Here is a 72,089-nt window from a genome sequence, read left to right as displayed (position 1 = left end):
GACCCTCAGGCCAGATCAGAAACTGTGGACTATGTTTGTTAGGAGTCCTTAGTTTGTCTTTGAGGTTCTGACTGAGAAGAGCTTTATTTGCAAGGCCTTCTGCTTTGATATATTTGCTGCAGGGTTTTGGGCTAGGGCAATGGATGTGACAGTATGGATTAGTTCATCCATCGTCAACCTTGATTTGGCTATGACTTTCTACTTCCTCAGGAGTTTGTGGAGGTTTGGTATGATATTAGAAATCCTGGCAAATTTCTACAGATGTGTTGTGGAAAGTGTGCTGACCGGCTGCATCATGATCTGGTATAGGGACACCAATACCCTTGAGCATAAAGCCCTGAAAAAGGTACCCAGTGCACGCTCTGTTCATACTGCTACCAACAGGAAAGAAGTATAGATGCCACAAATCTAGTGCCACCAGGTTCAAGAACAGCTGCTACTCTCCACCATCAGACTCCTCAACAACAAACTCAATCAGAGACTTATTTAAGGATTATTACTTGTGCACTTTATTGATGTCTTTTTTTCTTTGTATTGCATAGCCAGTTTGTTTACATTTCTTCAATTCTTTAATTGTATGCAGTATATTTTTCCATGACCAATAAATGGTAATTCTGCCTTGCCTACAGGAGAAAAGAATCTCAGGGTTATATGTGATATATGTACTCTGACAATAAATTTGAATCTGACCCCCTTCCCTGTGAGTTTAGTTGGCTTCTTCTGTGTTTCTCTCCAACCGATGACATAAAATTTTTTAAAATTCATACGGTTGAGTTCTATCCTTTGATTTAATCATTACTTTTGAATCAATTTTGTAAGTTTTGAACTTGTTTAGTTTTGGGGTGCTTCAATAATCTTTAAATTTATATACAGCTCGGTAACAGGTCCTTTTGGCCCATGACCCCACATTCCTAAATACACTAATTAACCTAAAAGTCCCATATGGTTTGATAAATGAAAGGAAACCTGTTACGAGCCTACGACTATCTACAAATATTTCCATCACAAACCAAAGCATCCGGAGGAAGTCCGTGCAAACACGGAGGGAATGTACAAACATATTGCAGACAGTGTCAGATTTGAACCTGGGTCATTAGTGCTGCCATAACGTTCCACTAACTGCTACACTACCTAATCTATCCATGCAGAATCTGAACATTTTTGTAATTTGGTGAATTCTTTCCCTCTCACTTTTCCTAGTCCATCGTTCACCAGCTTTATTTTACCCAGAGCAGTTGATTTGAGATCACAGACTCCAGATATGGATTTTCAGCTGGTGTTGAATAATGTTGAATAGCATTCATTAGTTCTGATAAATCTTTGTTCCTTTTTTTTCATCTAAATGGAATATGATTTACATGTTGCTTACTCCTCTCATCCATTTACCTTTATCACTTCATAATTCATCATTATGGGAGAGAGCATTCCTTTTCAATTCAGCATACAAAAACTGAGTGGTTATTAAAGAATGTATGTTATGATGAACTTGGTTAGAACTCTTAACAGTCTTAATACTCTTAACTGGAATGTTGCATGTGGGTCAGACATACAATTCCTAAGGAGGGGGCAGGAAAGGCCATAAGACATCAAGGCAGAAATAAGCTATTCAATCCACGGAGTCTGCTCTACCATTTAATCATGAACTAATCCATTTTCCCACTCACGTCACTGTCTGGCCTTTTACCCATAGCCTTTATTGCCCTGGCCTAGGGATCTTCAAAATGTTTGATACCAACCCACAGGGGTCGATGGGACCATCCAGGGGATTGATAAGGGGGTCAGTAATATCGGGGGGAGAGGGGGTCAATAACGCGAGAGGGTTGATTTTAAAATAGTGCCTCCACCCGCCAGGTCTAGCCAGGTTTGGTGGGGGGACGGGGGAGGCTTACCTGCCATAAACCTTTGTGTGCCACAGTGACACTTCCCCCTCACTGCACATCCCCGGCTGTGTACGGCCTGTGGATCCTGGGATGCAGCATTTAGCAGGTGTGCCCTTTCTGCCCCTTAATTTGTCCTATGTTTGAGGGTATAGGGCCTACAATCCAGTGCCAGGATTCTATTCCTGTGGGTCGATGGTCTAAAAGTTTGGGGACCCCTACCCCAGCTGAACTGGCTTCCACAACTATTTATGGCAAAAAATTCCACAGATTTACCATACTCTAACTAAAGAAATTTCTCCACATCTCTGTTCTAAGCTGACATCCTTCAATACTGAAGTTGCATCCTTTTGTCCCACCATGGGAAACAGCCTTTCTACATCCACTCTGTCCACACCTTTCAACATGTGAAGTGCGTCAATGAGATCCATCCTCATTCTCCTAAATTCCAATGAATACAGGCCAAGAGCTGTCAAATGCTTCTTGTATGATAACCTTTTCATTTCCAGAATCATCCTTGTGATCCTCCTCTAAACAAGATTACCTGCTCACTGAGCTACTTAGAGTTTCCACATTAAGACCACTATTTTCCAATCCTGCAATTGATTTCCTCCTGAAAGATTTGTTTGTGGGAACACATCCAATTAAAAAAAAACTTTTTGCATTAAAACCCTTGGTATCCGGAGTGGTGATTGGGCATCAGAGACGAATGTTCCACCTTGGGTAAGATGCAAAACGGATGTCCCACAAAGTCATGAGATTTTAAAATATAATTAATACAAAAGAACCCAAGTTTCTTTATTATAATAAAAGAAACATCATATGGTATCAAGAGTCCGTATCAGCAGGAGACATGGAAAGTGTGAAGTCACCTGACGTTGTGAATTGGACTGGGAATGTCAACCATGAGTGGTGATTGCTCAAACAATGATTCATACTGTATCTGCAAACCATTCGACTCAATAGAAAACATGATTCACAGAAGATTGCACTGTTACTTAACGTGGCAGGACCTCAAGCACTAGAAGTTCTCAACACTTTTTTTCTGAGGCAGATGACCAGGACAAGTTCAACAAGGTTATCAAGATCTTTGATGGTCACTGCTTACCAAAGAAAAATGAAATGTTTGAGAGGTACGTGTTTCACAAGCAGCTATAGGGAGAGAGCATAGATACTCTTTTTATGGACTTGAAATTGAAAGCAAGGACATGCGATATTGGATTGCAGGCCTTGATAAGAAAGTTGCAGTAAACCACTGTATATATGTTGGTATTTGTTATAGTTTGTCTGGACATGCCCCTTGCTGACTGTGCCCATGGCTCCTCTCACAGAGCCTTGAATAAAAGCATCTGTGTCACAGCCCCCTCCTCAGACCAGGACAGTCAACCAGCATGGACATGCTGTTAATAGAAGCCTATCAGGTCTTGTATAACTTTTAGTCTTTTTGAAGTAATTAATGCTGCATCAAATGTGAGGGAGGGAGGTTGCTATGAGAGACAGAGCTTACTGTAGCTAGATCTGTGAAGATACGCCATGCCTGTGAATTAGCTCCGCAGCACGCGAAAAAGTTCGGTGAGAGTGCAAGGTCCAGTAAAAATTAAGGCATAGTCACAGTATCTGGACACGCACATAAACAGAGAACAGGACATAAAGGCAGGGAGACATTCAATTGTAAGCGATGTGGCAATCAATATGCACCAAAACAATGCTGAGCCTATAGAAAAGTCTGTAACAAGTGCAAAGGATAGAATCACTATACAAAGCAATGTTTTTCCATAGGGAAACCAAACAGGAGTGAAAAAGTGCATACTATAGAAGAAGCTGCCCTCAATGATGCATTTTTTGTGAGCATTGTAGTGCAGGAAGGTTTCAAACCAACAGACACTAAACAACCAAGCGTAAACAGAGTTGAGCAGGACAAGTGGACGATGCCATTGCAGGCAAAGGGAACAGATATTCCTTTCAAGTTGGACAAAGAGGCAAAGGCTAATTAGACCTGTGAGTACGACATCAGGGCAATGAAGATAAAGCCATACATCCATCCAAATTCTGTTTAGCTCAAAGCCTACAATGGACAGTGCATTGATACGAAAGCCACATGAAGACTCAAGGTGAAAATTAAAGGTAAAAAGCACTACCTCATGTTTGCAGTAGTTCCAGATGGTCATGACTCACTGGGCTATAGAGAATTAACCCCCTCCCCCCACTTCAAGTTTACAGATAAAGCCTCTGACTAGGGCACTTCTAACTAAGCAGGGATAAAGAGACACTTTGAGGTGCACCCCAATGGTGAGAGGCATCAACCAATACTTTAACCTGGGCGACGCCATTGCTGTTTCATACAACTTTATCAAATAGCTGCAATGAGCAAAGCACAACCAAGGCTGAATATTTGCTCCCATCTTCACCAAAGATTTGTGTGTTACTCCATAGAACATTTAGTTTTACAATTTTAAATGTATGTATTTTTTACCTATTATTTTATTTTCATTCATTTTAATTTTTAAAATGTATTTTCCTTTTTTTTTAACCGGTTGCTTGAATTACAGATACTAGGGGTTTTTACTCTATTATTTTTGGTCTCTTTATGTTGCCAGTGAGGATAGCATTTATAGCCTCTTCCTCATTGTCATGCAGGGGGTTGTAGGTTAATTGGGGTATTTGGATGTCATGTTACCATGCTGGACATTAAAAAAAAATCAGTAAGGCTGAATCCAGGGTTCAATATATCTTTTTTCATCTTCTCTAAATATTTTCTTATTATGGGACCCCACTGATACGCAATTCATTAAGATGTTTGTAGTTGTCCCAAAGGCATTGCAAATATTCCTGTTGCTAATTGAGGACATGAACTGTTGAGAGCATTTGTTTATCATTTAGTGATGGTTTTATTTAAGCTATATAATAATTTATAATCAGGGCCGGTGCTAGGAATTGCGGAGCCCAATTAGAAAATTGATAGCGGGGCCAATACTCTAAAGTTGAAATTGATGTTTTAAATTTCATGTAGTATGACAGTCTTAGCCAAAAAGCATTAAATGCTTGATATACTAAATATTGAAAAGCAATATGAAAGTTTTAACTTTTTAATACAAGTTAAGACAATTACAGACCTACTGTTTGTGCAGGTCTTTTAGAAACAGACTTTTCTGGCTTTTTTATTTGCAAAATCTTTGAAAATAATTTCAAAGTCAATGGTTTTAGTAATGTCATTTTCTATAGATAGCATCGCCAAATTGTTTAGTCTCTCTTGTGAAATTGTTGACTTTAAGTATGTTTTAATCAGTTTTAGTTTTGAAAAGCTTCTTTTGCCCAATGCGACTGTTACGGGCATCATTAAGTAAACTCTCAAAGCAATAAAAACATAAGAAAATGCTGCGAATCGATTGTTTACGTCCAGGTATTCAAACAGAGCTTGAGGCTTAAAGAGACTGAAGGGAAGAAAAGTTTTCAGAGCTTCAAGTTCTTCGGCCAACAGATAACCATCCACGTCTTTAGTTGTTTCAGTAACTACCCCTCCATCAGTGCTCTGTTTTAGTATGTTGTCAGTTAAAGCTGCTTCAAGGTCTGATGTGTGTTTCCTTATTTCCGCCTTTTGTAAGCTCTGAAAGTTATTTAAAAATCCAAACAATTTTTCATGGGTTTTAAGCTGTTAAATCTAGACTCTAAAGATTGAATAGTTTTGTCTAGCACTAAGCTGAAGCACTGAACTCTGTGCTTCTTTTGGATCATCTGAAGCTTGATCTTTTGCCTCACATGAAAACATTCTCTTCCTTCTATGTAGTTTTTTTTCTTGAAATTGTCAACTCCAATGGTAATTCAACAGGTTCAGCCAATTTATTTGTGCCTATTAGGACATCATTAAAACTGTCCTCTCTATAAATTCTTAGCCATGATAATAGTTTTTCAAATGACTCCATGCCTTCATCAATGTCCTTTGTTTCACCTTGTATTTTCTTGCTTACATAGTTAACTTTAAAAAGTACTTCATGCCAAAATATCAAAGAAACTAAAAATTTGTAGTCTTTTAGCTGAATCTAAAGATTCAGCTTCTGCTTTTACCTTGGGCTCATCTGTTATCTCTGATATTTCCACAAGTGCGTCATATACTTCTCCAACCTGATAATGAATAGTTTTAACACTATCAATCCGACAGTCCCACCTTGTGTTGGTCAAGGGTTAGGGATACATGTTTGTGAAAAACTGCCCACCTCTTAGTTGATGCTGGGAACAATATTTAGATCCTTTGCAAGATCCCAAAAAATGTTATAGCATCTGGACAACACTTGGCTACATCTCCAAGTTCTTTCTTTTCTTTGGCTTGGCTTCGCAGACAAAGATTTATGGAGGGGTACGTCCACGTCTGCTGCAGGCTCGTTGGTGACTGACAAGTCCGATGCGGGACAGGCAGGCACGGTTGCAGCAGGTGCAAGGGAAAATTGGTGGGTTGGAGTTGGGTGTTGGGTTTTTCCTCCTTTGTCTTTTGTCAGTGAGGTGGGCTCTGCGGTCTTCTTCAAAGGAGGTTGCTGCCCGCCGAACTGTGAGGCGCCAAGATGCACGGTTGGAGGCGATATCAGCCCACTGGCGGTGGTCAATGTGGCAGGCACCAAGAGATTTCTTTAAGCAGTCCTTGTACCTCTTCTTTGGTGCACCTCTGTCTCGGTGGCCAGTGGAGAGCTCGCCATAGAACACGATCTTGGCAAGGCGATGGTCCTCCATTCTGGAGACGTGACCCACCCAGCGCAGTTGGGTCTTCAGCAGCGTGGATTCGATGCTTGCGGACTCTGCCAGCTCGAGTACTTCGATGTTGGTGATGAAGTCATTCCAATGAATGTTGAGGATGGAGCGGAGACAGCACGTATCTCTAAGTAAAAGGTTATAATTGTTACATGCACAGGGTACAAAGAAAGCTCTTGAATTATCCTTCAACAGTCGTGCTTGTACTCCAGATGTGTGACATTTCATGTTGCTACCGTTGTCAGAGCCTTGGCCTCTAATGTCCTTCACCTCGAAATTTAATTCCTTCAGCGTGTTTAATAATGTTTTATATAAATCTTCTCATGTGCTACTTTCAACCTGCATAAACTTTATGAGATGTTCATAAACACCTGAAGAAGCCAAGTGACCATCAGACACATACCTGATTGTTAGAGACGCTTGCTCTTGGTGACTCATATCAGGTGTGCATTCTAAAATTATGGCGCAGTACTTAGCTGCTTTTACGCGTTTCAGTATCTCATTCAAAACAGCTGTAGCCATAATGTCTCGTAGTTCATTCTGAGTATCTTTTCTATGAATTTTGTGGGTTTTGACTTTTCGCAAATGTTCTTCAAGAACAGGGTCAAACTTTCCAAACAGCTCAACAAGACCTAAAAAGTTTCCATTGTGTACACTCTCGTTACCAACTTTTTCCTCTGTTCCTCTAAATGCTAGATTTCTCTCAGCAAGAAACTGCGCTATTGCTACCAGCCTTTTGAATACTTGCTGCCAGTGCTTTGCAAGTTCATTGACGATTATTTCAAGTTCTTTGTCAATTGTCTGTCCACTACAAAGTCTTTGGTGTAACTCCATGTGGCTTCCAAATGGTTTTTAGAATTTTCATGCTCACACAACCTTGTATGAAGATTAGACCAGTTGTTGAATCCACTTGTTGAAAATGCACTGGTTGTGTTCTTACTAAAAAGTTTACAATAAAAACAATAAATTCTATCAGCAGACTGAGAGTATACCATCCAAGGTCTTTGCATTTGAAAGTTTCCTCTTACAGTGAAACTTTGAAAAACACAATCCCTTTTCACTTCATGGAAAGTGGTTCACTGGAATAGGAGGATCTTTCATTGTTAAATAATCTCTTACATTTTGATTGATGTATGCTGGCCAGTTGGCTGGGTCATCATAAATGTTCATTACAACTGTACTCATGGATGATCCATCATTGCGTGATGTTTTGGCTTGGTCTTTTTTGGCTATAAGTGGACTTTCTGCTTTGGCACTGTCTTCTGGTGTATTGAGATCGTCTTCAATTTGATTCACAGCTGTGTCATCCTTTTCTAACGTTATCAATTTCATCATTGTATTCATCAACTGTAATTGGACTCAAGGCTGTATTGTCATTTTCGGAATTGTTTTTGTTTTCTTCATCCTCAATACATGGGCGCTTCAAAGATGGAGTGACAAGGATTTTGTGATTGCACCTCTATGTTTTTCATTTTCAGCTATCTTAGTCTTGGCCAATGCTCGTTTCTGGTTGCCGCTTAAATACTTATGTGCTTTGTCTCTATCTCTGCTTGTGGTTGCCATGTAAAATGACATATAAATTTTAAGCTGCTAATTCTCTGGGCTATATTTTTAAGTTAAAAGAAGTATATTTTAAAATGTTTAGACTTAAAATTACACAAAAAAACTTGATGTCAGCAATTTGTTATAAAATTGGACTCGACATCCCCGATAACATGTCTACGTTGTTCTAACAGTGGAACAATGTTGTCATCGTCATTGGTACAACGTAAGAAACCAACGTCAATCCCATGTCATTTTGCTCATTAGCTTTACGTTGTTCCAACGTTAGCTGCTGACCTTGGAACAACGCACCCAACTCTCAACTTGTGAACGCCACAGAACAGCAAAACAAGTGACCGATTCTGGATTTGTTGAATGATGACAACTTCGAATAAGGTAAGAATTGTCTTTTTTTAGTAACGGTTAGGTTAGTTAGGTTAGGTTAGTTAGTTAAGATTACATTCCAGAACGTACTTTAATTTTGCCGTTGTGTTTAGCTGATTTTCTAGTCAAATGTCTAGCGCTAGTTTGTCGCTAGATATTTGGCTAGAAAATCGGCGGAAAAACTGATGCGTATAATGGATGAAATTTGCCCCCGAAGAAAACAATTTCTGCATGGTCAAGCTAAACTGCACCTGTTCCAAATCACCAAAAACATGAAATAGGCTATATTAAGCCTTGGCAGTGCAATAGCATAGTTAGTAGCCTAGTACTATTTTGATATTAAATTATGAAATTTAGCAGCCTTGCTAAGAATATCTGGATCTTGTAAAGATGAATAACCCCAAGATGTATAGCTGAATAACCTTGTAAACCAGCTTGTAAAGATGTAGGCTATAACCCCCACAGTGACCCAGCCTAGGAAAGATCAATTTAAACTAACCTAACTTTGGGGTTATTCATCTTTACACGACCCGAATATCCTCACCAATTCCATCTACAATTGCTAACGTTGTCAGAAATTCTACACTTAGGGCCTAGGCTATTTACGTTCAGGCTAACTGCTTAAGCCTAGGCTATAGGCTAGGCCCTAGGCTAACATGACGCTGTCTCAATCTCATATTAAAGTACGTTCTCTTATTGATTAGCCTATAGCCTGTTTTGATCTTGATAATAAGAAGAGATGCTTCATCAGCTCCGGAATACATCTATCTTACTGGGTCAAGTGAATACGAAACATGAAATTTTTGGCTAGGGAGACAAAGGAGGCCTATAGCCAGTAGTTTAATCGAAGACATATTTCCTAAAAATATTTCACTGAGATAATATGATCAATTAAGGGCAATAACTTCACGAGTTCACTGACAAATCCCTCAGTTTATAAGGCCTATAGTATTATTATTTTCTTACCAGCTTAAATAAAGTCCGTCACAGTGTTCTCTCCTCAAGGCCTGAGCTCAAACACGTGTGCAGGGCCCCCTTGAGGCGCGGGGCCCAATTTGATCAAATTGGTCAAATAGGTTTAAAACCGGCCCTGTTTATAATAGAACCATAGAACATTACAGTACAGAAATAGGCCCTTTGGCCTTTCTAGTCTGTGCCATACTATTCTGGCTAGTTCTAATGACCTGCACCTGGACCATATCACCTGTTACCCCTCCCATCTATCTACCTGTCCAAATTTTTCTTAAATGTCAAAAATAAGCTTGCATTCACCAATTCATTTGGCAACTCATTCCACACTCCTACCACTCTCTGCGTGGTTTCCAATAATGTTGCCTTTAACTTAACCCCTTTCACCCTTAACCCTTTAGTTTTATCTCACCTAACCTCTGTGGAAAAAGCCTGCTTGGATTTAATTTATTCATACCCTCATAATTTTGTATACTCTATTCATACCCCTCATAATTTTGTATACCTCCATCAAATCTCCCGTCATTCTTCTCTGCTCCAGGGAATAAAGCCCTAACATGCTTAACCTTTGCTTGTAACTGAGTTCTTCAAGTCCCGGCAACATCCTTGTAAATCTCCTCTGCACTCTTTCAATCAAATCGACATCCTTAATTGGATTCAGATCGGAACTGTTTTATCCAATCTCCCTTATTCATATTCTTTGCTGGATCTGTCTGGCCAGTCATGAGATGCATGTAATACCCTAGAGTGTAAACAATGTACTTGAAGGTTAACTTTAATCTTTTTTAATTGTTTTCAAAGTCACATCCAAACATCTTGATGAGTACACTAACCTGTCCATCAATCAAATCAATTCTTGATCAAGCCCATTTATTAAATCACCTCCTGGGATCTTCAACCCGTCTCCTCCTATTGCAGCCATACGTACAAGAAGAGTGTAACTAACTGTCCCAATGTTAATAGAGCTGGGGAGTGGAATATTTTGACCTATAAACACAGAAAATGACCATAAGCTGTATCCATGAGTAAATCTAAAAGGCCCTGTAATTAATTTTTGAAGTATCAATCATAATTTAATATTTATCCTCCTGTTATTGGACCAAACTACTGCAGTAAAACTCTGGTATCTGACACCTGTGGGGATGGGTAGATTCCAGATAAGTAAATTTACTATTGTTTGAGATTGCATGTTACATGATTGGTGAACTAACCTCTGGGGGGAGGGGGCACCAATTTTAAACTTTCATTTTTTTTTAACCTATTTTATTTCTTCAAATTCTTGGCCAGTGGCTTGAGGCTGCTGGTTGCATCTTATATTTTTTATATAAACTTTCATGAGAAAGCAAGTTTATACAAACACAATCAGACAAAACAAATTTCTCTGGACCATGGTGCACACACATACACAACATCCAACACAAAATAATCACACAAATATTAAAATATCATTTAAAATAAATATATATATAAATACTTTGGGATGATATACTCAATAAGAGGAAACTATTCATCAATCTCACTGCCTTTGGGAAGAAACCATTTCCCAGCCTGGCTGTCCTGAGTTTGCTGCTCCTGTACCTCCATGAGAATAGTGGATCAATAAAGGGAAGGGGCCCACAAGTATTCTTTGAGCCATATTTGAGCAATGCTCCTGGTAAATGTCATTAACCCAAGAAAGGAACACCCCAGTGTTTTGATAATCCTCTGTATGAGGATATGACCTCTTCTGGTCCGATGGTTTGCAGCTACCATACCACCAGAATTGACCTCTAATGTAAGTACCTCATCTTTTATTATGGGACCTGATGATTAATTACCAAACCTTGTTTCATTGGGTTCTTATATCCTTCCTACTTAATCTCACTGGTCTAAAAGTAGCCTACATTTCATTCATTATTTGGACAGTCAATCACATTGGTTAATTCTGTACACTGCTACAGGATATGAATATTTCCTAGTTTGTATCAATGAATATGTTTTCAATAATTAGCTTTCTCTCTTTATAGGAAATGATATTCACAGCAAAATATTGATGCTCCACCGTTGAAAATTAAGCTAACTCAAGTCCTAGAGGGCCCCCATGCAAAACGAAGATGCCCTATCGACATTGTTCTTTATTTGCAGAAGATTCTCCAAATTATTGGTAGCACTCTAGAAATGTCTAGCACATGTAAGCACATGTGCTTAGAGTAGCACATGTAATATGGATTACATCCTTTCATTCAGTGGCAATACTCCCCTTTACCAGGAAGAATGTTACATTTGGTGTTTACATTGAAGTCGGTTGCAAAGTCCATCTTTGCCAACTTGCACAAGGAGAGCTGCGAACGTACAGCATGTCAATAGAGAACAGTGGGCGAACATGCAACATCAGCGTCAGAGCAGCATTACATCTTGAAACCAACCTATGCTGCACTCAACCTCAAATGAAGTTCATAGTCTTTATCTGACTAGGTTAACACGCAAACATATTTTAACACTATAAAATAAGATGGAACAATTTTTATGATCCATGATTGAGACCTTTTTCTTGGTCTATCACCTGGATTCCCATTTACTGGTCATTTTGTCTCCTGAGCCTCTTACACCTTTGCCTCCATTTCTTTTTCTTTCTCATGTTAGTAGAACTGGGCAGCCGAACTGTTTGATCCACAAACACAGAAAATGACCATTTAAGTTCTTTTCACCATTAATTCATTGGAAAATGATCCACTGCTCTTTTGGGGTGTACCCTGGTTCATTCAATATGGCCTCTGCTTTCCTTGTCTTATTCACATTAAGCAGTAAACCCACTTATATCCTGAACTTCATGCATTTTGATACCCTGACTTATTGACAAATGATGGAATGCTTGAGAAGACCTTTGGAACAGAACATTTGATTGGTGTGAATGTGATGTCATTCTAAGAGACCTCCAATTTTAGTGCAATTTTCCAACTCCTGTGTCAACGTGGTCAGAGATTTGTGCCACCACAATACCCAGGCCAGAATTAAACTATGTTGAAATCATATGTTGTCTAATTCTGTAATGCAGTAAGTCAAGGAAAATTGATTACTGTAGATTGGAGTCCAAGATCTCCATGGTTTTGTTCAAATCATTTATGCTGGAAAGATATCCTACATTTGGGAACTGTACTGGGGGGATTCAGCACGTCTTGCAGAGGATTGCAAAAGCAAGTAAGCACGTGACAACAACTTAATCACTTATCAGTTGTTCTTGCCAAGATTTTTCAATCATTATTCACTGTAAACAATGCACAGAGGGATCATTCAAGGCACGTTGGCAAATACTAATCTCTGCAAATGAATTGAGCTGCTCAATACCTTCTGTTTCCCTGGCACTTCTTGCCGTATCAAAATCTTGTCTGTGATGGGCTAAGCATCTACAAGCAAATGCAATGATCGTAGGGCTCACTCACAAAGGTGGCTCATGAGCGATGTTACAAAGGTGGCTTACGAGCAAGGTCATGCATACATCGCTCGTGTGCATTCTTCCATATGTTCCATTCTGAATGTCAGAATGCGTGTGGTTGTGAGGCAGAGGTGATGGGGGAAGCACAAGTGCTGTGAACTGAGAATTTATGTGCAAGGTAGATAAAAGGGGAGTCTATTTCAAGAGATCCCAAAAGCATGTAGCAAGTTTTGTTTCCTTGCTGCCAGACCTATTGGCATGGAGATTTGCAGGTCTTGCCACACCTCCACACAGAACTGCTTTCATTTTCCAGCATAAATATCAGATGGAGTCCAATGGCACAAGCAGGAATGTTAATTTGCTGATAACTTATGCCAAAGAATCTGCTCATATTATTTGTGTTTGCAGTTAAGGATTTAAAATGTTTTAAAATTATTCTGGGTGAATTTGAATTTCTAGTTTTTGTTAATCATTTTAACTATTTTAAAGAAAGGACATCTGGAAATATTGATAAACCCTGACAGGTTTTTTTGTTAACAGTCATTTTTTTCCAGAGGAGTTTCAAGTGTGCAGCTTGTACTTTCCCAACCATCTGTTCAGTTATGATGGCATGTCAGGACCTCACACTCGGTTGGTTCCCTCGGTGGATGTGGGAAAGTTTATTGCACAGTGGCAAAGTGTTTGGGTGGTGAATATAGGCAACAGGCTCCATTCCAGACTGACTGTTCTCTCATATCCTGAAGCCCAATACAATCTCTTGCCATGTGCAACACAGATTTGTCTCAGATTGCTGTAAAACACTTCGATTTCTCCCGGGGATCACAATCCTAGATATGGTAGTCGTGATGTCAAAAGTAATATTTCATGGTACTCTAATCCAGTAAAGGCTGTTGAAATTGGACGTCAAATTTTTTCAAATCTGGTATCGATAAAATGACTATGATGTTTATTTATTTAAATGTTGGCATTCCTTTCCAGAGGAATGGCATATAAGGGCAGGAATGTTGACACTCTATAGTGAGACCCTACTTGGAGTATTGTGTACAGTTTTAGACACCTTATTTGAGAAAAGACATATTGGCATTGGAGAGGCCCAGAGTAGATTTTCTAGAATGGTACCAGGAATGAATTAGCATATGGGGAACAATTGTTGGCTTTTGGACTGCACACGTTGGAATACAGAAGTATGAGGGGATACCTCATAGAGGCATTTTGAATGCTGAAAGGCCTGGACAGGGTAGATGTGTCAAGGATGTTTCTCATGGTGGCGGGGGGTGGGGGGGGTCTAGGACAAGAGGGCATAACTTCAGGATAAAAGGGTATCAGAAAAAAATTCTATAGTCAGAGGGTCGTGTGTCTGTGGAACTTGTTACCATGGCAGCTGTGGAAGTGAGGTCGCTGAGTGTATTTAAGAGAGATTGACAGGTATTTCATTAGTCAGGGCATCGAGGGTTACGGGAGAAAGCCGAGGAGTGGGGCTGAGTGGGAGGATGGATCAGTTCATGATTAGGATGGCAGAGCAGACCTGATGGGCCTACTTCACCTTATGATTTTGTGAAGTTAGCAAATTGTACTTATAAATAAATAAATAGATGCATAATTTCAAATGACCTTTGGGCAGGACAGATACTCAAGCAGAAAGTTTGGAGTTCCATGCATAACATCATCTCAGTGAACCCTGGAAGATGCTCTGTGATTTGCTTCACTGTAATATTGAAAGTTATTACCATCACCAGTGCTCTCCATGTAAAATTCAGGCCACAACACCATCCTTAAAATTACAATCACGAGCAGATTCGCCCAGTAATTCTGATTGGCAGCAAGCTTCCTCATTTGTGACATACAATCACATGGAAAGAGACAAGTAAACTAGGGAGCTAAGAAAACAGTTTTGCATTCAGCATGGTAGCTATTTCCTGAAGTCAGCAATCATAGGCATTGAGAGTAGGTGGATGGTAATGTAGGATTGAAAAAGAACCACATTTCTCAGAGGCTTAGTATTCATTGTGGAGGTCTATGGCTTCACATGATCACAAGATAAAGGAACAGATGTAGGCCATTCGGCCCTTGAGCTAAACTGTTCTCACATCTAGTTCCAAGTTCTGGCCTTTTCCCCATATCCTTTGATGTCTTTACTGATTAGATGCTATCAATCTGTCCCTTAAACTCTCCCCTAATGATCGCACCTCGACAGCTGAATGACGCAACTAATTCCATAAATCCATGACCCTCTGGCTAAATAAATTCCTTCTCATCTCTGTTTTAAATGGGTACCTTCTAATACAAAGTCTGTACCCTCACGACCTGGATTCAGCCACCAAGGGAAACATCTTATTCATATCTACCCTGTCCAATCCTTTTAGCATTCAAAATGTTTCTATGAGATCTCATCTCATTCTTCTATACAGTACTCCAATGAATATAGTCCAAGAGCCGCTAAGCATTCTTCATATGTTAGCACTTGTATTCCAGGAGTTATCCTGGTAATTCTTCTCTGTACTCTCTCCAACATCATTACATCCCTTCTAAGGGATGCATAACATGAGGTTTCATCGAGCCCCATCAACACCTCTTCAGACTTATGCACTTTTGGTGAATTGGTTTGGTTTTAGTTAAGTTTATTATGGGTGAAATCTTGATGTGGCATGAGCTTAAAGGAAATTTGAGGGCTCTAATGAACGGAAACAGAAATTAAAGGAGAGCTAAAAGCTACTTTCCACAGTGGCTGAGGTCAGCTCAGCTGTCACTGTATGCTGTTGTATTATTTAAAATGGGAATCATGTAGCTTTGATTTTAGGGCATCTGAACTACACTTCCCAGATGCTTCTATGGTGATGATGGTATTCGGTGTATTTAATTGTTTTGACTTTGCTTTCACTATTGTTTTACTTGCAAAAAAGTTACTTGCCTTGCTTCTTTTGCAGTATGTTGTCACTCAGTATGATCAATACAGAAGGAATACACTGCAAAACACTCAGGATCATTACAATGTACATTTACCGAATGGTGGACATGTCACATGACCAAACTCCAAGTTACGTGTCCAAGCATCCTGACATTTGCAAAATGCTGGGACGCAGGAAACTAACTCGAGGACAAATGGTACAATTTGTGTGATTATTGTAATTTTTGGCCATATTAAAGACACCATATTAAAAGCATACTTATCTTCTTGATTTTCAATATGAAAATTAAAACCAAATAAAATCATTTGTTTGTAAATTTGTAGGTTTACACTGGATTATTTAGTTTTTTATAGGCGTTATAACTTGTTTTAATTATCCATCACTTGGAAATTTGCATTCTGAAATGCGGAATAAAAAAAAAGCAAGGCAAAACGCTTTATACTGTTTAGTGTTCTAAGGAAATATCTATTCTTAACAATCTGTCTATTTGAGGACTATAATGTAGGTATCTCAGTGAAATCACTTCACTGGGCTGATATAAATGTATTTTTGCCTGAAGTTCAGAGATTCCTGTGACTAATTGATGTTTGGTGGAACTGGAGGAAAAGGTAATGAGCTACAACACACCTCTCACAAACAGAAAGCAAAAAATGCAAAATCTTTGAGCCGTAGGGTTTAAAGTGTTTTTAAATTTAGACATAGAGCATGGTAACGGGCCCTTCTGGCTCATCAGCCCAGCCTGCCTAACTACAAAGTCCATACGTTTTTGAAGGATGGAGCACTCAGAGGAAATCCACTGGGCTTACAGACAGCACCAGATTCAAACCAGGGTCACTGGCGCTGCAGTGGCGTTGTGCCCCAAAGTTGTAAGACACTTCTTGAAATGAGGCTTTATGTGGGAAGATGCTGAGGTGTATTAGGTTGCATAATGTACCTGAATATGCAAAGTAACAAATATAATTCAACAATCAGTCAAGGAATGAAAGCGAACTTAATCTCCCATTCTCTCTTTTGGTTTTGTATTGCATTCTGAAATTGAAAATTAGAGGGTCTCCTGATGGTTGAATTAGCTTATTGTAGCAATTGAAATCTAGCATCTTGTCCTTGTATTGTTAGAGAATTAATGAAAATACTATTTGTAGTCTTTAATATGTTAGTTATTTTAATGTCAGAACTGTATTGGAATTTACAGTCATGAAATTCGGTGTTTTTCAGCAATATTGCACTGCAAACATTCATATTATAACCATCTTACAACATTACTGTTAAAAAAAATAAAAATTATATTCAGTTGTTCAGATCGATACATTTACCTGTTCATTTCATACCCTCCTCGAGGAATTAAGCACAAATATGTCCTCTGCACGTACATATCTGCTAATTTAACCTTTATGATAAACTTAGAAAATATATCAACTTAAAATTAAGTTGAAATGAGATTTTTCTGCTTTGGAAATTTGATGAGAGATTTTGTGGAGCCACAAGATATATCCAGCAATTTAAATCAAAAAGAGATAATTTTGGCCACGCCAATTTGCAACTGGCTTCACATTTCTTCTATTTTTCATTTCCATATAAGTAAAAATGATCCTCTAGGTTTACTGTTTCAACATCACCTTGTTCAAACCCCACTTATTTACACTATCAACTGCTGCATTGGTTTAAGGGAAGAATGGTGAATCAGTTTCCCCTGGTCTTGATCAGAAAGGGACAAGTGTGTGTTACTGTCTGCTCAGAAGCAAGTGGTAACAAGTATAGGGTTTATGTACGTGGTCACTGGGAGGAAAACACAAGGTGCTAGGTGAACAGGCAAATGCTGAGTAGGAAATATGATTGAAGCAAGCATCATATAGGTTCTGCCTCATGAACCTGGGGGAAAATGCATGTTATTAGTGAAAGGATGATATACATAGTAAGAATGTTTTGATAAGGACAAAAGGACTTTGGTTGCTGTGATGCAGTCGAGGAGCCAGAGACGGTGAAAGTAGAAAATGTACTGACTTTATCAAATGGTTCTGCCGAAATTCTTGTGGGATTGTCATCAGGTCCTCATGTGTTGTTTCTGCTACTAATTTCTCTGCCAGAATCACCAGCCATAGAGTCCTACAGCATGGAAACAGGCCCAGTTTGTCCATGCTGTACAACGTGCCCTTTTGCTGTAGTCCCACTTGTCTGTATTAGGCCTTTACCCGACGAACCCCATCGCAACCAGGTATCTCTTAAAGGAAGCTAAAGTTACTGCCTCGACCACTCAGTCTGGCCGTTCATTCCATTTGCTCACCACCATCTGAGTGAACTATCCTGACCCATCTAAATTTCACCCCCTCACCTTTATAGTTACACCCTCTCATTTTAGACTCCAGGAAACAGATGGTTACTATTTACCTTATTCAATCTCTCATGATTTCATGGATCTCAGTAAGATCCCTTTTCAATCTCCTGCACTCAATGAAAACAGACTTAGTTTTTTGAGTCTCTCATAATGACTCGACTTCCCTAATCCTGGCCTCAATTTAGGAAATCTCTTCTGTACCCTTTCCAACTTTATAATATCCTTCCTCGAGTTAGGTGACCAAACTTCCACACGACATTCCAACATTTTGCATGACTTCAACAAGACCATCCTAGCACATGTATTCAATTGCCTCAACTGTATTCAATGTCCCAGTGTTAGGTACAATACGCAAATGTGCTGAAGAGATTCAGCAGGTCACACAGCATCCAGAGGAAGTAAAGAGCAACCAACATTTCAGACCTTGGCCTCTCATAAGTATATACCTGACAAAAGGACCAGGCATTAAACCTTGATTACCTTTTATTTCCTGTGAATACTGATGACCTGCTGAATTTCTCCAGCACATTTATGACACTCGACCCCTGCATCTACAGGCTTGTTTAACTCCATGATGTTAAGTTTCTTGTCACTTTTCAGAAATTATACTTGCCCTCCTGGTCTTTGATGCAACAACTTGGGAGAATCTAAGAATCAAAAGACAATCTTACTTTTTCTATGTGCTTTCCGGTGAATGCCATGAATTCCAAAGCCTTTCCATCATTTACAGGGTGAAAGATAATACTTTGACAAATACTCTCTACTGCATGAAAGCACATCCAACAGTTATGGTTAACTCCATGGTCAGCATAGCTGTAACAGTGCCAGTGGCCGGGGCTTGAATCCCACACTGTCTGTAAGGAGTTTGTATGTTCTCCCTGTGCCTGCATGGGCTTCCTGCAGGTGCTCCAGTTTCCTTCCACCCTTCAAAAATGTACTGGGGCTGTAGGTCAATTGGGTGGCAAAGGCTCATGGGCTGGAAGGGCCTGTTACTGTGTATTAGGTCTACATTAAAAATGTTAAAAAATTAATACTCAGCAATCATAATTCCATTCCAGGTCAAAGCAGCCAAGTATACTGTCCTGTGTCATCACCCTAAACATTCACACTCTCCACCACCTGTGCACCATCTACATCATTGTCTTTAACAAGGCTAAAAGGCTTCTGTAACCGCATTTCAAAAACCTACAGCCTCCAACAAGCTCATCCAAAAGGCAGCAGGCAAATGCCAACAGCATGAAATGTGGCTTCCCATCCATGTTACACATTTCATTGATCAAATGCTTGTAACTCTCCACCTAACAGAAATGTGATTATATATTGCAGATTATCTTGTGGCTTTATAAAAGATGTTTCTCAACACTTTCTCAAGAACAATCAGAGATGGTGATTAAATACTGGCCTTGCTAGTAATTTCCCACATCTCATAAATTACAAGTCCCCAGATTACAAGTCCTCCACTTCTCAGACCTAGTTGTTCTTTGTTTATGTACATTTCTGAAATGAATAATTCAATGTGCAGGAGAGAATCACAGAAGCAGGAGTAGAAACCTGAAATAAAGCCAGGAATTGGAGAATAAATACTTGTACTTCAACCTGGAGCATGGGTAAACCAATTATCTCTCCATTTCTCCAATGTTAGAATAGTTAAAAAGCAACTGCTCCTTTCCGATTAAGGTTGAAGGCAGCGCATAAGCTACTTACAAAGCTGAATTTCAGATTTCCCTGGATTTTGTACAATGTTTGCCAAAGTTTAAAGCAAATTTTTACTTGTTAAAATATACAATGGATTATCCTACCTTTTTGCAGAGAGGCATGTGCTAGACTTCTTGACGTAATTGCAATGGTTTAAATAAAATAGCAGGATTTCAAAAAGATGGCTAAGATGAGATGATATGAATCAGATCAAGTGAGGTTTAGGGCTGACTTAAAGCATGAGAGCAGGCCTAGTTCCATAAGCATGATGCCTAGCCAAACAATAGCTCATCTGGTGTGCTACTGAGAACTCATGGGAAGTAAATTGGCTCAACATTTGAATAACATTTGATTTTTTTTCATTTTAATAAATTTCAAGTGTAATATTTTCAAAAATGCATTTTCTGACTATTTCAGTTTTTTACCGATTGCATTTGGAGGTGCAACCAACACAACCAATTAGCTCCACTATTTATTAATCAACACCTGTAAATTCATGGACAGAACGTCCACATAGGAATAAATGTACAATTTTCTGGTTGGGACACTGAGGCATGTGGGATGCAGCAAGATTCAGAGCCGGGGTTCTAACTGATTGCAATCTTGTACGAATGATTTTGATGAGGGAATCAAGAGTGTAGCTTGCTGAAGATATGAAACAGGATGCAGTGAAGCTGGATATTGACATGCAGATGGAATATATTGAAAATTTATGTTTGTCTTCAGCAGGTCGAACAGAAAGGCATGGTTATTTTAAATGGAGAGAGGATTGATTTTGGAGGGATCTCGATGCTGTAGTACACAAATCATTGCTCTAGCTGTAGTTAACTTTCAATCAGTTAGAAACAAAGGAATTTGAGTCCAAAGATAAAGATATTTATCTTCGTGAAGCTATGTAGAACTGTGCAGAATATTGTCTTCCTAATTATGGAAGGATATTCTGGAGAGAATCAATAAACATTCAACAGTTGGATTCCTGGGATAGGCACTCCTCAGAGAGATCAAACAGTCTTAGTAATACTGTCTTGATTTTGGACAAAAGAAAAAAGGTGCAAGACAGAAAATTCCTAGCTTGATAAAGCAAATGCAGGGATGAACAATCCCATTCAGGACAGGGTTGAGAAAGAAGTTTCATGCTCAGCAGGTAGAGAATGTTTGGTATTCTGTACTGAAGAAGGCTATGGGGGGGGGGGGGGGGGGGGGGGAGTCCAAATGATCAAAAGGTTTTTGGATATTAAGAGAATCAAGGAATACAAGATTTGCTGCAGAAAATTCCTACCTAAGTACGGTTAGCATAGCAGTTAACATAACGCTGTGGCAGTACCAGTAACCCATGCTGGAACTGGGCGCTGTCTGCAAGGAGTTTGTATGTTCTCCCCTTGTCTGCATGGGTTTCCTTTTAAAAAAAAACATATGGGTGTTGTAAGTTAATTGGATGTAATTCCATAGCATGGAAGGGCCTGTAACCATAGTATATAACTAAATTTTTGACATTTATGAATGCAGTTCTTGAATTCATTTCAAATTTAATTTTATTTTTATGTAGTAATTTGTTGTTGGACCTTGTACTCTGTATAGATATAGCAGCATAGAAATTAATTGTGACTTGTTGCCTGGATAAAATGATAACTGGAATGAAGACATATTTTATGTGCAAAGCACAAAGGTTTCCATAAAGTTTATGGAAAATGAAACAGCAACTAAACTCTAGCCGTCATCTTTCGCTGACTATGATGCAATGGAATTAATTTTAATGTTTCAAGTGTAAGCTGTTAGTTTGACATTCAACGTGCCCTAAGCCAACCAAACTCTGAATTAATCTGAATACTAATTCTTACTTATTACCGCAGTGAAAGTATGCAAATTATATCATAATGTTGCACTTGGCATGAAAAAAAAATCTCTTGGTTACACATATTCAATCCTTACGTTCCCAATCACATTTTTAAAATGTGTACAAAAAGCAATCTCCCCTCTCTAATTCCTTTAACACACAACAGAATATTGTAACAAATCTCTTTAGTTTGCCACCCCCTCTAGCCATCTGCCTTGCAAATCAATTCAATGCAATGTTGATGGTTTGTGCACACTGCAACAAAAGGACAAAATATTTTTTCATACCCCACTCTGATAATATTGGAGATCTGGCTCTTGTTAATTCCTACAATGTAAATGCCATTATTATAATGCCAAATGTATAATAGAGAGACTGCCACTTTAAAATAACAAAACTGCGAAGATACATCCTAGCAATTCACTGGCTGTCAGTAAGGTCGTGGAGCCATTTAGACAGCTGCCATGGTTCTCAGCCAACACTGCTTCTTATTTTTATTGTATGTTATCTTGAAGAGCAAGACAAGGAGGAAGTTTTTTTTCTTGTATGTTAATTAAGTCTTAAAAGTCCTTCTGTTGTATTTTGTTATTTCCACCAACCCGCTCATTGGATAAGGGTTACTGCCTCTACCACTCAGTCTGGCCGTTCATTCCATTTGCTCATCACCATCTGAGTGAACTATCCTGACCCTTCGAAATTTCAACCCCTCACCTTTATAGTTACGCCCATCTGCCTACTGAGGATTAATTTCAAACTATCCCACTCCCGGATAGTTGATCTTTTGGACTGAAATCCTTCTTTTGCCCTCCATAGATGTTGCATGACCTACTGAGTTCCTCCTGCATTTTGTGTTTTTCTTAAATAAAATGTGATTTGACTATTAAATCCATTACGAACCTTACTGTACTGTTCCCTCACTTAACTATTTCTTTAAATCAAAATAAAACTGTAGCCAATAGGATTAAAGAATGCATTGGCTGTAGGAATATTAATCAGGGGTACCTTCTAAGCAAAACTTGTTTTGGGCTTGTTGAGTGATGAATTAATGTGGCCCTGGTCATTCCAGTATTATTTTAGGCAAGGTCTTGCATTTTAAATCTTAATCCTTGCCTGTTATGCAATGTTTCACCCCCTTTCCTTCCTAATGTTTTTTTCTAATTACATAGTATTGACTTGGTGAGGAGGTGGAAAGTGCACATAAAGAATTTATTATTCTTGCTTGAGTATGTCAACCCAATCCAAATGTTGTTCTCCAAAAAGAGAAATTCTATAAGAATTCTCCTTCTCTGGCTTTTCGCAAGGCTGAAGCAATGCCCTCAGCTACAGTTTCAGATTGGGTCAACAGTGCTGTATGTGTGTGTGTGTGTGATCACACCCGCATAAAGGCTCTGTTCACTTTAGCCCATTTATCAGACAACTTATTGGATAGCCCAACCACCCCACAAAGTTCTGTTTGAAGAAAGCTGGCCTCACAAAGGTAGCAATTACCAGGCACTGGCAGTCCAACCAGGGAACTGCCATAGCAGAGCTGAAGTTTTAAAGGAGTTTGTGCAGTGTCGGAAAACAGCACATTGGTGCCTGCCCTGAAAAACACGACCACGTGAACCCTGCAGGCCCTGCATTATCAGCATTTATTACAGTTTGTCCGGCAAGCTTTAACAGGCCACTCATTATCTTCAGGCTGCTTTCTTATAGCCCTTATGGGGCCTGACCTTGCTGGAACAGCAGTAGGAGTAGCACAGTGGGTACATAATGTGTGTCCTTTCTCAGGATGTAATCAAATCTTCTTACATTAGATACATTATGGTGAATTGCCAGATTTATTCAGAACAATGGACCTTAATGAATGTATATGCACCAAATGTAGATGATGGCAAATTTATGCAAGATGTCTTTATGAATTTATCAAATGCCAAGGGAAAAGTTATATTGGGAGGGGATTTTAATTTTGCTTTAGACCCTAAATTAGATAGATCAGGAGATAGAACGATGAAAAATAAGGTATTTGGTAACAAATTTGATGAAATCTTACATTGAAAGGTAGATTATCCCAACAGATGAAACCCTTAGCTTTAATCTGAAGCTCCAACGACCAGAGGTCACAGAGCATGTTATTGTCTCACAGCAGACTTTCAATAGCGTTGCTGAATCCACTATGGAACCATTGGATTAGAAAGCACAGTTAGTAAAAGTACCATGAGTTAAACAAATTGGATATGAAATTAATGAAAAGTAATTAGCTTTTTTTCAATTAAAGGTCTGTTTGCTGAATAATAATCTTTTTCAAAGTGGAGAAGTGAAAGGTTGATGCCTCTCCACCACCATCAGACTCCTCAACAACAAACTCAATCAGGGATTCTTACTTCTGCACTTTGATTTTTTTCCTCTCTCTGTATTGGTTTGTTTACATTTCTTTACTTTGGAACTGCAAACAAACTGTACGCAATCAGTGGTAATTCTGCCTCACCCGCAGGAGAAAAGAGTCTCAGGGTTGTATGTGATGTCATGTGTGTACTCTGACAATAAATCTGAAATCTGTTGCAAGCAGCTTTTTGTGTTAATTTTGGCGAATTTGCAGGCCTCGTGCGTCACTGGACAATACGCTCTCCTTTTCATCTCCAGATGCAAAGTGCTGTTACAATCTGACTTCTTTGCCTGTTCTAGTTTTTTGAATTTGACATGGTCCACTATGCTCCTGTACTATATATCTCAATGCCGGTTTCTCTGCACAGAATGCAGCACTTTGTGTGGAAGACCCTTTTTGCATCGATGGGGAGCCTGTTGTGATTCCTCTTTTACCAAAACAGTGATGTTTTCAATAATTTTCTTCATGGCAAACTATTTTAGGCTACATTTAGTACGCTGTGATTTGCCAAGGAGCTGCCACATGCGTGTAACTTTATATTTTTTTAACCTCTAGCAGCCAACTGCAACTTTTAATATTCTTTAAAAAAAATCACATGTAGACACATCAAGCCTGCTCCACCATTCTAATCATGAGCTGATCCATTCTCCCAATCAACCACTCCCTGACTTTCTCTCCATAACCCTTGATTCAAGATTAAAGATTCAATATATTGTCATGTAATAAAGTCAGTGTAATATTACACAACATTTATATTTTGGTAGCTGCAAGGCAGACAGATTTACCAGCAGCAGAAATTGCCTGAGGTGCCTATTACAGCCAGAGAAAGAGGAGGAGAAAAAAGTCCCCTCAGAGACACCATGTGTTCATGGATTCACCTTGAGCACTCCTGCAGCCACAGAGTCCAGTAAAACAAGTAGCAGCCCGAGCTGCAGATTCGAACCTCCAACACGATTAGGAATCCTTCAGCACCCTCTTACATCCCAGTTCTGATACCTTTAGCCAGTCTCCTGCAGACAGTGTGAATCCCTCAACTGCAGTTGGTAGCAGCACATGGCCTGCAAGGGTTCCTCACCTCGAGTCACTAACAGGCTGCCACCTGTGTGTTCTTCTGCCTCAGAGCCCCTCATTTATCCATCGCCGTGGTCACTGTCCCATTGGTAGTCTCCTCGGCTTCTTCTCAAATGTGGGGGGGTTGGTCTTGTTTTCTGCTGCTCTGTGCCCAGTCCTCTGCTTCCCTAGAGTCTGCAGCCCATGGTGGCTGCTACCGATCAGAGGCACCGCCATCTTGGGTGCAGACCCCGTGGTTGTAGGATTTTAAATAAAACCACCGGCAGCTCCATTTACAGGATATTTAAAGCCTGTGTGGAGCCGAGGGCAGTCGGACAGGGTCGTTTGACCCCGCTGGAGTGCTGTGACTCTGCTCCCTGTGGGTCCACATCAGCGGCAGTGCCATTTTCACAAGCCTCTCCCTTCAGGATGCCCTGACCTGTCACACTCTGCTTTAAATACACCCAACAATTTCGCTTGCACGTCCATCTGTGGCAACAAGTTCCATAGACTCACGACCCTCCGGCTAAAGGAATGTTTTCTTTAAAATCCACTGTTCTGGTTTAAACTAGCCTCCATGATAACCTAATGCCACTACTGTAAGCGAAATACTGTTACAACTATAACATTTTTGCTCTTCACAAGACAAACTATTATTTGACTTGGGTCATGAATAATGCATGTAGGAGTCTGGTATTGTGGCAGGTTTTCTTAGCCATCAATATGACATCTGACCCATTTTAATTGATGGTCCTCATTCCTATTTCCCTAATGGCTGTCACGTTGTTAGTGTTCATTAGCACAACCACCCAGCAATTATACTTTTAAGTTAGGATTTCTCAAGCCCATTTAAAGCAGAGTCATGGAGACTCTGGATGACAAAACATTTTCTAGAATGTCAGTGAAGTGCTCAATCATCACCACCTTAGTTGTTCCTCAACCGTGAATGTACCTGTTGTATTTAGAATAAATTTGACACATGAACAAACAATGGTCTTTATTTATACATAGGGGAATTCACAAAAAAGGCACACTGACAGACTAACATATACAGCACATAGACACGGTATATTGAGAAACAAAGGTCTAACTTCTTCAGCACCCACGATCCACAAATCAACAAAGGTTAAACTTCCATAATACCCATCCACCCACATGCACAGAATACCACATAACTAAACACATGAACCCGATCACCGTTGCTCAGGATCTGGGATGGGGTCATTGCAGTCAGTCCTCTGGTGTTGCTCCGAGCTTGCAGCCTAGAGTTCAGCAATGGTCACATTGAACACATTCAACTAATGAACACATACACAGGAATAATTCACAAATAACTACACATCAGGTACAGATAAATCACTGCTAAACATTTCCGATTGGGAATGCAGGGGTTAAACCTATAATGCCCACCCACCCACAGTCACGGCACACTAATGAACAGTAAATCAATTACAAGTATATCAAATAAACTTGGTCTCCAGCATTGCTCATGACTCAGGATCCGGGATGTGCCTATTGCATTCAGCCTCCAGAACTGCTTGTGGCCTGCAGCCTTGAGTTCAGCGATGGTCTCCATGTAGCAGCAAAGGGGGAGGGAGAGAGAAAAAAAATGCATATGCTGGGATCTGGACATCCACATGATCTGAGAGGACCAATTGTAGGTCAGCCTCACCTGTGGGCAGATCCAACTAATAAGTGTCAGGTGAGGTGACTTCTGACTAGGCTCCAGCTAAAGGTCATATGACCCTCCACAATCCACATTACAGTACCTGCTTAATATAATGGGCCTTGTCAAGGGGTTGTTACAAACCATGTGTAAAGGGTTATTTCTTTTGACCCCCACCCTCCCCCCCACCCCCCCCCCCCCCCCCCAGCAGCTCTCTGGCCACATTCCAAGTTGGATAAACCTTGAAAAGTGGGTGTTATATGTCAGACTAAGTTGCCTCTAAAAACCATTTTCATAATCCAATTACTATAGACTGTATCTAAACAGAGAGGATTGGTTAACTTTTAAGATTTCTTTTTCTCTTTATAAATTATTTGCATCTTTTTGCCAGAAAAATAATTCTACTCAGCATCATTATGCAGCATCTGATTAATTGTCAAAACAAACCCTTGGAAATTTAAACTGTTATGGCAGGGCACGTAATTACTGCTAATCAACATGCATTGTTTGCATGACATTTCTCTTGTAACTTGTGAAAGTTTCTGACCCAAATTCTTTGTTCTCTCTATCACATTCCATAATCTAACTTTAAGTGTATCCTAAATTGAACCAAATTGAAAGAAAACAATATACTAACACGCCATTTTTATCTTTGTCAGAAAAATACAGGGTTATGGGTATGAGGTAGGGAAGGATTAGATTGCTGTGGAGTAGGTTTACAGAAGTTGGCACAGGCTGTGTGCCTCTAATGTTTTATGTTCTAGACCAGGGGTGGCCAACTTTTTAATTTTATATTTTTAAATTTAAACATACAGCACAGTAACAGGCCATTTCAACTGATGTGTCCATGGCACCCAATTAACCTACACTCCTGGTACGTACACATGCCCTGTTACCGTGCTATATGTCTAAATTAAAGATTAAAAATTATAAGGTTAGCCACCCCTGTTCTAGACCAATACCTGCTCAGAATCCATTTCTTTCTCTGCAGCATTTGCCTACCCATACGTGTCTCATATGCCTGTGTTTGGCTCAAATTGTTCTAAAACGTTTCCATCCGCGTACCTGCTTGGTGCAAGATTTGAGCTCGAACTTTGAAACCTCTCTTCCGCGGTTGGCCAAAGACTCCTGGTTCTGAAGAGGCAGTGCTAATTTTGACATTGATAGGTCTTCTCTGAGAGGTTGCTCCCAGGATATAATCCTTGTTTTCAAGGGCCTTATTGTTTACCTTCATGATTAGAAAGTGAGGTAACAGACTATATCCCCATGGATTTTTGGACAAAAGATCCAGTCTCCCAAATTCATCAGTGACCATTGCTTGGAGCTTGGCGTTAAGGATGATGACAGAAACTCTTATCTGATATTGCAGCTTAGTGGTGAGAACTTTATTCTGGGATGGAGGTAAGGAAAATTGAAGAGATTCCCATTCATTCTGAGGAGCAACATTGAGCCAAGGAAGATTGAAAAGAGAGTTGGAATGATTATATGGCCTGGCTTGACCCCTATCTAAACTGGGACTGGATTTATGGTCTATCCATTGGTTCGCATGCTGTCACGTAGCAGTCCTGAAGGTAGTCAAATATGAGCCGGCACGGTTGGCACAATTGGTTAGTGCTACACGTTTACAGCGCCAGCAATCGGACTGGGGTTCGAATCCCATGCAGTCTGTGATGAGTTTGTATGTTTTCAGTGTCTGCGTGGGTTTTCCCTGAGGGCTCTGGTTTCCTTCCACCATTCAAAACATACTGGGTGTGTAGGTTAATTGGGTGTAAATTGGGCGGAATGGACTCGTGAGCCAAAATGGCCTGTTACCGTACTGAATGTCTAAATTAAAAAATTTAATTTAAATTTATAATAAAAATTTGATTGACAGAGTCAAAGTAATTTGTGAGATTTGTGTTCATTATTACCTCTTGGTAAATAGGATCCACACCATGACATTTCATTACTGCATTGATTCTATTGGTGGCTCTGCCTCTCAGATTGACTCCACAACCAAATATGCATCGAGGTTCAATATTTGGAACCTGGTTATTTGCACCAAATGCTTCCAAGACGTTCTAAAAGTCTTGAGTTAAAGTGGACAAGAACAAAAAGAGTTAATATTTTCCTACTAATTTAACATTCTGTTAGATAAGTTTTCCTTGGGCGGGGACCATTCAGGTTCATAGATTACCTGAATTGACTGCTTCTGGAACTTTTTTTTCACTCCCATTTTAAATATCCTGTGGAATTCTAAGGAGACCAGTGTTATTGATGATATCCAACTAATCAAGGTAATTTCTCATAACCTTTCTCTGGAAGCTCATTTTCATATTGGCTCTGGTTTGAGGTTGCCATTTCCTGATTTAATTTTACTTAATGTTTTTGAATGTCTTTCATTTTCACCAACTGTCAAAATCACTCAAGACCCATCAATCATTGGATACGTTATTATCGATTACATTATTACATTTCTTAAAGTTAAACATCTAAATTTCACATGGTTGCAACCGCTGCAACCGTGTCTGCCTGTCCCACATCGGACTTGTCAGCCACAAACGAGCCTGCAGCTGACGTGGACTTTTTACCCCCTCCATAAATCTTCGTCCGCGAAGCCAAGCCAAAGATTACATTTCTTAAAGTTAAACATCTAAATTTCACATGCTCACCTAGAAACATTAAATCTAACATAACTAAGTTGACGAAAGCTCTAATTATTCATTCCCCGACACTGATTTCTCCTATCCATTTTGTTCTTGCACTAGATGAGTAAGGATTCCCAGTTTGCGACTTCTCCATTTTGTCAAGGCAACACCAGTCTTACTCCATAGTTTTCAAAGGATGAAAATCAAATGTTAGCATCTTTGTTTCCCATTTAATTGTTGATTCATTCAAATGTTGATAAGCATTTTAGATTTTTTTTATAAATTAGTTTAATTAATCTTTGGTTTGGGACAGTTTTGAAATTCCAAATGATGAAAAATATTCAGGTATATTGACAATGCTGGAGAAACTCAGCAAGTCCATATACTTTATGTAGTAAATGCAAAGATACATAACCAAGGTTTTGAGCTTAAGCCCTTCATCAAGATGTGAGTAAAATGTAGAACAAAATGGTGGGGGGGGGGGGGGGGGGGGAGAGATGACCTCAATCACAGTGCCTGCAGATTTTTGTTTTATTTCGGGTATATTGACAGGTGGTTTGAGCCATACAGTGGCCTGCCAAGGTTTTATGGAAAGTGGTCATACTGTCCCCCACCCCACAGGACATGATCTGTGGATGGAAGGACTTCCCACACCACAAAGCCTCTGCTGAAGGCTTTATTCAAGAAATTCCCAGAGGAGGCAGCCAGAAAGTGAGACAAATCACTCATGACAGCAGAATTTAACCATTCTGCAAAATACTTAAGATAGCCTGAGCCTATGAAGAATATTATGAATGACTGAAATTTTACCTCAGCTTCTCTCTTCATCAATGCTGTCTGACTTGTTGAGTATTTCCTAGGTTTGCATTATTTTGCTTTCGGCACTTGGTAAGTGCATTTAATTTTACTGATTTGTTGAACATTGATATTCCCATTATTATTAACTGAATGGCACACTATAATATCTGGCCATGGATTTTGGCTGTTTGCAGATATCATTACGCAAAAATGCATTAATAACCTAAGAACGTCAGGATATTTGGCTGGAATTCATCTCAGAATATTTAAGTTTTCTCTTTCCATATTCCCATGAAGGATTTAGATGGCATGTTCTAAGGTTAAGTTGTAGAAAGAGAAATAATGAAAATGTCAAGTTATTTGGATTCATGAGAGAGGTCAGATAAGGATGGAGTGCCAAAGTACAGAACCAAATTTATCTGTAACTGCTGAAGGAAAAAAATGCAGATACTAAAAATCCATAACAAAGACAAATTACTGGAAGCATTCTGTGGATCGATCAGTATCTGCATCAATGATTCCGTACAAGGACCCTTTATCAGGGCTGGAAAAATGAACAAAACAAGCATTGCTGAAATGAGGGGTGCACCAGCCCCCACACATTTCTTAAAAATACTTCGACACTGAAAAAAAATTAAATAAAATGAGACACGCAAGTCGAACTGCATCTGTGGAGAAAGAGAGGAAGAAATGGAATGATTGTTAAACTGCAAGTCCCCAGAGCTTCAGTGTACTCAGCACAGACCATGAGATGCTGTCTTTCGTGTTTACATTTGACTTTGTAGGAACAACGTATGAATTGTTTTGTACTCAGTTTCAAAATGTTCTCATGATGGTTAAAAAGACCTTTGTTTATCTGACCACTGACTCTTTACATTGGCTTCAACAACAATGTCAAGTCCCCACCAACAGTCTGAAGCAAAAACTCAGCTGGTCTCGCAGTGTCCTTAGGATGCAAAGGTATTACCAATGTTTCAGGCCTGAACTCTTCCTCAAGAAAGCAAGGGGCATGTATTTGGGAACTGCTTTGCCTGGCAAAAACTACTGGTGATTTGTCTTTTGAGTGACATCACAGAAATTTCTTTGGAAATGCATGAAAACTTGACAATGTTACATTTCCACTATTTTTCTTCAGAGTTCTACCAATTCCACCCAAGTTTAGAAATGATTTTGCACAACTCCAAGTAAGGTGGTACCCAGTTGAACATTGATTTAACCAGAGAGAAAAAAAAATAAAAGTATACCCATTTCTACTTGTTTCAGTGCAGGAGATGAGAATCAGGACCTGACTTGTCACATGGTCTTTACTTTTCCCCATTGTTGAACTTGCATAGCAAAGTCAACTGCAGCACGGTGCCCAAACAATATCTAGTTTCACTTTCCCCCTGCAAATTCACCCTTGTATTTTTTCATTCTCTCATTCCTTAGACAGGTATAAATTGCAGAGGAAGCATTAACAGAATAGAACGTTGTTTGTATCATGCTTGCAGTTCAGTTAAAAACTACTGCAAGTAAAATTTATGTTTACCTCATGCTTCATGTCTTTAGCAAATGAGTAACAGAAAGATTCAGCTGAAGTTCTTGAAGAATCTAAAATACAGGATATTGGCCATTGAATATGGAATAGATCTCAGTCTAAGACTACAGAAAAGAGCTGGGTGAGTTTGCATATTGTAAAAACTGGCTGCAACAAAAGGCCTTCCTCCATCTCCCAAAGCACAGGAGGAGAGCTTAAGAAACAAGCAAGTACGTGGTATGTTGCATTGCTCAGTCCGAGAGACAAAGCTCAGGAGAGGTTTAGTTCCTGCATATTCAGAACAAAGCAGTTCTTCAGTCAATAACATCACTGAAGTAACCGGAGAGAATATGGAGAAACAGAGCACAGCATCGCAGGGTTATAAACAAAACACATTTATGACAGCAAATGCATTGTGCATCTATTATGTACTGTCAATGTTGTCTGCTGCAAAAGGTAAACACTGAAATACTGCAGCCATTTTGACAAAACACATACATATTATGTGTGTTTTTCCGAGAGGTAAACCAGTGGTCACATGGATTCAAAAGGAAGGAGAAAAGGATTCTATCACAGCAACGGCTGGTAGAATTCTGCCAGTATGAAAGGTTACCTCTGAGGCCGATAACTGGGAAATGCAGTCAGAGGAGATGGTAAAATCCAATGCAATTACTGTGCTTAAGAAACCTTTGGACAGATATTTAAATAGGCAAGGCAATAGAAAGATAAGAGTCCTAATTTCAGGCAAACGGGATTAGTATTGAAGGACAAAGAAGGTTGGCATGGATGGACCCGTTTCCATGAGTCTATGAATTAATGGTGAATAGTGTCAATGTGGAACTAAGTTGCAGGAGAATTACTTCAAGCATCTAACGCTGCCTTCGCCAAACTTGTGGTGAAGATGGTTGAGGAAACCTGCTTGGACGCAAGCAGAGGTGAGAAGACAAAAGAAACATTCCCAAAAATTAGTGAGGAGCTTAATGTTGCACAACATGTGAAGAATGAAAATGAATGCCTTCAAAAACAGAGGGGGAAAAAGTTCAAACAATCTCTGGATCAATAATAATTAGAATAATCTCAGGAAACAAAGACATTTAGCAGATTTGGGTAAGAAAGCAGCAAAATAGCCTTCTGGCAGTAAAACTAAATGTTCTGGAAAGCTAGATGTTAGCATATACAAAAGCCACTAAACAAGTTGAAAGGAACTCTTGACTGTGCATTCACCTGGAAGTACAAATGTCAAATGCAAATAATTGAAGAACAAGCTGGGTGGATACATGGTCAGTCTTGCTTTCAGTGAGCTGTCCTGAATAAATTTAAGGAATCTTCAGAGCTGCACCAAGGAAATGAAAGTCTGAAATAAAAAGCATGTCTGACAAAGCAATGGCTTTTTAAGAAGAAATGCTTTTGCTCGGTAATGTGCTAGAACAAATGAAATTACATTATCAGATGAAACTGGACATTCAGGTGCATCGTCAAAATATTTTTGAAGAGAATAGCCGGTCAATGTTTCTGAGCAGAACCTTTTTATAAAAGTGCCAGCAATTTGAGAAATATAGATCCATTCTTCTTATTTCATTTCTTCATTAATCCCATTTGCCATATTTGCTCTGGTTTCCTCTCTCCTCATAGGGATATCTTTCTTGCACATCTTCAGTTTTGTTTTTATCCTGTCTTTCATGTTCTCTTTCCTTATCCTACTGCCTTGCTGTGATTTAGAAGAAAGCTGTTATTGCTTAGTTGTTAGGGGGTTGGACTTGCATTAATAATGTAATAAGACAATTATGCATTAAATAATAATGTTCTATTATTATACATACATATTCAATAATAGAAGAGCATTACCTCTATTATTGTTCAGTCATTCCTCTCCTCCATACTGCAAGAGATATCCTCCATTAGTTTTCTCCATGTCTGCTTTTTCCTTGGTTCTGGAACTACTTACTAATAATGCTGAGTTGTGTTTCTAAGTCTGCTACAGATTTCCAGCAGTCAAAGAATTTTGTTTTGTTATGGTTTGTACATGCCAAATAAAACTTGATAATGATAAACAATAGTTTCAACAGTCAGAAGTCAGGAACCTTTGAAATTATATCCTTAAATGATTCAAGTCTTTTTTAAAAATACAAAATACACCTTTACCTAATGCTATTGCCTATAGTTTTCAGTTTTGATAAGAGTAATGCTCCTTATGTCAAGTCCAGTTAGCAAACTTCAACATATTATAGAAGATCCTGAAGATGTAAATCAGATAAGGTATATCTGAGTAAATAAGTTAATATTTCAATAGTAGCATTGTATCAGAGCTCAATTTTTGCTTGTAATTTGAAAATTTGTCACATTCATTATTTTTCAAACATTGCTTGCCATTGAAATGGTTATCATTTTGAATATACAACATTTTCCTTCAACTTGCTGAATCAGTGAATGTCACTGGCACAACAGGCCTTTTGGTCCATCTTGCCTCACTGAGCTACTCCCATTTGCCTGCATTTGGCCCACATGCATCTAAACATTTCTCATCCAAGTATAATTAATGTCTTTTAAACATTATAATTATTTGTGCCTCTACCACTTCCTCTAGTATTAGGTAAACCATCCCTTTTAAATCTTTACCCTTTCACCTTAAACCTGTGCCTTCTAGTACTAGATTCCTCTAACCTGACCATTCAGTTAGTCTAGCAGTTAGCACATAGCTGTTACAGCGCCAGTGATCCAGGTTCAAATCTGGCACAGTCTATAAGGGTTTGTACGCCTCCCCACATCTCTTCTGGGTGCTCTGGTTTCCTCCGACCATTCAAAATGTATGGAAGGTGAAGGTCAATTAGGTGTACAATTAAATTAAGCCAAATTAAAATTTTAAATTAAATTCATCTTAACTATGCAAGGTCACCCATCCATCTTCTATATTCCCTGAAAATCAGTCCCAGTCTATCCAGCCCTCCTTATAATTCAAGCCTTCCAGTCTCATTCTCAGTGGCAGACGAAATACAATACTGAAAAGTGTAAGCATTAATAAGACTAGAATATGCATGAAAAATGTTTGGAACCTATGAATTCTAAAGAGTCAAGGGAAACTGGTGTTCATGTCCAACAACCCTGAAGGTAACAGCAAAGGAAGATAAGGTGATTAAAATGCATATTGGATATTTGCCTTTGCTAGCCAGAGCACAGAATACAAGAGTGGGTTTATAGTGCAACTTTATAAAACCTTGCAGGTGACACTCCATTACAGCTATTCATAAAACAGAAAATTATCCATACAGAATAAAATATGCACACACAGTATTTATGTCAAATGGAAGTAAATAAAGAACAAAGAGTTAAACAAGAAAAAATAAAAAACTATTTTTGCAACCTGATTCTTGACACATGCAGATGATGCAACTTCACTACAGTACTTCTTCAGGAGTTTGCAGAGGTTCAGTCCAACACCGGAAACTTTAGCAAACTTCGACAGATGTGTAGTGGAAAGTGTGCTAACTGGCAGCATCCCAGCCTGGTATGAGACTGAGTGGAAAGCCCTGCATGAGGTAGTCGGCACAGCTCAGTACATCACAGGCAGAACTCACTCCACCATCGAGAAAATCTACATGGAATGCTGCTGTCAGAGAGCAGCTCCAATCATCAAGGATCCACACCACCCAGCACATGCTCAGTTCTCACTGCTGCCATCAGGAAAGAGGTGTCGGTGCCACAAGATTCGCACCACCAGGTTCAGAAACAGTTGCTACCCCTCCACAACAAACTCAATCAGGGACTCATTTAAGGACTTTACTTTTGCACTTTATTGGTTTATTTTTCTCTCTGCATTGCAGTTTGTTTAAATGTGTTGGTTGAGCACAGTTTTTTTTTGCAATATCAATAAGTGGTCATTTCTGCCTCACCTGGAGGAAAAAGAATGTTATGTCATGTACACATGTACTCTGACAATAAAATTGAAATCTTAAATCTTGCAAGGGCTGCAATTCATGGAGAGAGATCTGCAGTGAACCGGGGTGTGGGGTGGTGGGGGGCGGGGGGGTGGGGGTATTGGGGAAAAACAAGAAAGATCTCAAATTTTCAAAACAGGAAATGTAGACCTGGTGTAATTTTCTCTCATTTCAAATCCTAGTTGTTCCAAACTGATTTGTATAGTCTTCCCTGGCAAATATAATAATGTTGATTTCATTACCAAACTGGTAGCTGGAAGCCTGGAATACTGCTTTGCTTGAACTCCAACATGGCAGTTGGAGAGTTTAAAGTCAAGTAATTTAATAAATCTGGAATATAATGATGGTATCAGTAATCTGATGTGCAACTATCAGAATGTTTTAATCAAAATTTTTTCTCATGTCCTTCAGAGCAGAAAAGCTGCCACCATTGTCCAGTCTGGCCTCTGCTTCATTCCAGGACAACAGAGGGTAATTAGACATGAACAATAAATGCTAGCCTTGCTGGTAATTTCATATCTTATGAATGTCTACTGTGGACTGAATTGGAGAAACCACAAGGGTATGCTATCAGAACTACTGACCTCTATCATGCCTTCTGCGTGAAGGTTGCAGATTCTTCCTGCCACCACAGGGGTTTCTGATTCTGATGGAAGGAGGGAAAATCAAGGCAGGGGTTGGGGTGATGAGTAGGAATGTGTATAATTAATGCAAATGGATGAAATGCAGGCCCAATGAGCCAAACAATCTATAGCTGTCCTCTAGGACTCTATATCAAAGTATAGGCTGTTTACCCCTCGAGCCTGCTGAACCATGCAATATGATTACGGGTGATCATTCACCACAGCACTACCTTCCCACAATCTTTATTCCATGCAAGCTGTCATGTCTCCCGACTTCCTGACTGAACCTGTATACCTCTCCATGTTTTTTTCCTTTTGTAGATATCTAACATTCCATTATTCTGCATCTATGCTATCCCTATGGGGGTTAGTTGCACATTTTCACCATTGTCTAGGTAAAGAGTTTTCCCTTGGATTTAATTTTATCCATTTAAAAAAATATATATTTATGACCCCTAAATCATAAAAATTCTCAATTCCATTTTGAATAATCAAATACTCAATGATGACCATCTTCACACAGCTTCGATTTGGCACAAAACTATTTTAAATAATTGTCCAATAACAAAAAATTCCTGTTGATCCAAATAACATCAAGGCACTTACACCAAATCATCTCCTACTTCTTAAATCTAAACCTTTGATGACTCCAGGTCAATTTCAAAAAGAAGTATTTATGCAAGACTCACAATGACCCATATGCCTGCAGACACCCCGACCCACCTGCAACTCAAATGTCTGGCAGTCTCAGTTTTAAATTCATTCGATAACTCAGGGTCCACAGCTGTCTGGATTAAATAATTTCTTGAGTCATGACCCTCAAAGGGGGAAAAAACTCCTCCTCCTTTGTCTTAATAGGCAAGTCCTTACTCTGGAAGAAACACAAAAGTTTGCAGACACTGTGACTGTAGTAAAAACATGGAAATGCTGGAGGAGCTCAGCCAGTTTTGCAGATAGCCTCTTTATGTCCTGACAGATAGATCAGCAAAACAGGCTCTTCAGCTCAATTGTGTTCATGCTGACAACAATCATTTATTTTTTTTTACACCATTCTGTCATTAATCCTTTGTTATTCTCGCCACATTCTCATCAAATCACCCTCCCATTCCACCCTCTCTCACCAACAAAAAGAATGACTTAAAATGGCCAATTAACCTCCAACATGCAACCTGACGTGGGAGGAACAGAGGATCTGGTAGAAAGCCACATAGTCAGACAGAATGTGCAGGCTCTTGGTGTTCTCAAAATTTGAAAATACACCTACCTTTGTATCATCAATGAATATGGCTCCTGCACACTTCGTCCTTTCACCCAAGTCTTCAATGGAGATTGAAAATGTTTGAATTCTCCGCAGCACCCTTTAGGCAAAATTATAACAAAAATCAATGACCTAATAATAGCATTCATCCCCAAACAATAAGATTAATTTTACCTGAAATCAGATCCACATTTCAGATCACTGGAAGGCAGTCCAATTTGCAAACACCTCTGTTTCTATTTTATGCTATACATTTTATTATTCCTCTGCATTCCATGAATAAGAAAGTCAGCTCAAGAAAGCATTTAAACAGCTTCATTTCAGTCATACCGTTTATTCTTGAGTCACAAGTCTCTCACTCCCGATCGCAGGCTTCAGCAGATAAAGGCAACATTACTACTCCACAGGTCTCTGAAAAATATTAATTGTGAAAGTTTGTGTTCAATGGGGGTGAATCTAATTCTTTATCAGCCCCTGAATAGATTTGATTCAAATGTTTTCCTTCTGTTCATATTATGTGTGAAACCTTGCTCGTCACTGACTGCACCAAGATCAGCAGGGAAGAGGTCCAAGTATGAATGCAGAAAATGAATTTTCAATGACATGTTGCACTTCAAGATTTAAAATTACAGGAAATAATAAAAATAGGTTATATCTAAAAGATGGTAGGTGATAGGAACATTTTAAGGTGATTTTTTTGTGATCAGCAGCCCAAAATCCATAAAATACACCCAGAAGTGTTCAGGAAGCAACATCTTCCTTATCCAGTGTAATATTCCTAATTATGAAATCTCTATTATAATTGGCATCTCATTAAAATATATTCCCAGCTTCGTGGTAAGCATATCTATATATGAAAGAAAGTACTATTTTATCCTATCTGGATTTTTAAAAATTAGAAATGGAAAGAAATGTTAGGCAAAGAGAAATTCCAGCGTTAATGGAATGATTGGGATCAGTGAATAACTAATGAAGCTGTGACTGTCGGAGGACTGCCAAATTGAATGCATTTCTGCACAAGGTTGGTGTAAGGAAGAGGTGGGAAGCCACTCAGGACACCCTCCCAATAAAGGACCTGGAGGCTGAGGGAAGGTTGAGTGCTCTGTACAGTGCAAGGGTATCATTCAGCACACTATTACAGTATTGGAAAACATGACTAAAAAATATTCTAAAGCCTCATTTCTTTCTCTAGAACAAGTGGTGAGATGAAAGTCTATTGTCATATTGTACAGATATCGCCAAATGGGTATACAAGATACAGCAATTTAATTTACTCTATAATTGGTGTACCACACTATGCCAAATCAGAAAAAAGCAATAATAAGTATGAAAGGATAGATAATTATTCACTGTTGCAGTTAGTACAAAAAAAATAGTGATGTTTCAATAGATCTTTTGGTTAAGTTTAGGGCAGTATGGGGAGATTCAAAAGCCAATAGCTATTGGACAAAAGTACAGTTCTTGTACCAAGACCATCCATAAACTGGAGAAGCAACACCTAATTTTCCTTCTTGGCATTCCCATCCAAATGGCGTTAATGTCAACTCTCTGGTCTCTGCTAGCCTACTCCATGTTCTTCCTCCCTCTTCTCCATCCCTCTGTCTTCTATCCTTCAACTCTCCACCCCCTTCCCTCTCCATTCACAGAGCCATTCCCCCTCTCCTTGTTTGCTGGTATGCCCTCTCTCCCTTATCTACCTATTACATCCTCTCTATGGGATTGGGCTCCTTGGACAGGTTGATGTTGAGAGCAAGATTATTGTTCTGGCACCACCAAACCAGAATCTCAATTCCAATCCAGTGTTTGACTCATGATTACCTATTTGTAGTCGGCATCAGGAGGGATATAAACTCCAGTGAGAACTCTTGTGTTAGATAGAAGGGACTCCATTTAATCAAGACTTGCTCTAAGCTAGTAGAGCAGTAGGTTGATATAACCCAATGTCTGCGCACTACCCAGTGTTAATGAAAAAGCACAGACACCACCCCCCCCCCCCCACCCCCTGCCACTTTCCAGAATTTGAGTTCTGGTCCAGTCTGTGAATGGTGAAGCCCTCTGGTCGGATAGCAGTGTCTGGTGTGTTCTCTGTTTGTCAGGTCTCAGTGCAGCAAACAACTGAGATTTGTCTCACCTACCTTGCATCATTTTGCCAATTGGTTCTGCTTTCTTCCACTGCTGCCATAGTCCAGCAACTGCTTCCTTTTCGAATTACATTGAATGTCTCAAAAATTACAAAGTGTCGTTCCCTCACCCTTTCAAGCAGGGTGCAACTAATGCATAATCTTCTAAAATCTTCTCTAGCTCTTTTGCAAACGACTGTAAATTTGTGCTGAGTATACTGACCAAGTTAACTTGATGACTGAGGGATAGTCAAAAGCGTTATGTTTTCCATCTAAATTACTAAAATTGTACACAACATAAAAACCAAGCTTCAGCCAAGAATGTGTTAATTGGAGCTTGAAACCGAGCACGCCACAGACAACTTGCACACTTTTTTTTTGGCAGCTGCAAGGATAGAGGAGGATTTTGAAATAGTAACGGATTAAGGTGGAGAATGGAGCTCAATTCACTTGAAAGAACAAATAATTTTCATCACAAAACCTACATTGTTGAAGATAATTTTGGTAGGCACGTTCTTTTCCTGACCACCAATAGCTATGACAGCATTTAGAATAATTTTCTATGTTACAGAAGCTTTGCTCAAGGTTCAAAGGCCATCAAGCATGTGGCTGCTGGTAGTTTTAGGAAATTATTATGTAGGCATGTCAATCATACAATATCAAGAGGGCCTAGATATCCATTGTAAAGGGATAAAGCCATTTAGCAGTTCAGCCACATTTTATGCTGTGTAATTGTACAAATTGCATTCTGTGTCATTCACGATATGCTGCATTGCAGTCCGCAAGGTTCAGCTGCCTGCGCATGAAAACCTGTTTGATGCTTCCCAATGAAATCAGGGCAAGCAATTTCCATATCATTTATTATGCTTTTGTACTTTTAACATTTTGTTGCCTCAAGGTGCACTGTTGTAACTGGGATGAATGTTTTATGATATCTCAGCTGTTTTAGCTTTGCAGTTCAATCTGTTTATTAAAAGTCTTGGGTGATGTTCATTTGGCCTATCTATCCCAGTCACAGATCATCATTTATTTGACATAATTTTTACAAGCAGGGCAATGAAAAAAATATATGGAACTAAATTACTACAAGAGGCCTACTAAATGTGAAAGCATGTTAATTTCAGGAATGCATCTGGGTTTTACGAGTTGTCATTCATTCCAAAACTGTGGTGTTTGAAAGAGTCCATGCTAATAGGGCTATTTGATCCTGGGGCGTTCAGCCATGCTTGATTATCTTCTCCAGTGCCTCCTCACACAGAACACATATCTCCATCCTCAAGAGTAGGATTGAGGTGCAACGCTAACTACACTGATGTGTGAGTGGAAAGAAAAAGATTGAGAACCACTGATGTACCTTTTTTTTAAAGATTATAACCCATTTTTGTGTTTTCCTGTCACATTTTAAGCCTACTAGTATATTGCCACAAAACAAGCTCTTTTGGTCAGTCTAAGCATGCCTGGGCATGCACTCAGTGTGGGTACTATGCAAATGTTGTCTTAGGCTGGAAATGCTTAGTCAGGATCGATGCAGTTTTCTTGGCATCTGATTGACAGCGTGCTTAATAAAAACCATGAAGTGCAACATTGTCATTGAAAATTCATTTTATGCATTCGCACTCAGACTTCTTCCCTGCTGATCTTGGAACAGTCAGCGATGACGAACACAGTGAAAGGTTTCTCCAGGTCATTGCAACTATGCAAAAACAGTATCAACCTGAATCCATCAATGCTGGCCAACCATTGTTGGACAGTGACATGAAAGGCATCAGATGCTGAGTACAAAAGAAAATCAGCGGCAGACATGTTTAGGTCAGTTAAACAAAGACAATGTGTCAGTATCATTATGTGATTAAACATGCTAAATTCAATAAAAGTTAATTTACTGTTTCTTAAACTTCATACACAAGACAGAAAATCTGAAATAATCTTTGTGTTTAGCCTGAACTTATCTATCACAATCACCAACTTTTTTTTGGGAAGCGAACCTTTTGGAAAAACAAATGTTGTCCAGTGTTCTTTTGCATACAGCAGTGAAACATCTGTGCTTGAGTGGAAGCTCCCTCGGGAGCAATAATTAAAGAGCCAGGCTGTAAAGGAACTCAAGAGCACACAACAACCACCTTGATACAGTGCTATTTCCTGACGAATATCTATGATAAAGAAATAAAGGAGAACATCCACCTCACATTCCAGGTGAAATTGGAGACAGTATCATGCCTCAGCCTAACTATGATCGCAGGGGATGTGAATGCCAAGGTCAGGAAGGACAACACAAAAGAAAACTGAATGGTGGGACAGACAGCGTGATAGCTATTTTGTGAAGAAAAAACATAGAGATTTGTTGACCTCTACATTATGATAAATAGCCATGATATTAATTCAACATAAAATTTACAGGCTTTCAGTGTTGTTGAAATGGCAAAGAATAGACTGATCACATTGTGATGAATAACAAACGATAACACTTACTGAGAAGAACAAAGCTGGAAAAGGAAAATACAGCCGCCACCGGCACTATATTTCTCCAAGCTACAACTTGAGCTGAGCAAACAAGGAACACAGATGTAATGATGTTGACAAGTTGAAGTCACTTGAAATATAGAATGCCTTCATCCTTCACTTAAAGAGCAGGTTTCAGGCACTTGTCATCCACGATGAATGGAATGGAACACATGAGGAGATCAATAAAAAATGAGACAAAGTGACAACAATACACAGAGCAGGTGAATGGAAAGGAATAATTTAAGTTCAGAACATGGATCGTCACAGAAACACAAATGAGCCTGAAGTAAAAGTTAATAGACAAAATCCAAGAGGTTAAAGTATAAATACAAAGAGCAATGTAACAAATCACCAAGGACTTGACAAACGACACAATGTTGATAATCGGGTACTATCTGAATAAATGTTAAACAGAAAACCACCTGCATGAAGCACCTAAGAGGCAGAAGATCATCTTATTTCCTAACACAAAGGTGGCTATTTAATCGGTTGTTTCAATGCGAGCTCTCCTACCAAACCCATTCCCTCACTTATCACTTATGCTGGTCTCTCTCACATGCACAGCATGTCCCTTGATTCTCCTACCACCCACCTATTGTGGGGATAATTTACAACAACCAATTAACATCTTAGGGGGTGGAAGGAACCTGCGCCATTTGGGGAAAATCACAGTCTCAGTAAGAATGTGCAAGCTCCACGCTTACAAGTCAGGATTGCACCCAAGTTCCTAGAGTTATAGGTGCCAGAACCATCTTCAGTAGCACCATGCTGATCTTTCAGTATAGCCATACCAACAAAGGAAGTGTTCAAGCAAGTCATCAAATGCTTCGCAATTGGAAAAGCTGTTGGCAAAGTCATATCTCTGAGGATCTGTCCTGGAGCCTCCATGTCAATGAAATCATGAAGGTTCACCAGCGGTTATACTTTGTGAGGAGTTTGAGGAGATTAAATTTGTCACCAATGAGTTTCAAAAACATCATCACTCTCTGGTTTTGGGGTGGCAACACCCAGGACAAAAAAAAACTCAGAGGGTTATGAACTCAGCTTGTGACATCATAGGCACCAAACTTCATCGAGCACATCTACGGGGGCGGTGTCTTATGAAAGCAGCCTCAATCCTCAAGGAAACCCACCACCCAAGCCATGCCCTCTTCACTCTACCACCACCGAGAAAAAGGTACAGATGCCTAAAGAGGAGGACTTGGCAGCACAGGGACAGCTTTTTCCCCTCTGCCATCAAGTTCCTGAATGAACAATAAATTCTGATTCTTATTGCAAGAACTATTCAAGGAATATCTTCAGTTGGCAGCATTTGTTCTGCCTCCTATTGACATCAAAATTAGAAAGATAAAGTTTACAGGATGGGCGGACCAATAAGATCATCAGGAAGCTACCAAAAAGAGGAGTTTTAATAATAAATACGATTTCGCAAACTAGGGATTATGGAAAAACAGGGCAAGAAAAGAACGTTCGTTTTCAGAAATGCCTCGTCAAGAACTTTGCAAACACGACAAAGGAAAGGCAACAACAACCATCAGGCATCTCATTGACTTTGTAATTAATTTCATTCTCCTATCATGAACCCTACACTACATACAGGGAGACAAACAAAACCTGACCCAATGCAAAAAGCCAGCAATCAAACTGAAAATGAATTTCATATGAAGAGTTTCATGACATTTAACACATTTCAACATCAGCTGTGCAGACGGGGGACCACCTTCACACCAATGTAGAAACAATCACAAACCTATGCCACAGAATAAAACAGGACCTGAAATTTAGTCATGAAGTTTGCATAATTTCAACATTGTTCTATGGTGCAGAGTGCATAATAGGACACATCTAAATTTCATACAACCCTCCACATCTTTTGGTCCAGTATAATCACAAATCAAGACCTACTTGCACAATTCACACGATGATTACCATGGATCTGCATGACATTGGGAAGCTGCTTTCAGTATGAGAGCACCAAACACATCTGAAGTTGGGCAAAAGTTAAAAGCCGAGAAATTATTTAGCACCCAAAAATCTTTTAGTGCTGGTTGGGTTGGTTCTGCTTATTCTGGCCAAGATTATATTTGAAAACTGGGACCGTTTTGTTTGAAGCGACAAGTTTTGTTTTTTTCCCCACAATGTATGCCTAGAAATAAACTTGGGTCTTGGGCTTTACCATAATTCAATGTTCAACATCTTTATTTGAGATTATTTGAGTAGAATTGTATGATCATTCAACATTATTTTTTCCTCAAAACAAGTCAATACAACTTAGTGCTGGAGCAGGTCCAAAGCAAAGTCACCAAAATGCTGTCTGCATTTGAGCTAAAAGGAGAGACTAGGACATTGAATGGCCAAGAATGCGAAAGGTTCCAGAAGGTAACAAGCATAGCCAGGTCCATCACAAACTCCGACCTTCTATTCATTGAATTTATCTTTGTGAGGCACTGCCTAAAGAAGGCATCAAAAATCATCAAGGACCCCCTTCACCCTGCTCCCAACCTCTTCTCACTGCTACCTTTGGGCAGAAAGAACAGAAGCATCTCTAGCTTCAACAACAGCTTCTTTCCAACAGCTATCAGGCACTTTTTACACTAATCAGGGTCTCTGCAACACCACAAAAGGATTGTCTGCCTTATTGCAAAGTCACCTTTTTTGGCACTAGGATAGCTGTGACTATTTATATAATGTCTTTATAATTCAATTAAGCATTCTATTGTACTATAGTTGTTTACTTCTAAAAAAAACCTACAAAAGCAAACAAACAAAGCTCTTAACTGTGACAAGCAAGAACAAATTCATAGCGAAGTTGTTTATTAATGAACAGAAAAGGACTCAGAACATCCATGGTGACGCCTATGCTAGCCGCCTTTGTGACTGCATCAACGTGGAGGCTCCAGGACAAATCCTCAGAGATGTTGATACCCAAGAATTTGAATTCAGTGTTTAAGTGAATGACAACAGCCTCACAATGAACCATATTTTATGAAGACTATATCCTTATTATGAACGGTGCTAAATGGAAATCATAATCAGATTTTTGTGGAAGCAAAATATTATTTGCTAATGCGGTAACATTTTCATATATCCCATAGCATTGGCATAGAATGGAAAAGGCGAAGAGGAGGCCAAACTAATGCTCTGCACGTTTCAGATCACATGCTGTGATTGATACCAATGCCATGATCTTGTGAGGTTGATCAGGAATTAGAATGGATAATTTTGAAAATGATCAACTCATAGGTTGGCTTACAATTTGGAGCCAAAAAGTGAGACCTTGGACTAATATTTTAATCTGCCTACTAAACGTCTCTGTAAAATTTAACATCTTTGAGAGAGGTTTTATGGCAGCATAAGGCCTTCACATTTAGAGTAGATGGGTGGAGTCCCGTCTTTCACTTAAATCTGTTATGTTTTAAGGGATTTATTTTGAAGTTTTGCTGCTCACTTGATGTTGAATTGCTTTGTGTAATTCAAAGGTACTCTCGTATTGCAGGGAGATAGGGAGAGAGAATTTTTTAAATGTTTTAAACCCCCCCCCCCCCACCCTCATCCAATTTTAGTATTGAGTAAATAAGCTCCTAAACATTTCAAAGACAAAATAGCTTTGTTTCTTCTGTATAGTTATCAAACTGTGGTATTTCCAAGACAGTGACCTCCAGACAACATAAGCCTCCCCAAGGAAATGGAAATTACGACAGCATGAGGTTTCCATAGAAGCACATCCTTCCAAGCCAATACGGGATCCTCCTGCTCCATCAGAGCGCCAAAATAACAGTGTCGACTGAATTAAACCGATTCAATAGCTGCTGGATCCACAAGCAACAACCAGCTGTTAGCCAATCAAGTCTCAGTGCATCCATACTCAATATACAGGAACCCAGAATAAACTGGGAAGGTTGGATGCCAGAGCATGCGAAATTCTGCTCTGCTTCTGGACTTTCTATAGAGCCTAGTAGCCGTACACTCAGAAATTCTGCAGGGAGGGATCGGATACCCCTTAGATTTAGCCCCACAGCCATGCACTAGAGCTGGCTACTATTGCAAACAGTAATCCAAACACTTTGAATTGGATGAGAAATCCAAGTAATATAAATGATTTAGTTCTTTAATCTTATTTTATTTTTGTGTTTTTAATATTGTTAGTGTGAATTTTGTTAACTGACGTACCCGCCTGCTTCAAGAACACCAGTGCCAAAGAAGACTGTAGTGACAGGCTGGTGGTTCTGACATCCACCATCTTCAAGTGCCTCGAGAGGTCAGTCGTGCCTCATATTAATTCCAGCTTCCCAGCCACCCTCGACCCTCTCCAGTTCACATAGCACTGAAAAAAGTCCATGGCAAATGCCATCTCCTAAGCCATATACTCAGCCCTAAAAAATCTCGACCACAAGGAGCCCTGCAGCATACGACTACTTAGTGAATAGAGCTTCAACAGAATAGTGCCAAACAAGCTAATCCTCAAGATATTCGGCCTTGGTCTCAGCACCCCTTTCTATCCCAAAGCACCTCATCAACAATCATCCTTTACACCTGGATTGCATGCTCCATCTGAGTGGCCAAAGACAGCTCCATCTACAGATTCGTGAATGTCCCCACTGTCGTAGGTAGGACCTCTAATGACAAAGAGGTAAAAAGAAGAGAGATAGAAGATTGGTTGGCTTGGTTAGTGTAAGCTGTTACGACACCAGCGATCAAATCCTGCACTATCTGTAAGGAGTTTGTACATTCTTCCTGTGTCTTCCTGTGTTTCCACCAGGTGCACCGGTTTCATCCCATCCTTTAAAACACTCAATAGGAGTTTTAGGTCAATTGGGTGTAAATGGACAGCAAGTTCCAAGGAATAATCATCTCCATTTATTTGTCCTGACCCACCCATTTCAGTGCAATGGCCAAGAATGTTCACCAGTGCCTCTACTTCCTCAGAAGCCTGAGAAAATATGGCATGTCACCAGCATCCTTAAAAGGTACACCATTGACAACATCCTATCAAGGTGCATCACTGTGTGGAATGGGAACTGCTTTGCCCAAGATCTCTCAAAACTGCAGAGTGGTGCTCAACCTATCACACATCTCCCTCTCTCCTCTATCAACTCCTTCTGGAACTCATGCTTTGGACAGTAGCCGACATGTTAAATGACTCAACCCACCCCAGCCATACACTCCTCGCCATCCTCCTGTCAGGAAGAAGATTCACAAGTATGACGACACACCACCAGATTCATGAACAGTTCCTTTTCTGCAGTTATCAGACACGTGAATTAATCCAAAAATAGTAAGATGATGTTGACTTTGCTTCACATCAACTGATCTCAGACTGCCTCTCAGCAGCTGAGGGATCTACACAGGATGTGATAACTTGGGGTCACACAAAGATTGTGGGCTGCAAGAGATTGGTGCAAGGAAACCCAGTATTGGAGCAGGAATTAGAGAGGGTGCTTAGGGCAAGAAGGATACCCGATGGGTCTCGGGTGTTTAAAGCTTCATGATCATGTCAGTGGTTTGGATCAGAAGCTCATGTTGCAAATGGATTGAACAGGAGTCCGCGCTGCTGAAGAGGCTATGAGAGGATGAGGCAAATTCACAGACAGCTAAATCAATTTTTACAATCTTCTGATTGCACAAGAACAACCTGACGAAACAGCGTTTTCTGGTCCTTGGTGCAAAACATGCAGACACACAACCAGACATAATACACATGTGAGACAAGAAAACATATATACAAATAAAGAAATAAATATTATTTTGTGAATAGGAGGTGGTTAGTGTGAGCAGTTCCTCTGGTCGTTCAGCGTTCTCACTGCCCGTGGGAAGAAGCTGTCCCTCAGCCTGGTGGTGCTGGCTGATACTCCTGTATCTCTTTCCTGACAGAAGCAGCTGAAAGATTCTGTCTGCAGGATGGAAGAGGTCCTCAATGATTTTGCAAGCCTGCTTCAGGCAACCATCCCTTGTAGATCACACCGATGGCTGGGAGGGAGACTCCAGTGATCCTCTTTGCTGCTCTTACAATCCTGTGGATTGACCTCTGATCCATTTCATCTGAAGCAACCGTACATTACTGTGATGTAGCAGGCCAGGACACTCTCAATAGAGTTCAATAGAAGGTTGACATAATAGTGACAAGTAGCCTTGCCCGCTACAGTCTTCCTAGGAATTGCAGTCATTGTTGAACCTTCCTGACAAGTGAGGAGATGTGTGTCCACAATAGGTCATTAGTTAAGTGAACTCCAAGGAACTTGGAAAGACTCTGAAGGGACTCTCTTCCTCTCATACTATCAGGGATGCCAGGCCACACTAATAGCATCTCTTTTTCTGCCTTCCAGAAGGCAATTTCATGTAATACAGGTATTACATGCTCTGTACTATTACAGCGAGTCCACGCTGCTGAAGATCCAGCTGCGCTGGATGGGTCACGTCTCCAGAATGGAGGACCATCGCCTTCCCAAGATCGTGTTATATGGCGAGCTCTCCACTGGCCACCGTGACAGAGGTGCACCAAAGAAAAGGTACAAGGACTGCCTAAAGAAATCTCTTGGTGCCTGCCACATTGACCACCGCCAGTGGGCTGATATCGCCTCAAACCGTGCATCTTGGCGCCTCACAGTTTGGCGGGCAGCAACCTCCTTTGAAGAAGACCGCAGAGCCCACCTCACTGACAAAAGGCAAAGGAGGAAAAACCCAACACCCAACCCCAACCCACCAATTTTCCCCTGCAACCGTGTCTGCCTGTCCCGCATCGGACTTGTCAGCCACAAACGAGCCTGCAGCTGACGTGGACTTTTTACCCCCTCCATAAATCTTCGTCCGCGAAGCCAAGCCAAAGAGAAAGAAGACTATTACATGACTATAAAGGAATCTTGACTATTTACAAGATGTCTACTGGTCTGCTCCAGAGCAACCTCTCTCACTGCAGCTTGGTACATGTGACAATAACATTGTACTTAAACTTAAGGTTTTATTTTGTTAATTTTTTTTTAATAAGTAAAAATCTAAATATAGTTATACAACTATTTGAATAACTTAAAACATTTATACAAGAAACATTTGCAAACAACAAATGCTTTCAGTGGGAAATATTTTTTCACATGACTTCACATATGCCATCCAATTGGGCATCAGAGCTCTATTTCACCAGTTAAAAATCAGCCACAGGTGTAAGGTTCACTTGTTAGGTAATTTCTAAACAAATATCTTATTAATGAATATCAGTGGGCACTTATCCAAGATGAAGCAATGTTACCTTCATGTTGACACTTGAATGAGGAATAATGAGCATTGGGGAGCTGCCTTTTCAAAGTACAGAGCATCTTTGTTGGCAATCATTCGGGAGACTCCATTGTATGAAAGAAACATTATTGTTGAAGTGCTTTCACCGCCACATCGACCTTCATCTCAAGTACACAGTCAAACTCTAACACAATGAAAGAGCTTAGCTAAAAGACAATGGGCAGTGCTCTTGCAGCTATTTCTGAGAGTGGGCACAATGTGCGTCTTTTGTCATAATGGACAAAGCTTACAAGAGAAACACTTGAGAAAGTAAAGAGCATATTATATGCTTTTACTCCTTAAAGCTATTTTGTTACTTGTAACTTTCTCAATCAGGAGCTTCTCTGGTATTTGTGCTTGTATTCTTGGAGAATTGTCTTTAATCCTAGAGAGTAGCTCTAATTAAAGTGGCGAGAGCTCCCACCTTGCAACATCAAAAGGAATACTGCCACTCAAATGTCCTCATAGTCTAGTCTCAACAATTGATGTCCCGTTTTGCCCTTAATATGAATTTAAGGCATGTGGCATCCTTTTAGAGACAAGTTGCTTGGGCAAACATTTCTCTGTCAGTAGCCAATTCTGCATCACAGACAAAAACAAACTCCTTTATGCCCAAGTGTTTCAAATGCCCATGAAACACTTGACATGCTTGTCAGAGAAGATTGTTGCCCTACTGTTTGTCTTTCACTTTTTCTACTCAACTGAAATGTAACAGAAGAGACTTTGCTATCAGCGGGAGATTACAAAGATCTTAAAGGGAGGATAACATTGAGAGTAATAAAGGCCTATATTTTGACCAGTATTGAGAAATATTGGTATAAACCCATTACATTAGGATGATCTAATTTAGGGAGCTAGTGTTATGTTGACGCAGTATTCAATAAACTCGAGTCATCAGAAAACTTTAGAGAAGATGAAAAGCACACAAAATATCAATGCTGAAATTATAGCACTGTGGGGATTCAACTTTGCACAGATGTGGTTTAAAATTATATAATCCGACAAGTCATTGGCAGGCTGCTATGGGAATAATGCCTCCAAGACTAACCATCAGATGCACAAACAATTCCATAAAATACTTTGCAAGTTGCCATGGGAATACTGCCCACTGCAGTAGCCAACAGACACATCACCGCATTAAGTAGCAAAGTGAAAACCAATTGTGGTTTGCATTAGTTATAAGTCACTTACTCCAGTCATTAAATTTTATAGGTTTCCTGACCTTTACAATGAAGCGTCAGTCATGCAGTACCATTTACACATCATTCAAATGCATGCATTCACCATTGAGTCATTCATTATAGTGGAATGGATCCCTGAATTTGGAATTTAAATTGTTGTAGACCAAATGGACTCTAAAATAAAACCTGCATGAAGATTCGAGTGCATATAATTATAGAATTCTATCTGTGGTTTTGCTAATTGACATGACTAGATGAATGATGGGCATGCAGCAAACTGAAAAGTTGAGGAAAGTGGATATGACATTTGTCAATGCTTTCAATATTGACCTTGTCCATCCATACGAGGACAGTGTTTCTTTTTCTTGCACTGCTTCCAGGTTACGAGGCTTTATTACCACTATTGATCTCCAAGTCCACCACCTCTGACTGCTTTTGGTGGTTTGCTAGGAGGATATAGCCACAAACGAGCCTGCAGCTGACGTGGACTTTTACCCCCTCCATAAATCTTCGTCCGCGAAGCCAAGCCAAAGATAGCTTTGTATTTATGGGCCAGGAAGTGCAGAATACAAAAGGTGCATGCCCAAGTCATTGAGGACCATAGTACACACAAAGGAAGAAAAAGTATTTTCAATAAATTGCTTGCAAATGATAAAGTAATGCCAGGATTTCAGTAACAGCAAGATTGAGGTAGGTATCAAAGCAAACAAAACCACAGACATGGCAATTTAGTCTCCTGTGCACTCTGAGTCAATTGTAGGGCCTTTGTTTGCATTTTGCCTGTGGGTTTGTGCTATTCTCACGTTGGACTTCTGATTTATTGTCCGAGAACATACATCCCCCTATCACGTGACGTTCCCCATCCAAGTACATACATGACTTCACATACAACCCGGAGATTATTTTTTCTGGGCACAAGACAGACTTACCACTTATTGGTAGTGTTAAAAAAAATTACATAATGTACAGTGCACATGTAAACAAATTGACTGAACAAATATAAAGAGAAAAAAGTCAATAAAATGCAAAAGTACGAGTCCTTAAGTGAGTCTCTGATTGAGTTTGTTGTTGAAGAGTCTGATGGTGGAGGGGCAACAGCCATTTCTGAATCTGGTGGGGCGAGCCTTGTGGCACCTCGTTCCTGAATGATTCAGCATTCCTTCCCAAATACTGCTACACTTCATATCAATTTCTCACAGTATGCAAGCTCTGCCAGCAAATTAATAGCAAAACATTCAATCAATGAGATTGCATGATAGTCTACTCTCAGTCTTGGCAGACAAGGTGGCACACAGCACAAGGCTGGAAGTCCACACAGAGGGGGAAGTGAATGTGCATGTCCTCCCTCATCTCCATACAGAAGTCAATGGTGGCCAGTATTTTCAGAGCTGTTACAGAGGTTTTATGTTTTTTCAATATAGAGATGCAGCACAATGACAGGTCATTCTGGCCCACAAGCCAGTGCCACCCAAATGATCAACTAGTCCTGAATGTCTGAAACGTGGGAGGAAACAGAAGATACTGAGGAACCCCACACAGACATGAAGAGAACATACAAATTCTTTAAGGACAGCAGCAGATTTGAACCTGGGTCGGTGGTATTGTCATAGCTTTGCAGTAACTGTATTCCTCAGGTTTCATCTCATGACCCTCAATTTCTTGCCATATGGCCTTGTCCGTTCATAATAGTGTGTAATACCAGCACTGCCAAGTATTTCAGGATTCAGCAATGCAAGCATGTCTTTACCATATTGCTATTCTACACTGTTAAATTTTCTTTAGCACACTGGTTTTCATTGCATGTGTGCTTTCCACATGTGTCTCGTCATAAGGTTCTACTCATTCAGTTAGTGGTCATCCTTAAGTCCCTATAGAACAGCAAATTGTGCAGTTGAAGGCATGACCAAGACTGGATACTGGGAATGGATTGCAACACTCCAGCTAAAGTTGCCGCTACCATCAGGAAAGAGGTGTAGATGCCATAAGATTCACACCACCAGGTTCAGGAACAGCTGCTACCTTTCAACCATCAGACTCCTCAACAACAATGAGGGACTCATTTAAGGACTCTCACCTTTGCACTTCATTGATGCTTTTTCTCTCTTGGCATTGCAGTTTCTTTACATTTCCTTATTTGTTTATATGCGTACACTGAGTGCATTTTTGTTTCTCTACACGAGCAAGAAGTGGTAATTCTGCCTCGCCCACAGGATAAAGCATCTCAGAGTAGCATGCAATGTTATTTATGTACTCTGACAATAAACCTGAAGTGAAGAGAATTGAATCCCATTGGGATGCCAGAGTTAACCTGAGGTGTTGCAACATTGCGTGTAGTCAGTTGTCCTGCCTCACTAAAAATAGGGAATCTGTAGTCCTACAGAGGATCTCTGCTGCTCTTTAGTAACCAGTTAGTTGATTCTCTTTGAAGAGAGGGTCGCAGTGACCTCCTTATGCATCATGTTGTGATCATCTCCTGAACAGCTGATTCCTTTGATATTCTATTTATTTCTGAATGATTTCTTCCTTCTTCCCTTAATTGTTATAAACCATGTGGTGTATCTTTAATTAGCAGTGATTTTACTTTCACATTGCTGCAGAGATAAATGTAATTATAGCACACATGCTGACTTCTGGGTTACAACTTCACAGCAGCACTCTGAATTACTTTGCAGCACCTTACTCCTTACTCTCTGTTACTTGTTCTATCAATCACAAAGAATGAATTGAAGCTTACTTTCAATGTGAGAGTGTCAGATGCCAAGATAAATCTATTGAACTGAGAAATTACTTTGAGACAGAAGGACTAAACAACATTTCTTTGAGTCACATGACTGGTTTCAGTACAATTTTGAAATTTTTAGCAGCTTAGAAAGTTATTAAGGGCATTGTGTCTGCACGATGCTCCCATCAGCCCTGAACTATCTCTTTCCAAAATCATTACATGTTTTAAAACTTTTGCAAATTGTACTGCATCAAAGTGTGTGAGATATGTACGTGCACATGCACAGTGAAACTGGAGAGAGTGGAATAAACAAGAATAAGTCATTCTCCATATCTCTCAGTGAATTATTATATTCCTGATACTATTTGCTGTCAGAGCAAGAATCTGTCACACATACTCTGTATAAATGTAATCAACAATTTACATTATTAGAGATTGTACTTCAATCGCTGAGAGCATCTTTTCAGTCTAATCAGGCAAAAAGTAATTCTGAAGTGGGCATAATGCAAAAAACCTCAATTCTTCTTGACTTTATCTGCGCCAATTTCATGTCTGATGGTCCAACGTCAGGAATCATTGGATGGAGGTGTATGAAGAGGGAGTGTCTAATTCAGTGGTTGTCAAACATTTTCTTTCCACTCACATACCGCTTTAAATAATCCCTATGCCATTGGTTGCTCTGTGATTGGTAAGGGTTTGCTTAAGGTGGTAAGTGAGTGGTAAGCGAACCACTGCTCTAGACCCAATTGTTACTGAAATATTTTGCTTGAGAAAAATTGTCATTGGTCCATTTCCTTTGGGGTTATGAAACCGTGCACATAATGAGTCCATTAAGAACGATTGAAACAGTGGTTTTCAAACAGAGCACTGATGGCATACCTAAAGTGGTATGTTAGTGGAAAGAAAAAGTTTGAAAACCACTGATCTAATTCATTATAGCATTTATGCTGATAAAATAAATGGGAACATTTAGGATACACGTAGGAGGGTAGAAGAGCTTTCCCACCAGTATTCACCACTTATTACCTCATACCTGTTTGCCTGCGCTCCTCACCCTCTCCTCCCCCCCAACCATTTTATTCAGGTATCTATCTGGCTGTTTTTTCTCTTATCCCTCTCGAAGGGCTCAGGCCTGAAACATTGCTTACCCTTTACTTCCTATGAATGCTAGTTGATCTGTTTAGTTTCTCCAGCACATTTGTGTATTACATCTCCATTCAAAACTTAGCCCACATTATTACTCTTGGCATTCAATAGCTTATTTACCATCTTGTACAACAATGAGTAAACATTGATAAACTTGCCATAAAATCAGCTATCTTACCCATAAATTAATTACAATTACAGCCCTTTGGAACATATGTTTGCAGCTGGACTGGAGTAATTAAGGCAATTTTAAATTAACACGTGGAATACGCCATTGATACATGCCAATAAATGGATAGTTAACTGAAAATATTTGAATCCTGCAAATGTTTAAGGTATGTGCAAACTACCATGCCAATTTCAAAGATGTGGAGAAAATAGGCCAAGAATATTCAAAGTATTTTTCAGAGAAATGAATTGAAAATTTAATTAGACAACTGTAGTTTCCTTAATGCATAGACTCCTGGTAATCATGTGATTATAGAAATTAAAAGTGCAACATCAAATCAGAGAAGATAATAAACACAAAGTCACTAAGATCATTCAGAATTCCAGTGAGGAAACTACCAGTCTTTACTAATACTAAGACCAAAACTTAATACTTTTGACATTTTTTCACAACATGCAATTAACTTCCTTCGGAGTGATTATTACTTCCAAGCTCATGGAAGTCAGGAAAAGTCACTCTCTCCATTAGACAATGACAAACTAGACAACATCAGTCAGAAATCAATGTTTAGTGTCCAAGATTAGAAGGATTGTTAAGAGGGTTATCTACAACCTGGCCTGATAGTAAATGATAGGCTGCTTCATTCAGTGTTCAAACTTGTCAATCCCAGACTCACGAAAAGGCAATTCAATGGAATCAATATTACTCAACTTACTGGAGAACAAGCTAAGAAATATGGGCCAAGCGGCTTGTTCTGTCCAGTCCTAACAACGTATTTGATAATGCTTTTTACGACCTACTCACAAGTTCAACCATTGTGAAAGGTAGAACTAGAGTTTGCTTCATGCAGTGCCTTCACCTTGTCTGCTGCAGAAGCAAGCATGTCCCAATGGCTAACCACTTCAATTCCATGTGCCATTTCCACAATGACATGTCTGACCATGGCTTCACATACTACCATGGTAAACTGGAGGAGCAGCAACTTGTATTCCATCTCAGCAGTGTCAGCCAAACAGCTTCAAGATCACCCTCCCTGTCCTTCACCCCGCTGTCTCCTTTCCTTGAGCTCCCTACCCCTTTCCCTTCCTACTCTTTATCAGAGAGCCATCTTCCTCAGGCCTTTGCCTCTCTCCCTCCCCAACCCCTCTCAGTTCCTTTCACTTCTTCCACCCTTCTGCCTCATCCACCTATCACCTGCTCGCCGGTGCTCCTCTCCTGTCCCCATTTTCTTATTTGGATGTCAACCTGATTTTCAGCACCCACAAAGAAGGGATCAGGCCTGAAATGTCAAATTCCTTCCCATGGATGCTGCAGGACCCGGTGAGTTTCTCCAGCACTTCTTGTGTACTGAACTGGTTTCCTGATGCCAACTACTTTTGGGCAAACCTATATTGCAAAGGAGTTTCAAAGAATGCCCACTTCTGGACTTGTGCATGAAATAATAATAATAGTTTATCCGTTTTGCCTTGGAGAATCAGGGAATTATTTTAAGAGAAAAACATACTGAAAAGCTCAGAGAAAGAAGGGAGAAATTTAATGAGTGGTAGTTTAAAAGTTAGAACTTTATAACATTCCTGACAGTTGACAAAATTATGAGAGACATAGATAGAATCTTTTAGCCAGGGCAAAACATCTCAAATACTTTAAATGCATTTAAGGTGAGAGGGGGAAAAGTTAAAGATGTTTTTTATAAATATGAAGAGTCGTAGGTGCCTGGAACACAGTTTGAGGTGTAATACTTGAAGCAAATGCAGTAATAGCATAAGAGGCTTTTTGATATATTCAAGATTCCTTCATCGTCATGTAATAAAAAGTGTGATATTACACAAAATTGCCGTTAGTCTGCAGAAATTGCCAGGCACCTCTTGCAGTCAGAGAAGTAAAAGCAGAAGAGAATTCTGCTCAGTCATCAAGTGTCTGTGGATTCACCTCCAGCACTCCCACAGCCACACAGACTCCAGTTCAAACCATTGGCAACCCAAGCTCCAGATCTGAGCCTCCCATGTGATTAGGAACCCTCAGTACCCTCTTGCATTGCAGTTCCAATGCTGGTACCCCTTCAGCCAGTCCACAGCCTGGTATGAATCTTTTGACTGCACACTCCAGCAGCCCACAGCCTGAGTGGGATCTTCGTCTAAAGTCATCAACCGCGCGCCACCTGTGTGTTCCTCGGCCGCAGGGCACCTCACCGTTCCACCACTATCCCTTGGGTCGACTCCTCTGCTTCTCCTTCTCAAACAGAGGGTGGCCTTCCCACTTTCGGGAGCCCTGCGCCAACCCGGTGCTTCCCCAGAGCCTGCAACCCCTCCTGGGTGCTGCCGATCATAGATGCCGCCACCTTCGATCCAGACACCACGGACACAGGATTTAAAATAAACCCATCAGCAGCTCCTTTAAAAGGCTGTTTAAAGCATGTACAGAGCCGAAGGCAGTCGTACCCCATGGGGAAGCATTATTTCTCCACTCCCCAGGCTCTGTGGGTCTGATTGTGAATATGTAAGGGAAGAGATTACTGAATCATGACCCAGAAAATATTTAGTTTAATTTGAAATCATGTTTGGTGTATACTTCATGAGCCAAAGGGTCTATTCCAGTGCTGTACTGTTTTATGTTCTATGTGTACTAAGATATATCTTCTGAAATTTATATTATTCCATAATAAAATTAAAAAATACCCCTTTGCCTCACTTATTCCATATACTTTTCCCTAGTGAATGCCGATGAGAAGAACTCTCCCATCTCAATGGGCTCCGCGCACATTTGTCCATCTTGAATCTCTAATGGACCAATTTTATCCTTCACTCTCCTTTTGCTTTTCACAAATTTGTAAAACCCTTCAGATTTACTTTCACCCTTTTTGCTATAGCCGCCTCATACCTTCTTTTCACCATCCTAATTTCTTTCTTAAGCTTCTTTTTACAATCCATGCATTTTCCAAGCATTTTGTCCATACCTTGCTTCCTGTATTTAATGTAAGCCTCCCTTTTATCCCGAACCAACTTTCTAATCTCCCTTGAAAACCACAGCTGTCTTAAACTTTTGGCCCCGCCTTTTATCCTAACAGGAACAAAGGTTCTGCATCTTCAAAAATCTCACCTTTAAATTATCTCCATTTCTCCTCTACCTCCTTCCCATAAAACAAATCAGCCCAAACCACTCCTTGCAAATCCTTTCTCATTTCATCAAATCTGGCTTTACCCCACTCAAAAATCTTCATCGTCGGACCAGCCCTATCCCTTTCCATAATTATATTGACACTAATGGTACCATGATCATTGGATCCGAAGTGCTCCCTAACACACATCTCAGTCACCTGCCCTAACTCATTCCCCAACAGTAGATCCAACACTGCCTATTCTCTAGTGGGCATCTCAACATATTGCTGCAAAACAAAAAACTACCCTGCATACATTTTACAAATACTAATCCATCCAACCCTTTCACAGAATACATCTCCCAATCTATATTAGGAAAATTAAAATCCCCTTCTCACACAACCCTGTGCTTATTACAAATCTCAGCTATTTACTTACACATTTGCTTCTCTATTTCTCACTCCCTACTAAGCAGTCTATAATACACCCCTATAATTGTAACCTCCACCTTGCAGGTACCCATGGCTATTCTTTTGATTTGTAGGAAGTGAGATGAATCAGGGTTAGGACAAGTTCTGCCAGGCAGAAAAAGGTGGTGGTAAAGGGTCCCTGGTCCAGAAAGAAGTGAAATGCTTCAAGACCTTCTAAATGGTGAATGTAAGTATAAAGGGATAGGACATCCATCCTGGAACAAGTCTTTCAAGTGAAGCAACACTTCATTTGTGTATCTGCAGACTGATTTACTGCATCCGGAGCTCTACTTGTGGCCACCTCTACACCAGATAGACTGGGAGATTGCTTCACTGAGCACCTTAGTTCTATCCGCACCAGTGACAGAGACCTCCCAGTGGCCAACCATTTCATTTCTGCATTCTACTACCATGTCTGTCCATGGCCTCCTACTACCCCACCAAGACCAGCCATAAATTGAAGGAACAACACCTGATTTTTTTGGTCAGGGCACTCTCTAGCCAGATTACATTAACGTTTCTGGCTCCTGCTAACCTGCTCTCCCTTCCTGCGGTCTTCTTTCCCTCAGCTCTCCACCCCTTTCCTTCTCTATTCAGCAAGCCATTCCTCCTCCCCCTGCTTGCTGCTGTGCCCTCCCTCCCTTCTCCACCTATTAATTCTGGTCTTTCCTACCATGCTCCTCCCACTTACCTTTTTATTTGGACACCTGCTGACATTTTTCTATACCTTTAAAGGTTCAAGCCCAAAACATTGGTTATATATTTTTAGCTACATAAAAGATTGTTTGATCAGCTGAGTTTCTCTTCCATTATTTTTTTTACTTCAACCATGGTGTTTGCAGTCTTTCATGTTTTACTTATGACTTAGCAGCATTTCTTCTTATCAGGTTTGGAATGTGCTCCACTCATGAGTCTGGTGAAAATGGAATGAATCTTATGTTAGTGGATTTTGTTGATAATGCACATTGTCTCCAGAATGCATTGGCAGTGAAGGGTGTGAATGTGAAGGGAAGAGAGTAGGGCAGCTGTCAAGCATTTCTTTTATTCTAGAGATACAGCACACCAAACCCGTTCTGGCCCACAAATATACATTGCCCAAATACAGCCATGTGACCAATTAACCCTGTATGTTTTTGAAATGTGCGAGAAACCGAGAACACCCAGAGGAAGCCCGCGCAGATACGGGGAGAACATACAAACTCCTCGCAGATCCCAATGGCTTGCTGGTGAGGTCAGAGTGTTGTGCTCATTGCTACACTAACGATGTGTTAATTTGTGTTTCAACACCTGAACATTGGAGATCCCGTACTCCTTCCACATTGTCCTTCTGACGCACTTTGTCTATGTGCTATTGTAATTTGTTGTCCACATCCCAACTATTTTGAGGTTTCTATCTAGTTCCCCACAGTGTCTTTTTACCCTTATTAACTCAACCCATAATGATTCTATAATTTCTGAACCTATATCACCCCTTTTAATAATTTAATGTTATTCCTTACCAACAGAGCCACACTGCCCCCTCTGCTAACCTCCGCATCCTTCCAATGCACTATTTATCCATGGACATTCAGTTCTATTTACATCCATCTTTCAGCCACAAGACTGTGATGGCCACAGAATCATTCCTGCCAATCTGTTGCTGTACTACAAGGTAATCCACTATATTTCTGATGCTACATGCATTTAATTACAACACATTTAGCCCTGTATTTGTTATTTTTCTTTGGCTGTGTTCTGGTTGCATTGCAACTCATCCCAATGGCTGTAACTTTGCCCTATCAGTCAGATCGTCCAACCAAATTCCCTACCACCAGTTGCTACTTGTGTGTCAACCACTTTTCCTACGACTCTTCACTTTGGTTCCTATCTCCCTGCAAATTTAATTTAGGATCCTCCCGACCCCCCATATTTGTGTTCAGAATATGCAGTTTAATGGGTTCAAAGAGAATCAGGGCGAGGCACATGTTGCGAACAAATAGTGGTCTTTATTTACATATGGAGAAATTAACAAAAAAAAAGGCACACACTGAGAGACTAATGTCAGCACTCAGGTATGGTCACCAAAAAGTGAGGGTTTAACTTGTTCAGCACCCACTACCACAGGTAGAGTACACCGAGAAACAAGGGTTTAACTTGTTCAGTGCCCACTACCACAGGTAGAGTACACCGAGAAACAAGGGTTTAACTTGTTCAGTGCCCACTACCACAGGTAGAGTACACCGAGAAACAAGGGTTTAACTTGTTCAGCGCCCACAGGCATGGAAAACCATGCAACTAAATGAGTACATCCACATGACCCCGATCTCCAGTGTCACTGGTGCTCAGGAACTGGGACAGGCCAAGGGGAGTCAGCTCATTGCTCACAGCCTGATGATCAGCAATGGTCACAACTAATGAACACAACAATAATGCAAATAACTACACATCAGGTGTGAATCAATCACTGTTAAACCTTCTCAACTCCTGACAGGGTATACAAGGGTTAAACACACAGTACCCACAAAACTCTCTCTAATGACTAGTAGGCACAGAATGCTAACAAACAGTAAATTATTTACAACTGACAAGTATATCAAATAAACCTGGTCTCCAGCATCGCCCACCTCTCAGAATCTAGATGGGCTAATTTCATTCAGCCCTCCGGAGCTGTCTGGGCTTCAGCCTTCAGGGAAGGCAGCAGCAAGAAAGATATTGCACATGCTCAGTCATTTCAGTGCAGGACCTGTCCTTGTGACCGATGAAGATCCATCATGCATCAGGCTCACCTGTGTGCAGATCTCATCATTGATTAGCACCTTGAGGATCAATCATACCTCAGCTGCCAGGGCCATTCATGCATCAGCCTCACAGGCAGATTTAACCCTTGATTTAGCAGGTGAGGCGACCTGACTAGGTTCCAGCTGGAGAGGCCACATGCCCCTCCACAATCCACACTGCACCTCACCAACATCATAAGCAAACCTCTTCCCCTTGAGTTCAGGCGCAATCCATCCCACATGTTCAGATCACCCCCAAAGTTTCTAATGATCCAAGAAATTGAAGCCTTGCCCCCTGCACCTTCTCTTTCATCAGTCATTTGTCTGTCCTATCTTCCTGCTCTGACCTTCCTTAGCTCGTGGCACCACGAGTAATCCATTGATTACCACCTTTGAGGCCCGGCTCCAGCCTCTTTCCTAACTCCCTAAACTTAATTTGCAGAGGACCTCTACCCTACACCTGCCTATGTCATTGGTACCAATATGTACCATGACCTGTGGCTACTCACCCTCCCTTTTAAGAATATTCTGCACCTGCTCAGAGACATCCTGGACCTGAGCACATCCTGGAATTTCTTTTGTGGCTGCAGAATCTCCTATCTGTTCCCCTGACTGTCTAGTCTCTCATGACTATCTGACCACCTTTCCCTTCTGAGGCTCAGAGCCAACCACTGTGCTGTTTGTCTGGCTGCTGTTCGCTCAACTCAGGTTATGATGACTCATGGGTATCCAAAGGGGTATACTTGTTGCTGAGGGCAATGGCCACAAGGATACCCTGCATTTCTTGCCTATTCGTGGCTGTCATGGATGAGTTGGGCTCAAGGCCAAGCTTCAGTTTTTGATTCTGTCCCTGAATGCTTCCCAGATCATTTCTGCTTGTGCACAGTGTTAAAATCTCTTTGAAAGGAAGTCCCGTTGCAACTACATTAATGTGATCTGGCTATTAAAATAGATCAAGCCATCTACAGCATCTACTCATATTTTCTGTCTGCCCGTTGAGAAGAAGGAAATTAAAAATTATTCCTTTAGTACCTCTTTATCATATTTTGTCAGTGACTGAATTTCTAATATTAATTCTAAATATGTCCCAAGTCATGTGGAGAAAATCCTGCAGCGTGAACACCAGTGGAATGGATAAATAAATACAGTTTCAATATCCCAAAAGACAACTAATGAAAGCATTCAAAGATGAATTATGTGGATGAGGACGACAGTACATGAAACTATTCCATCAAATGCATTCGCAACAGAAACTCTTTACATTTAATATCCATAAAACTCAAGGAACCATTTTTTTCAGTAAATTGCTCCATTTAAAAATGTTACAATAGTGAATGATCTTCAAATTACTCCACAAGCATCTCACTCAAACTTAATTAATCCTCTTTCATACTGGGAATGATCTATTGACCTGTTTCATTGCCTACTCCTGGTCTCATGTTATCCAAAGCTGTTAAAGAATGAAGGACCATTGCCCAGTATCCATTTTCTTCATCCGTTTTCAACAATTCATCCAAGTAACATTTTTTTGTCTTGACAGCTTCATGGACAATTACTTATTCAGGCCAGAACGAATGATGTCATAAATTAATTTAGAATGTGGATATGTACGCAGCATTTCTCAGTTGCCATGACAAAGAGTGAATATTTTTAATGTATTTGCTATAATTCAAGAATATTTACAGTATTATAGATCTGAAAACCTGTTTTAAACAAGCTAAACAAGGCATACTTGTGTTGGATTTGTTCTAGTCCAGGGGTGGGCATCCTTGTTTTTAAAACTCACATTCCCCCTTAACTATTCCCTATGCCATAGTTGCTCTGTGATTAATAAGGGATTGTGGGTAGGAAGGAAATGTTGGAAAACCACTGTTTTAATCATACCTAATTGACTCGTTATGTGTATGGTTTCATGAAGCAAAGTGTTTCAGTAACAATTGGGTTTAGTGCAATAGTTCTCAATCTTCCCTTTCCACTCGCATACCACCTTAAGCAATCCCTTACTAATCACAGAGCAGTTATGGTCTAGGGGTTATTTAAGGTGCAATATGAGGGTTTTTTTTAAATATTGCCCACCCTTGTCTCGTCCCTGAGCATTTTTAAATATGACAGAGATTCACTGTATAATTTGTTCTATTTTAAATGAACATTGGCATTAAAAGAGCAAAAAATTGAAAGAAAATAGATTTAACCATCATATGAGAGACCATCTGTTTATACCTATATCAAACATAACCAAATATTTTGGGCTATTTATCTATCAAGTATTCTCCCAACAGCAGTTAGTTAGATTCCTGCTTCCTCATCTTCCTCTTCTTAATTTATGCAGACACCTGGAGTGATCCATGAAAACAGTTTATTCATTTTAAAAGAACTGACAAACACTGCCATAATGAAAATGAATTATATAATTAGAAGGAAGCCTATTTACAGGTGTGTAAAGTATACATTTTGAACAGTCCTTGGTGAAATTTGAACCAATATAATGTGTATCAGGATACTTATGAAATGCTATATATTTTTGTTCAATTAAATCCAAAGTTATTTTATGGAAACTATTGCATCTTGATTGAAAATGAAACCAAGTAGATAAAACAGCAAGTTATAGCACTTGCAAGGTAATTACACAATAATGTTTAGAGGATTCATTTCCATGTTTTACATTTGCTCTAACAATACCAAGGAGATGAAGTTAGACAATTGGGAAGGACAAGGTCAAAATCCTTATTGTACCTTAAAAAATTCTTTTTTTTAAAACTTGAGTCATCATAATCGGAGTAGAGCTAACAAATTATTTATAATTAACCATTAATTATTAAATTTATAAAAGTCTGATTTTATTACATAGTTTCTTATTTTATTAGCTTACATTTTAAAAATGGTGAAAAGTATAGATCTTAACAATCTTTAAGAGTTATGGTGCTATTTCAAGAAAATTATTTATTTTGTGTGAAATAGAACATAGAACAATACAGCACAGTAGAGGCCCTTCAGCCCTCAGTATTGTGCCAACCTATATAATCCTTCCTTTAAAAAAATACTAAACCCTCCCTACCCTGTAACCTTCATTTTCATTTCATCCATGTGTTTAAGAGTCTCTTAAATGCCACCAATGTTTCAGCCTCCACCACCATCCCCAGCAAGGCATTCCAGGCACCCACAACTCCCTGTATAAAAAAAAAACACACTCCTGATGTGTCCCCTAAACTTCACTCCTTTAACTTGGTAAGTATGTCCTCTGGTGTTTGCTGATCTTGCCCTAGAAACCAGGTGCTGACTGAATGCCCTATCTACGTCTCTCATAATCTTGTAGACCTCTATCAGGACTCCTCTCATCCTTCTAAACTCCAAAGAGAGAAGTCCCAGCTCTGCTAACCTTGCCTCATAAGACTGGTTTCCAAATCTAGGCAACATCCTGGCAAATGCCCTTTGCATCCTCTTCATAGCTTCCACATCCATCCTATAATGAGGTGATCAGAACTGAACTGACTAAGTCACTAATTATTGTGAAATACACAAACCACTGGTTCTGAGTGATTGCTTTTGAATCGCTGATTATTACATGTGATTTCATATTTATAAACAGATTAATATGTAAAAATAGATTACTGCAATACGTTCCACACTTTTGATTTTTTTATTCTAACTTTAGACATATGGCTATTATTAAATCTGTCATTAAGTCTCAGAATTCTGTGCTTCTGACTTCTTAGTCTGAGTCCAGAGCTATGAGAATTACAATGTAGCCACAGCTCTGTCCCACCAGCAAACCAAGTCTAGTGTTAGATGTGCTTCTCTAGTATAATTTCAACTGTTAAATGCTCTGTGTGCTGTTGAAAGTTTAGGCCAGTATTTTGGCTCAGGCTTAAATTTGGAAAGCTCCAGAGCTTTGTTGGGAGAAAATCCCAAAGGAAACAAAGAAAAGACATTGGGCATTTTCACAAGATATAGGAGCAGAAATAGGCCAATCAGCCCATCGATTCTGCTCCATCATTCTAATCACAAACTGATCCATCCTCCCATAGCCACACTCCTGACCTTCTCCCCAAAACCTTTGATGCTCTGACTCATCAAATGCCTGTTAGTCTCTGCCTTAAATAAACCCAACAAACCTTGCTTCCGCAGCCACTTGTAGCAACAAATTCCACAGACTCACAAACCCCTGGCTGAAGAAATGTTCCTGCATCTGTTTTAAATTGACACCCTTTTATCCTGAAGTTGTGCCCTCTTGTCCTAGACTCCTCTTTCATGGGATTAAAAAAAAACTTCCCATCTCTACTCTGACCAGGCCTTTCAGCATTCAAAATATCTCTATGAGGCCCTTCCCACCCCCCCCCCACCCCTCCTGTACTCCAACAAGTACAGTCTAAAAGCTGACAAACTCCTCATATGCTAACCCTTTCATTCTTGGTATCATTCTAACATATCTTCTCTGAACCCTCTCCAATACCACTAAATCCTTTCTCAAATGAGGCACCCAAAACTGTACATAGAACTCCAAGTTTAGGTCTCACCCGTGTCCAATAGAGTCACAACATTACATCTCTGCTCTTATATGCTTTTCCTCTAGAAATGAATGCCAAAATTTCATTCAGCTTCACCTCTGACTCAACCACTCGAAAAAGGGCTGAACAGAGGGACCCAAAGCCCATTTCCGCCCCCCCCCTTGCTAAACGTTTTAATGACCACTCACATCCCCAACCAAATGTGCTCATTTTGTACTAATAATGGAATGTTTGGAGGCACAAGGGACTGAAGATGCTGAAATATAGACTATTTCATGTGTGCAAGGTGAAGGGAAAATATTCCATATTGGCCTTGCTGCCTTTCCAGTTCTTATCCCTCTATCTCAACATATAAATACTGCAAAGTAAGAATACACACAAAAACACTGACAAACATTTCATATCAGCAATAAGGCCATCTTGCTTTCAACTTTCTTTTGTTACTTTCAAATGTTACTTTTTTTTAACCCATAAAAGTGTTTTGGGAATTCACAATGTCAGTCAGTGGACTTTCCTGGGGCTTGCAAGCTGAAGTAACAATATGCATCTGAGCAGCCAATCAGGTATCACCTGAAAAATGTAAATGAATGTCCCCTTAACACCCTTAATAAGCACCTATTCAATATAAACAAGGTGACTTGCATGCTTACAATTAGGAATGTTTGTGGAGGAAACAAGCAGATTTTTTCAATAAAGAGAAAGCTAAACCACAATAGAATAAAATTGCTTCCCAGGAGGTTCAGACTAGAGAGGGGACTCATGGGTAATTTAGCTGCATTATTGGAACAAATGAGCACAAGTTGCACCCTAGAGGATATCTGACATCTCATTGTTTTCAGTAAAAATAAAGCCAGAACAAGATGAGCATGGGCTCTCTCGTATCTGTTGGTTGACTGACTTCTTTCTATGTTATTAATTTAAGGTAGTCTGTACATTATGGCTTGATTTTTTTGGATACAGAAGCCATCAACAAGTCCACAGGATAAGTATCTTCTATATAACCATTAATATACATTAGCTTGTATATTAATCCATTAATTGGTATCAACATATACTTTTGTATAGGTACAGTACCCCTTATCCGAATGCCCAAAATCCAAAAGGATCTGAAACATTTATCATCTGTGGCCCCATGAGGAAATTCGTTTTAGAATTCAGAAACCCCAATCAGAGAACAGGATATAGCAGACGTTAGTAGTGCATTATATATTGTAGAAAGTAGTTCATTATACATTTTAATGTCAAATGTATCTTGGTCTTAGTGAACCCAAATTAAATCACTGATACCCTTTGGATAAACTCCCTTGTGCTAAGTCCACAGGAAGCTTCGATTTTTGTCAATAAAATCTGGTTTAATAGATTCGGGAGAGTGAAGATCTTTGGGGTGGGGGGGTGTGGGGTGGGGGGGGGTGTGGGGGGGGGGTGTGGGGTGGGGTGGGTGGGGTGGGGGGGGGGGGGTGGGGTGGGGGGGGTGGGGTGGGGGGGGGTGGGGTAGGGGGGGTGGGTTCACAAAGTTTTTTTCCTGTGAGTTTATCATCAGCATGAAAGCCCCCTTAATAACTTGCACAAGCATTTCATGTTTTAACTTTTGCTTGAGCATGTTACCATTCAGCCTCACACTCAATTTCTGAGGTTTCAGAAACTAACTACTTGGCGGGGTCTCCATGTGAGAGAGAGGTTGGTTACAACTGCAAAACGTGTGGGCTCTCATGGATTTAGGTCGCAACCAATGCCAGCAAATGGAGAGACAAGTTAAAGGTTGCTTTAGTTTTATTTTAAAGAACATTGGACTCGGGCAAATTCTCATTTAACGCAAGGGTTCCCTGTGATGAGCATGAATCATTTTGCCTTCGGTGTGGCCAGGTTTGGGGAATGTCATTTTCACTGACAACCTTATGGTGACCTCGGATATATCTGCGATTAGACGTTATTCGAAGGGGCGTAAGTCAAGGTATGGCTTTATTGTAATGTGAATCCATGTATCTTTAAGCCTGAGTGAATGAGTGCATTTTTTCAATGGTGTTCCAAAATCAAAAAAAAATATCCAAGATCCCATGCATTTCGGATAAGGGGTACTTGACCTGTATCAGAATGGGACATAATTATGATCAACCCCACTGAATTTAGCAAAATATTTCTTCCTTTTCCCAGCAGCTCACACAATCATTTTATGTTAAAACTATTCTTTCTACGTGCACTGCATAACCCCATACAGACAAGTATCCAGATGGTATCAACACAGTATCCTTGAAAATTCCTCCAAAACCAGCAGAGCATAAAATTGCATTTACAATATGAAATGCGCGTTGAAAGAACCAAAGACTTGTTGATCCAAACCAAGGCTTTTATTAACTAAAAGACTGGACCATATCACATGTAGGTCGACCAGTCCAGAATGACCTGGTCTGGCTAGGAGCAATCCTTTAAGACCTGCCAGTAGGTGGTGCTACACTCTCAGCCAATCACAGTCATCCTACACGACCATATGTACACATTGGTGATAGAATCTGTACTATCACACAATATATATTATAATTATATTGGTTGATGACTCTCTATGTAATATATTGTTCCTCTGTTCTAAGTTGATATGAAATCAAGAATACATGTGAAGCAGTACAGTTATCACATCAATATCGGCCCCTGTGACCTGGGTTCAAATCCAGCACAGTCTAAGAAGTTTGTATGTTCTCCCCGTGACCTGCATTGGTTTCCTCTGGGAGCTCTGGTTTCCTCCCACCCTCCAAAAATCATACGGGGTTTGCAGGTTAATTGGTGGTACAAGCTCATGGGCCGGAAGGGCCTGTTACTGTGCTGTAACTGTAAATTAAAATTAAACTGTTCTATATCACACCATTGGCCTGTTGAATACATGTCAGTTGAACTTTTGAGTTCTCTTTGTAGCCTTCACTGAAATTTCAAGTCATAAACTTACTGCTGAATGTGAAAGTCCAAGACCTACCAACAGATATTGTAGGTTTTCCTGGCTTCAGTGTTGGGGTTGATCTTGTTGAACTTCCCCAATGTTAAGCTGCATTTTGACCAGGCCAAACCATGACTGGGACTGGATCAGTCGGGACTCTTTTCCTTGGAATGTAAGAGGCTGAGGAGTGACTGAGAAGGTTTATGGAAATAGGAGGAGCATAACTAAGCTGGATTGACACAGTTCTTCCCAGTGTCTAAAAGTAGAGTACGCTGGTCCAAGATGAAAGATTTACAGGGGATCTGAGAGGCAAGTTTGCCTACACAGGAGGTAGGGGGTATAGGGAACAAGTTACCAGAGGAAATGATAGAGGCAAATGCAACTAACAAAGATTTCAAAGACATTTGGACTGGTACTCAGGAAAGATTCAGAGAGCTTGGGCTGAATGAAAGCAAACAGGTCTCTCTCAGTCAACTTGAACAACGTTGTGGGCCAAAGGCCCCGTGCTGTAATAATCTATGTTCTAAGTTGGCCAAATGCCCTATTTACATGCTGTGTAACTATGGTTAAAAGAAAAATACATATCTTTTAAAATTATTTTTGTTTTAAACTTAATTATTTTTGAATCTCATGTATTTTAATGGCCTTTGAAATGTAATTTAAATAGATCTTAAATGTCTCTAAATATAAGCAACATTATGAATTGTTAAAAACTTTGACACCATAGAAAATAAACATAACGTCGTTCAAACTCATTCATGAGGAGAGGACTAACACAATGCCATTCAAGGTCTAGCTGGGATTGAGACCTTGCCACTGAGCTCTACAGAGGATCACAAGATCAGCCCTCGGCAATGAGATCAGGAAAGTGTGGACAGGTTGTCACTCTGGATGATGCTCTCTATCCAGCTCAATCCACACCGTTGCTCATTTCCTTTTCATTCAAGTTATGGAATCATACAATATTAATGGAAAGTATTACTTTAAATTTTAAAGGCAGAGTTCAAGAGAAGGTTGATTAGTATAGAAAGCAGCATTTAATGAATTCCCATCATGAGGTATCATATTTTTCACAGGCTATTGTTCATTCTCTGTTCAACATAGTATTATTTTACATTCAACCGCACTGCTATACCTAATAGTTTTGGTTTCCAGATATATGTCTGCATTTCATTACATGCCACTTGCAATGAATTTACAGTCACTAAAGTAATTTAATGAATAAAGACATCCATGCATTTTCTCATTTTTCTAAGAGTAGCGCTACTTAAAAAGCCACTGTAATTTATTGCTCAGACTCAAACGTTCTCAAATACTTGAGACATTCACAACCCACTTCATAGATCCGTGCAGCATATAAGAGGCCCCTCAACCCAGGCTCATTCCCGCCAACCAAGTTGGAATTCTGCTTGTCCCATTTGCCTGCATGTCCTTCTTAATCCCCCCATCCCCCCCCGCCGTCCTATCCAGATATTTGTCCACATGTCTATTGAATGTCAAAATTGTGCGTACTTCTATGGCTTCCTCTGACAGCTTGCTCCAGATACTGACTACCTTTTGAGTGAAAAAAAGTTGCTTCTCAGATCCCTCTTAAATCCCTCCCATTCAACTATGTCCTCCAGAAAATAAAATTGTGTAGTGCTGGAGCAGGCACACAGACCGGCTCCTACTGCCCAGTCGTGAGGCTGACAGTTCCATACGGGCTTTAAAAGCTTGTTAAATGGGGCCGACAGTGTTTGTTTTAACATCCTGTTACTACGGGGATCTGCACCTATGATGGCGATGACTATGCCGGGCAGTGTGCCATGAGGGGCTGCAGACTTGGGAGGAGCAGCAAACTCGTGCAGGAAACCAGAAATGAGGAGAACACACCCTGCTGAGAAGCAGCCTGGGAGAAGACCCTAGAGGGAAGGTGACCACAGCCGTGAACCAGTGAGGAGCTCAGCGGCCAAACAACTCACGTGGACTGCAGGCTGCTGGAGACTGGCTCATGGGAGCCTGGTATCTGAACCCGGATTCATAAGGGTGCTGAGGGCTTCCGAAAGGCCTGGGTGCAGAAGATTTCCAGAACATAGAGGTTTCTACCTGGAGCTTGGGCTACCAATGGATTAAACAGGAGTCTATGAGGCTGCGGGAGCACTGGAAGCGTAACCACGGGCACTCAGTGACTCTAAAGGGACACTCTTTTGCTTCTATTGATAGTGACACCAGACAATGCTCATGGCAATTCTTTGTTGGCCTTATGCATCAAACTACAGTGAACGTTGACACTGATTGAGGGATATTGCCATTGATGGAAAGATTGCTTCTAGGGATGGGCTGAACAGAATCTTCAGGAAGCAAATGCTTTGTGTATTGGGACCATGTAGATCTTCCAAGGCAATAGCCAGGCAGTGCAGATGAGAGGGTGGAAAAGGAGGTTTCAGTAAATTACTTGGACTTTGGGTAAACATATAAATACCTCATGAGTTCTGTGCCTGCTTCTACAAGGTCCAATTTTCATTGATGTATTACTACTTGATATCACATACAGTTGTTTTAAACGGGAGAAAAAGAGCTAAGAAGAAAGGAAAAAGAATGACCCAATTAGCATTAAGGGATCAACATTTCAAAACACCGTAAACATGCTTTCAACTGCCTTTTGCTTTGGAATTGTATGGAAAAAAAAATCTTTGTTGCATTAATGGTTACCACCCAATTCCAATCACTACAAAATATGAAAATCCAAGAGAGACAATCCTGATGGAAACAAGTTAATGGCTTGTCATTTAAAACACTTCTATCTTTAGATGAATATTAATATTTTGTGGGCATGGTCCTGATGCTATTCCAGTGCATCAAACAACTTACCCTTTATAGCCATTGGACTGAATGATTGATCCAGGGAGAATATTCAGATACAAAGCATGTTTCCCAATTAGCTGGCTTAAAATGATGGAAACTGTGAATATAATCAATACACAATCACATTTCATCAAGGAACCTCAAAAATTGTTAGACATACATAACCACTTTGTGTGCAGTCAGTGAAATTGTTCATTCTTTTCTGTTGCTTTTTTAGATTAAATCAGTCAATGGATAATTACAGGAGGTAAAGTACAAAAATGTAAGGTTCATTATTTATAGTCATTTTTTAATATTTTATTTTAATTTTCATTGACTTCTTCTTACATTCAGGTAACATTCAAAGTTGGTATTTATTCCCCTCCCACACCCCCTCCCCACCTTTGTACAACTGCAAGTACAGTCAATTAAATTAAAAAGAAAGTAAAAATAAAACTCAAAACAAAACTGAAACTGAAAGAAACACATGGCCTGTGACATGCCCGACTTCTTTGATCGCACCCTTATTGCCAAGTGGGTGGAGGGGTGAATTAATCAATCTGAGTGCCAATATATTTCAAGTAAGGTTGCCACATCTTAATGAATGATTGAATGAATGCAACTCTGCCTTTCCACATTCCATCGTGTGGTATTTAGTTGGGAGTCGGACTTCCATGAAACTGCTATACAATTCCTGGCTACTGCCAAGCGACCTTCATGAACAGAATTTGGTATTTGGACAGTCTAAAACTCACGTCCCCAATGTCTCCCAGAAGGTACAACTCCAGATCCTGTGGAAAATCCACTTCTGTAATTTTTTTTAGAATGTCACCCACGTCTTCCCAGAAAGATCTCATCTTTGTATATAACCAGGTGGAGTGGACAAAA

General features: G+C 39.9%; 1 long non-coding RNA gene across 1 annotated transcript; it reads right to left on the bottom strand.

Annotated features, from left to right (window-relative positions):
- Nucleotides 1–37,007: 37,007 nt before the first annotated feature.
- Nucleotides 37,008–62,478, bottom strand: LOC138745609 (uncharacterized). The gene is made up of 4 exons (XR_011346362.1): nt 62,362–62,478; nt 37,854–37,934; nt 37,530–37,623; nt 37,008–37,136 (listed from the first exon to the last, which is right to left on the bottom strand). It is a non-coding gene; the product is annotated as an uncharacterized lncRNA (long non-coding RNA).
- Nucleotides 62,479–72,089: the final 9,611 nt, after the last annotated feature.

Source organism: Narcine bancroftii, chromosome 11, assembly GCF_036971445.1.
Source record: "Narcine bancroftii isolate sNarBan1 chromosome 11, sNarBan1.hap1, whole genome shotgun sequence".
Lineage (NCBI taxonomy): Eukaryota > Metazoa > Chordata > Chondrichthyes > Torpediniformes > Narcinidae > Narcine > Narcine bancroftii.
This window is presented reverse-complemented; position numbering and strand designations above follow the sequence as displayed.